The sequence below is a fragment of the Pinus tabuliformis genome, chromosome 6 (genome assembly GCF_031772625.1).
Source record: "Pinus tabuliformis cultivar Carrire ecotype Pingquan chromosome 6, CPIR1, whole genome shotgun sequence".
In the NCBI taxonomy this organism is placed as follows: domain Eukaryota; kingdom Viridiplantae; phylum Streptophyta; class Pinopsida; order Pinales; family Pinaceae; genus Pinus; species Pinus tabuliformis.
Window position 1 is genome coordinate 1,684,495,547 of NC_142292.1, and position 72,089 is coordinate 1,684,567,635.

Sequence of the window (72,089 nt, forward strand, 5' to 3'; positions counted from 1 at the left end):
GCATAATTTCTACTTAGTACCTACGTCTTAATATTATTAATTCAATTTTTTTTCAATATTAATATTATTAATAATGTAAAAAAAAAGTAATATTTTTACCTTTACAATATTAATAAAATATTAGTATTTTAAAAAGTTTATTTTAACGATATTAATAATAGCTATATTTTTGTGGTTTTCTTTATAATTAACAACGTGATATTACGGATTAATGTTTTCATGCTTATTAGGGATTCATGTTTATTGATAGTGATATCATTCCACTAATTTGATCGTTTATTTTCAATCATAAATCCTGAAATAATGAATTACATTATGAAATGCTAAATTGTGAAGTGTGAGAAACACATAGTTTTTTGAATTGTAAAATGGTAAGGTACGATATATATATATATATATATATATATATATATATATATATATATGGGTGTGGGAAACACATCGTTTTTTGAATTATAAAATGGTCTCGTATGACAAGTACATAATTTTTTAAAATATTTTGAAATGGATGTGACAAAATCATAGTTTTTTTAGTTATTAAATGGTCATGTGTGAGAAATACTTTTTTTTTTTATATTTTGAGGTGGACCCACTTACGCGTGTCATGATGTCATATCCTCAATTGTCATATGAAGTGATTTATGGTAGGCATGATATTATAACAAGCCCTATTTATAAACTAAAGATCTTCATGGTAAAATTGTGATAAATTTCCATGGTTTCATAATTTTTTGAAATGTATACATGTTTCATATGTTTTTAAATGTTCGAAACATATACTAGTTTTTTATAGTTAATAATAAAATATTACTAATTTAAAATAAAGTTTTAACTTAGTTAGTTTATGTTTTAAATAGGAGGTCCAATCTGGGCCAGGTAGGAGATCATGGTAGTACATATATTTGGGATGAGGGATGGCATGATGCTAATCATCTAAATATGCATTTCAATTTTTCAATTCAGTGGCTAAATTACAATTATGCCCTCAGTATATTGGATGTTTACCTCAGGGAGAGGGAAGAGACATTATGTTGGGTGCACTCCTCTGTTGGGGAATATTCGCCATAAATGTGTTGTTTTTATATCATTTTTGACATGGGGATTTAGCTTGGTGATGGAAATAATTATGGAATCTAAGTTGTTTGGCAAAAGAAACGCTCCTCCAATAGTGGTTATAGGAAGATAAGATCCCATAGATGAAAACTTATTGAAGGGAAGCATGTAGTAACAAAAGGAGATTACAAACCACATAGAAAAACTCTAGTTTAAAAAAAAAAGATGATTTACTCTTGTTTCCAAGCTAAAAGGAATTTTACCATCTACAATTGAACCATCAATATGATGAAATTACAAATATAACTATTTTATTTATTCTAGATGTAAAATATTATTTAAATAAAAATGTTACATCAAACAAATCTTTTGAATTGCTATTGAAAGCTATATGAAATAACTTCAACCTTAAAAAAAAACTAATAGAAGTTGAGTATTTAACTCTCACTCCAGCCATATGATGTATCAAATCAATGATATATATAAGATTGCAAAGCAAGTAAATTTTCAATTTTCCTAAGTAAATCGAAGGAATTTCTTACATCCAACCAACGATCCAAAGAAAATCGGGAATGCTCCATTATATTACTATTTGCAAAAGAAGATCTTTTAATTAAAACTTCACATTAAATTTTAAATGATCATCTTGCAACTTAACGCAGATAATTCAGTAGCATTAGCGGTTTCAATGTAATTGACACTAATCACAAGAAATCATGACATGGAAACAATGTGCTACATCATTTTCCCTTTTCCTATGTGTTCTCAGGAGCTCGCTGGATAATTTCTATAAATCACATGTGAAATGCAACTTGTGAGTCACTCTAGAAATCTAGAAATTAAGTCAAATAAATTTCCTTTCGTGATCATTGAGTATTTATCACTTCAATAACTTCAATTCTACACATACGTATTATTACATATTAAAATTAGTTGCATCAATAGAAGATATATGAGTTTCAAGACACTTAAAGAGAATAAAATGTTTGTTCTTCATTCCATCTAACACATTCCTCAAATACAATTCTATACACTCTGCCTTAATTTGCTCTCCATAGGTTTCTTATTTCTTAATATGTAACCACAAAATGGTTACAAACATATTTTGTTTATATCCAAATTAGTAGGATTTAGTTGAAAATATAGGTAGAAAAATCCTAATGAACTAATACAATTCCAACAGACAATTGGAAACTTTCTACTTCTAGATAATCGCAAGCTACATTTTCCCAATAAGCGATTTATTGATACACACCTCACCATCCATTCAAAAAACTTATATTTTCCATAAATTTCATGGAAAATCAAGGTCTTTCCTGATGCTTCTACATCATACACTTAGACTTCAAATTGGTCATTGACTCTTGTCCATGAGGTCCAGTCGACTACCTTTCTTCAATAATGTAGCAGATACCCAAGGTTTCTTCCTTAAGTGGTTCCCCCATTTAAGTAATCCTTTCATCCCTAGCTTCCATCATAGTTTCATTGGATGTAGTTGAGGTTTGAACCTTTTACCTTGAGATGGCACATGATTTTCTTGAATTTATTTCTCCTAGATTAGGAAAATCGTTCTTTTACTATTTAGGCAATAAAAAACCACAAAATTGCAAGGATTAATTGGAACCATCAGTGTTGGATTCATTTTCTTGTGTTCAACTTTTTCTAAAGATACCCTCCTACATTACCATTTGCAACATTGTTCCCAAAATCATTATGCCCACTCTCCTTTATAATTATCAACTACGACTCATTCATTTGAATCTCTTGTTTCATAACCATGTTTGCTGCTCAAAATCACTATTTGTTTTCTCCATCCATTAAGAATTTCATTTACAAAATTAAATAAATTATGGTTAGTTCAACGCAGATTAGGTACCTTCAAATGTTTTGTTTCAATATTTCTCTTATATTTTTGCTCATATTCCCTAATTTTTTCATCCCTAGTCAGCAATTTTTTCTCACTCATCAAAAGTATGCTTGGATCCACTATCTCTTTGTTCCCTTCATTTTTTATTGGTAGTAACACATGATTTTTTCCATATTTTAAAAAAGTGTAGTTGTTCCTTCTTCCATATTAACTCACTCTCTTGTCATACTACGAGGATTTTCGAGGCAAGACATGGCAAGTATCCATCTACAAAATATCACAAAGAACATGTTCTTATTATTTTCGAATTTGGAACTCCACTTGGCATTGCTCACTTACTAACAATTGCTTTCCCTTCTGCAACCATGAAACTTTATACAATGTAGGATGTGGCATCCTATACACCTATAATTTCTCTTCCATTTTTGTGGAAACCATATTGTGATAACTACCATTATCAACAATCAACCTGCAATATTTACCTTTTTCTTTAGAAGTTGTCCTGAATAAGATTCTTCTATGCACTAGTTGACATACACCCTTGTCTCTTTCTGGTATCACTCGCTTCATTATTAAAGATTCTCCTTCTTATAGAACATTGATACATTATTCTTCCCCCTTTGGAGTTTCAACCTTAGGTTGTATTACTTTTTCATGTCTTCTCCTTGTAGCATTTTCTTCACAGTCCCATGAATAATCACTCAATTGACTACAAGTATAACATCCCACTTGTTGATCTCTCCATCTTCCTCATCGTATTAAAGAATACCTTATCCCTCTAGCATCATTAATTCTTTTTGGTTTTAAACATTGGCCTGAGCTACCAGCTTCTCTCCTCTTCTGTTATTATTTTCCTCGGTAACACCTTACTTTGCTTCTTTCACTCTGCTTCCTCATCAACTTTTATTCATCTTTAAATGCAACTTGATAAGATTATTCAATAGATCTCAATTACATTATACCTAATTCATCCTAAATATTAAATCTCAAACCACTGATATATCTGGAAACTCTCTCACGTTTCCCCTCTATGTATCGTCATCTAATGTTCACTTTATAAAAATTTTATGTATGATCCCTAAGAATCATTACCTTCTTCTTAAGATTATTCATCTTCATAAACAAAATTAATTGATAATATTCAAGAAGAAATTTACGTTCCAATTGAGCAATCATCCTACTCCATCTTTTGATCTTTGATTTGTTCTTCAAAGTCGTTTCTTCCTACACCCTGTCCCAACATAATGCGGAATGTCCTCTCATCTTTGTGATAATAAACTTAACTTGGTTCCCTTCAGGTATATCTACATATTCAAAATGTTTTTTCAAAGCATTTATCCTATCCACGAATTCTTGTGGATCCAAACTTCCAATCTATGTAGGTACTTCTTCCTTTGACATGAAGCCTTGACCAAAAATATACTTTAAAATTTGACCTTTCAGGTTCTATAACTATCTCATCTTCCTCCTCTGCAAATTCTTCATCACTTGTATCACATGTCTGATCATAATGCCCGACATCCTCTACGGGTTCTAGCCTTCACTGACGAGTTCTCATATCTTCCCTCAACTCTTTATTTGCAACTATTCAACTTCTTCCTTGACCTCTAGCTCTTCCAACTCTAAATGCCATCCTTTGACAAATATATCAGTCATTGGGACAACTTACATTACTTAGTTTCTTCTTTTAGAGATCTTACTGCTCTAATGTCGGATGATGCGGCAACTAAAGGAGATTAAGGTCCATTTGCAAAAAATCTAGCTCCAAAAAAAATATGATTAACTCGTGTTTTCAAGCCAAAAAGAATCTTACCATCTTCAACTGAATCGCCAATATGGCGCAACTACAAATATGACAATTTGATTTTTTGTGGATGTTAGAAATTATTTAAATAAAAATGTTGCATCAAAATATTCTTTCTAATTAGCTCTTGAAACCTATATGAACTAACCTCAACCTTAAGAAAAAGACAAACAAGAGTTGGCTATTCACCTCTTACTCCAACCATACGAAGTATTCAATCGATGATCGATATTAGATTAAAAACCAAGAAAACTTTCACTTTTATTAGGTAAATCATAGGCATTGATTACATCCATCCAACAATCAAAATCAATTCTGGAACGTTCCTCTATAATTGTATTTCCAAAGATAGAGCTTTAAGAAAAAACTTAGCATCAAATTTTGAATGAGCAAATTGCAACATAACACGAGGAATTTAGCGCCATTATTGGTTTCATTGTAATCGAATCAAATCATAATAGATCATGAATTGGAAACAATGTTTTATGTCACTTACCTTTTGCTTATTCATTCTCATAAGCTCATTGGAGAATTCATGTAAAGCACACTCATAATGCAACTGGTGGCTCCCTTTTACAATACAGGAATTACGTCAAATAAATTTCCATACATAAATGTTGAGCAATTATCACTACAACATCGTCAATTCCACAAATTTAAGTATTATTACGCAGTAAAAATGGTTTTCTGGACAAAAATATATGAATTTCAAGAAACTTACAAAGAGTAAAACCTTTGTTCTTCATTCCATCCAACACATTCTTCGAACACAATTCTACACATTTCCCCTCATTCGCTTTGCATAGGTGTCTTCTTTTTTAATATGTGACCAAAAAATGGTTACAACCAGATTTTGTTTAGATCCACAAAAGTGGGATCTAGTCAACATAATAGGGAGAAAAATCCTAATGAACTAATATAATTCCACCACACATCAAGTAGTTCCCAACTTTGAGATAATTGCAAGCTACATTTTTCCAATAAAGTATTTATTAAAACACACATCACCATCTATTGTAAAAACATAGTTTTTCTATAAATTACATGAAGAAAAAAAATGTTGCATGATGCTCAGGATCATTTTTATTTCTACAAGAAAAGCACTATTGCAAACTTCAAAGTGGTCTAGGAAAGGGTAATAATAACTATGTAGAGTTACTTCACCTCAAGCTTTTGATCTTATTTTCAAATGAAGAGGGATGAAGGTAGTTATAAATATTCTAGGACTATTTGATTCTTATAAATTGGTTCAATGAGATCATCAAATGTCACAATGTAACAACCCTCCGTTGTATGTAACACTTTGTTGACCAAAGCTAAGAAAAGCTATGTCTGAGGTATAACAATGAAAAAAATGGTTTATTATTAAATAAAAAATAAATATAATTTAATCACTTGCAAAACGAGACACCAAGAGATGAGATTATTTCCAAATGAAATCCTTTTGCTAAATGGGAATGGATAACTCTTTAATGATAATACTTCTAGACCAAATTCTAGATAATTTTAATGGATTGAGAGATAAAAATCCATTAAGTTACTTAGTTGTTGAAGGATGCTACGTTTAAGAAAAACATAAAAACCTTGTGGGAGAGGAAGACAAACTTTTATCAGGGAAATCCTTGCGGGAGAGGAAGGTGAGATTTTCTAGGAAAATCGTAAGAAAATGGATAAAAAGATTAATAAAAGTGGGACATCACTAAAGGAAACCATATCATCAAAAAGGGAATTAAATATCCATTGATGAGATCAACAAGAGGTAGTTAATCTATGGCAAGAACTCTCGTCTCGGGGGTGAACTGGAGGAAGTCAGGTCTAGGTTTGGTGGTGGTGCTCGATTTTCCAAGTGACATTCTTTTTGCTACACTGGTCTGATTCAATTTCATGAGATGTTCTGTATGTTGGCTCCTTACTCTTTATATTATTGAATATTTAAGCTTATGGGTATAATTGCATGCGTTATGTTTGTTTATGATATAATTGAATAATTATGCATGCGTAAATGTTGGGTCCCTATAATACTAGTGATTACGCCATTACTATTGTAGTTGTATCCCTTATTAATATTGTTGTGCCCCTATTGTCCCCATACTTTTATTACTGTGCCCCATAGAATCCCTCTATTGTTATTTTTGTGGCTTTATATTATTATTGTTAGGTCGGCTAGGTTATATTGTGACTCCTTAGACTCCTATATATAGAAACGAGGTTTCATCATTTGAATCATCGAAGAATTATTCATTTATGTAATGTAAAGGAGGTTGCCCCATTGAAGAGGCTGAATTATAAGGCATTGATCTATCTTTTCTATCTTTTCTTGAGATGGTTTCATAACATTTGGTATCAGAGCTTTGGATTCTAGGGTTTTGCTGCTCCAAAACAGGTCATCGTGGAATTTTCACTATAAATTTTTTCTGTGACGTTTTAGAAACTAAAAAAAAAACCCATTTGAGAAGAAATCGCGTTGAATCTTGGGTCCAAATGTCAGAGCTTTTCATGCTATATTTGCGGAGATATGATCTGAGGAAGTTAGTCTTTTTGTAGACTCCTGAATTACATTCCATACAGGTGACCTGGGGAAAATCATCATAACTTTCTCTCTCATCATCGGATTGAAATTTTATAAGAAGGTACAGAAAGAGGACGGAAAATAGTTTCCGTTTTATATTTTTTAGAGCCAAAGGTCGAAACAGTGACTCATGGCATGTCGTACAAGTTCGCTCTACTGAACTAGTCTATAATCAGGTCATCTTGGGAGATTGTGCATAACTCCTCCTTGGAGAATGCAATTTGGATCAAACTGGTGGCATTGGAAAGAGGACACAGAGGGCTACTACAGGTCATAATTTCAGAACTGGATGATCAGAAATTCTAGAGATACATCAAATTCAATATCAAGCTTCTACAAAGTGAAAAAAGGTGTGTAGATTTTTTTAAAATTTTTGCATAAGCTTGGTTTGAAAAATTAGTTTGAATCGGTAATTGATGCCCCAACAAAAAAAAAGAAGCAAACACCTAGTAAGCAACCTGAAAGCTCTAGCATGACTCATGAAGAAGAGGAAGAAATGCAACATGATATATCAAAATTATGAGACCAAGTGTAACAAGTGTCACTTGCACAAAAGACAACAGAATCTAAGATGGATGGTTTAAGGAAAGATGTAGAAGCTAAGATGGATGGTTTAAAGAAAGGTGTAGAAGCTAAGATTGATTTTTTAAAGAGAGGCGTAGAAGCTAAGATGTATGGCATGGAAGCTAAGATGAATGGCATGGACACTAAAATTGATGGCATGAATGATAAGATGGAAGAATTGAAGATAAATATGAACAAGTTGCTACAAGAAATGGTCACTTATGGTGAAAGGGTAGTAAAGGAAACTCATGATGAGAACAAAATAAATGTTAATCATGATTCCATAGACTCTAATGTGGGATCAAAGACCCACCATATTCCAAAAATCGATATTAGGAAGTTTGGTGGCAAGGATCACGCAACATGGATATTACAAATGAAGCAATTTTTTGATCTCAATAATGTGCAAAACACACAAAAGGTACATATTGCAACTTTGTATTTGGAACCAAATAAGTTTGTATGGTATCAGTGGCTTTTCTCTCATAAACAAATTATCACTTGGGCAATTTTTACGGAAGAATTTATAGCATATTATGAGGATACAAAATGCAACACTTTTTTTAGCCAATTGATAAGTCTCAAACAAAAGGGTTCAATAATGAAGCACATTGAGGAGTTCCAAAAATTGAACATAAGGGTAAAAAATATTCTAGAGGATCATAGGATTGATGTGTTCATAGGGACTTTAAAGGATAATATCCAACATGATGTTCGCCTTTGGGAACCTGATTCATTAGAGAAGGCATTTAGGTTAGCAAGAAAAATGGAAAGCAAAAGTATGGCAACTAGGAAGCATACCATTCACAACTATAAAGATGGAAGTGTTGTTGCCCCTAGTCTTCCACAACCTATAAGGTTGACACCACAACAATTGGAATAAAAAAGAGCAAAAGGGCTTTATTACAGTTGTGATAGAAAATACCCTAAAGGTCATAAGTGTGATGAGAAGAAATTATTCTACATAGATTGTGAAGAGGAAGAAGAAAAGGAGCAAGAAAGGTCAAAAGAAGAGGATATACTCCAGGAAAAAAGCCTAGATAAAGAAGAAATGAATCCGACCATATCTTGTAATGCATTGGCGGGAATTACCACTCCTCAAACCATCAAGATAGAAGGACAAATCAAGAAGAAAAGGGTAATAGTGTTGATTGATTCAGGAAGTACCCACAATTTTATTCATTGTAAGGTAGCAAAAGAATTGAATTGCTTCATATATCCAGCACCAGAGTGTCAAGTGATGGTTGCAAATGGAGGAACAATAAATTGCTCTGGAAAGTGCCATAATATCAAGCTATCCATGGGAGAATATGTATTGACTAGCCCAATGCTTTCCATTCCAATGGGGGGTGCTGATGTTGTACTAGGAGTCCAATGGCTACAATCCTTGGGTACAATAGCTTTTAATTTTCAAGAACTTTTCATGAAATTCTCTGTGGAAGGAAAGGAAGTTGAATTAAGGGGTATTGCAGGGAAACCAGGAAAGATAATCAGCTCTAACGGTATGACAAAGCTTCTAAAAAAGGAACAAAGAGGTGTAATTGCGCAATTATGTTCGCTAGATGTTTCCACATTGGAATCATCTATTTCTCCAGATCTCCAAAAAGTCTTGGACAATCATTCCAAGGTATTTGAGACTCCCAAAGGTCTCCCACCTATTCGTGATCATGATCATGCTATTCATCTGATTCCAGGAAGTGTTCCTCCAAACATCAGGCCGTACAGATATCCCTATGCCGAAAAGAGTGAAATTGAACGTATGGTTGCAGAAATGCTAGAGGTTGGTATAATTCAATAGAGTCAAAGTTCTTTCTCTACTCCAGTAGTATTGGTGCACAAGAAGGATGGATCATGGCGCATGTGTCCATATTATAGGGAGCTCAACAAGCTCACTATTAAAGATAAGTTTCCCATTCCTGTCATTGATGAATTACTGGATGAATTGCATGGATCAATTTACTTCACCAAGTTGGATCTTCGTTCAGGATATCATCAAATCAGAATGAAGATTGAAGACATTCTAAAAACATCATTTAGAACTCATGAGGGTCATTATGAATTTTTGGTCATGCCTTTTGGCCTTACCAATGCACCTTCAACATTTCAAGGTTTGATGAATTCCATTTTCAAACCATTCCTTAGAAAATTTGTATTAGTATTTTTTGATGATATACTAATCTACAGCAAGTCTTGGAAGGATCATGTTGAACATGTTGACAGGGTGCTACAACTATTGGAGGAGAAACAATTATATGCAAAAACATCCAAATGTTTCTTTGAATTAAAAGAGGTGGAATATCTGGGTCATATTGTATCTCATGAAGGAGTTAAGGTAGACCCTAGCAAAATTAAAGCCATTAAGGAATGGAAAATCCCCACATCCATAAAGCATCTGCAAGGATTTCTCTGGTTGACAGGGTATTATCACAAGTTTGTTAAGAATTATGGGAGAATAGCAGCACCTCTAACAACATTATTGAAGAAAGATGCATTTTCATGGACTCCAGAAGCAACAAAGGCCTTCGAGCATCTTAAAGAGGCAATGTGCCAAGCACCAGTCTTAGCTACACCAGACTTCACAAAAACCTTTATTGTGGAATGTGATGCTTCAGGAAATGGAATTGGTGTTGTTTTAATGCAAGATGAAAGACCCATTGCTTTTGAAAGTCGTCCAATCAAGGGAAAGTTTTTACACAAAGCTATTTATGAGAAGGAAATGTTGGCAATACTCCATGCACTTAAGAAATGGCGACCCTACCTAATGGGAAGACACTTCAAGGTAAAAACGGATCATGATAGCCTTAAAGAACAAAGATTATCCTCTGAAGAGAAACAAAAGTGGGTCACAAAGATGTTGGGTTATGACTTTGAAATCATCTACAAAAAAGGGAAGAAAAATGTGGTGGCAGATGCACTCTCAAGAAAGGATGAGGATGTGGAAGCATTGTTGTGCGCCATTTCTATTATCCAACCAGATTGGATAAACGAAGCAAGGGAGGAATGGAAGAATGAGAAGAAGTGTGGGCACTTATTCGAAAGTTACAACAAGACTCCAGTACATCTGATACATTTAGCTGGCAAAATGATTCGTTATGGTACAAAGATCGCTTATACCTCTGTAAGAATTCCCAGCTAAAACAAAAGATTCTTATGGAATTGCACACTTCTCCCTTAGGAGGGCACTCAGGATTTTTAAAAACTTACCACAGGGCCTTAAATCAGATATTCAAAAGTTTGTGGTGGAATGTTTGGTTTTCCAACAAAATAAAGTTGAAATAATTAAGACACCGGGTCTATTACAACCTTTATCCATTCCAAGCCAATGTTGGGAGGAGGTTTCAATGGATTTTATCATAGGGTTACCCAAGTCTGAGGGAAAGAGTGTCATCATGGTGGTAGTTGACAGACTTACCAAGTATGCACACTTTTGTGCATTATCACATCCATTTAAAGCTAGTATAGTTTCTACTGCATTTATGGAAACAATTCAAAAGCTACATGGAAACCCAAAGATTATTGTAAGTGACAGAGATCCCATTTTCACTGGAAATTTTTGGACAGAATTATTTTCTTGTCTTGGTACTCAGTTAGCTCATAGCTCATCTTATCATCCTCAATCTGATGGGCAAACTGAGATAGTAAACAAATGTTTGGAAGGATATCTTCGTTGCTTTGTATTTGATAAACAGACACAATGGGTCAAATGGTTCCCTCTGGCTGAATGGTGGTATAACACGTCCTTCCATACAGAAACAAAAATGACCCCATTTATGTCATTCTATGGATATTAGCCACCATCCATCACATCATATTTAAGAGAAAATTCTAAGGTTCAAGCAGTGGAACATCACATCGAACATCAACAACAAGTCCTCCAACTCTTAAAGGATAACCTCGTGTTGGCACAGAATAGAATGAAACAACAGGCAGATCAACATTGCAGCGAAAGAAGTTTTGATGTAGGTGATTGGGTATTCCTATGGCTACAACCATATAAGCAAATGTCCCTCAAGCAAGCTAAGAAGGATAATAAATTATCACCAAAGTATTATGGTTCGTACAAGGTGTTGCAAAAGATTGGTACTATGGCATACAAATTGGAGCTTCCTGCAGCTTCTCGATTACCACCAGTTTTCCATGTTTCATGTTTAAAGAAGGTTATAGGTGAAAAGCTCCCAGTTCAAACAATATTTCCAGAACTTGATGAGGAAGGAAAAATTATATTGGAACCAGAAGCAGTCACAGAAACAAGAACTCGACAATTACGAAATCAATCAATTTCGGAGTATCTTATCAAGTGGAAGAACTTATCCGCTGAAGATTCCACATGGGAGGATGAGAATTTTATAAAAAAGCATCCAGAACTACTCAAGCATTGAGGACAACACTTTTTTGAAGGAGAGGGGCATGTTGGGTCCCTATAATACTAGTGATTACCCCATTACTATTGTAGTTGTATCCCTTATTAATATTGTTGTGCCCCTATTGTCCCCATATTTTTATTATTGTGCCCCATAGAGTCCCTCTATTGTTATTTTTGTGGCTTTATATTATTATTGTTAGGTCAGCGGGGTTATATTGTGACTCCTTAGACTCCTATATATAGAAAGGAGGTTTTATCATTTTAATCATCGAAGAATTGTTCATTTATGTAATGTAGAGGAGGTTTCCCCCTCGAAGAGGCTGAATTCTAAGGCGTTGATCTATCTTTTCTATCTTTCCTTGAGCTGGTCTCATAACAGTAAATTACTACAGCTAAATTTAATCAAAGTAGGTTGGGTATGTGAAAAATGTTATCAAAACTATAGATTCAAAGATTGTAGCCTATGCACCAATCTACCTCTATAAGATATGACTGATTTGTAGGTTTTAAACTAGGTCTTAAGCTAATAATAAGTTACTAAAGGGGATGGATATAAAATTGCTATAAGAAAATTATTCCAATGAATTTTAAAGAAGAGCCTAATACCTCAGAACTAATAAAGGTTGCAACAAAATATTTAAATGATTTATGCAAGAAGGACATTGAAATTGAAGCTAATTTTGAACTGAGGTTGATTTAAAATCTATGACTTGATTTATATCTTTAAAGTTTGCAATGGTATAGCCTGTGTCCTTAGGTTAGCTATGCCTGAGGTTATCTTTGTTATGCATTATGCATCGTGATTTGAATTGTATCCACTCAGGCTCGTTTTAGTTATGATACATATTATTCACTATGTTTGGTCATGCATAAAACATATGTCATTATTGCCTTCGACTATGACAGTAGGACTACAATCATGTTGTATGGAAATACTAGCTATTTTTTAGAACGTAAGCATGGGGGTGACAACTTAGCCACTTAATATGAAGTTGTGATTTGTATGAAATCCATTAGTGCTTGTTCTGATCATCAAAGTAATGAAATAAAAATGCCTAATTTTATATTGTTGGATTCTGATGTTGATTCTTTCCTCCAGGATATAATGTATGCATAGTAAATGTGAAGTGTTGATCTGGAACGTGGTAAATAAGTCTATTAATTTAGACCTAAAATTCCACATTGGTGGATGTAGTGTAGACATTATATACATGGAGTTAAAATACATATCTTACTGACCATTGTAGGGATTGATGGAGGGAGTTTTAGAACAAGTAAATGATTACTGTGTGCATGGATCACTAAAGAATAGTGAGGGTCAAAGTGTTATGAGAATTATGTGCGGGGTTAAGATTGAATGTCAATTTATATCTTGTTTTTCAAATACCAGCATAAATAATGTATGTATATGTAATGACTGATACTTGAATGATGGTGCATAGAATAAAATATGGGGAGGACAAATTTAACGCTCCTTTTAGTCAGTAAAAGTTAATTCAAATATTATATTTATCGATTTGTATCAATAAATGTAATGAACATTTAACTTTCCCTGAGTAGATACCTTGCCCATCAAGGTTCAACTTATTTTCCATGAATTGTTGACCTTCTCTAGAACTTGAATATTATATTTTCTTTTGATTCATTGACTATTTTCGCATATATGGCTGAGGGCTCGCAACATATCTCCATGTCTCGCATTTTGAATGTTGCAGTGGCATGTCGTCCACTCCTTCCAGCTCACACTCTCCACAAACAATAGCACGTTCTATTCATTCTCATGGATCACAATACAATTTGTGGTTTGTATTCTCCATTTGGAAACATTGTGCTCGAATAAATTTTGATGTGGCTTGTCACATACACAGACAAACTCAAACAAAAAAATTATGGAATAACTCATGCATGATGCATTAGATGAAATTGAAACCTTTGGAGTGTTCATTGACAATATATGCAACGTACATTAAAAACATGTATAAGTAAAGAATCAAAATAAATATGGCCAAAGAGAGGATTTACAATAACAATGTTATGTAAATTACTTAGGTTAAAATTTTAACTAATATATTAAATATAGATGTATATGAAATGTTAAGAGATGAATCCCTAAAGTATTAACTTGGTTGAAAATTATGTCTCTTGACTGCAGGCACTCACTTCTCTAATATCGAAGCATATGGGCTATGTCTGAAAAAAATAAATAAATAAATAAATAAATAAAATAAAATAAAATAAATAAATAAATAAATTAAATTAAATTAAATTAAAATTAAAATAAATTAAATTAAATTAAATTAAATTAAAATAAAAAATAAAAAAATAAAATAAAATAAAAAATAAAAAATAAAACAAAATAAAAATAAAAAAAAAAAAGTAATCCTAAAGGCTCTAATTTATGCAGACCTTACTATTCAAGTGACTGCTCGCCACATTTTTTTGGGGATTACAACTGAGAACAACCTCATTGATACTGCAAGGAGAGAATGAATACATTATAGCCTTGTATTACGTCCATATTGTTTCTAATGAAATCATTGAGTACTAATATTTCAACTTGCAGCAAGAGTGTGTATGAATTGAGTTGTCCCTCTGTGGTGCTTGAAATGGGACGGTGTCAATCAACCCCAGACGGAAGCATGCAGGTCATGAAAATCTAGAGATAGACATCCAGGACACTGGTTAATTAATAGATACTTCTGCCTTTTGGAGTTAATGCTTCTAATTTCTTTTTTCAAAACCACGCGTCATTAAGCTCAGTGGAAACGTGTGATTTAAATCAAGTGACAACTTTTCAATTTGATGGTCGGATAAAATCTCCTTGTCCACTGTTGTTTCATTTTCAATAACTCTTTTCCACTTATGTTATCCACAGATCCGGAGATGTATGAATTGCATAACTGTAAAAAATATGAGCTTACCCTTTGATGCAAAATATTCTACTCTACAAAAGCATTTGGTGGATAATGGTTATCCTCCTGGTCATGGTTATCCTTACTTTGGATAATGTTTATCCTTCATTACATGTAGACAAATAGCACTAACTTTATCTTCTCCTTGCAACGTACACAGATGTTTAAGGTGAATCAAAGGTCAATACTAACATTAGTACCACATCATGGGCTCCTACAACTTCACCATAATACTCTTCAAAATTAACGAAGGCTCCAACAACAATTCACTGTATACATGTTAAAGAGGACATTATACATTAATAATTTTATGACCTTCATAAGTAGGTCAATGGGACTAGCACCCATAAGTACATATGGTGTAAATACATAATAGTGATGTAAAAGTTGCTCCTAGTGCTTCTTGATTAATACCAGTAAGACAATATTAAATACAAGCTCAAGATCCCATTCCCAAGTTCACTACAATTTCAATGTGTAAATTTTTGCAACTCATGTATGGAACCTAAAACAAAACAACCTTGATTTCCATATTCATCCAGATAAATATGGGGTTTTTTCAATATCTCACAAATAGGAACCTTTCAAATCTGAAGCAAAAAGAAGATGATTCCGGTAGAATGATTGGAGATATTACAAATGTACTTCTTACGGGAAGTGATAAGATAAAAATGAACTATGTGTTTCTACTATATATAAACAAAGTATACATGCTTTACGAAATGAAAAAAAGATTAGATATGTTGGTGCTGGATGCACTTGAAGTAGAAATAGAGCAATTCGAAGCAACCTAATGATTCACAAGAAGAATAAACTAGATTAGGACTATGACTAGGCCGAATTAATTAACAAAATTTTGGCAAACCTAAAGGTTTTGCATTAATACAGTTTAGGGTGATATAAGGATCTTATGTTAGTAGTAAAATAATATATGCATCAGGAAAGGTGTGTACAAAGATAATTGGTTTCAATAAAATGATATCTAGCAATTTATTCAAATAAATTGACAATCGTACAATCTGAAATGCATATTTTTTACCAGTATTTCCTATTAAGAAATATGGGAGAAGCCTACCTATCAAATTGCATTGATAATGTTCTCTTGTTTTGAATATGACAACATAACAATTATTGCATAAAAAAATTATTTTAAGGAATTTAGCAATTGATGCATTATATTCTACCATGTCATGATCTAGTGTTAAAGTGAGGTATTGACATGCTATTGACCTAGGTTCACGCGCTAGTACACATAGTGCCTAAGAACGGATTTACCATAACCATTTTATGTAAATTATGTATGATGGAAATTTAAGGAATATATTAAATATAGATCTATATGAAATGTTAAGAGAGGAATTCCTAATGTATTCACTTGGTTGAAAATTATGTCTCTTGACTACAAGCATTGGTTGCTCTAATACCGAAGCGCATATTGGCAGCATCTCAAAACAAAGAAGTAATCCTAGAGGATCTCACTTATCCAAACGTTACTATTTAGGTGACTTCTCCCCACCTTTTTGTGGGGATTGCATCTGAGAACAACCTCATTGATACCGCAAGAGAATGGATGCATTATAGCCCTATCCCTCTTCGTCTCTTGAAATAGGGTGGTGTCAACACTACAAGAAAAAAGGTCATTAGTGAGGGTCAAAAAATGTCACCATAAGCTCATTGGTGACGGTCAAAAGAGCCTTTGTCGCCAAAAACTGAACATCACCAAAGGTGGTGTCACCAAAAGTATAGGTGTTGTAGTGACATTCAAGGTCTGTCACCAATAATGATTTATAATGATGGATAGTGACCATCACCATTTCATATGAGCAACGGTGACGGATCTTAGCCTCCATCACCAAAAAAATGAATGTCACCAAAGGTGTTATGAAACCAGCTCAAGAAAAGATAGATCAACGCCTTAGAATTCAGCCTCTTTGAGGGGGAAACCTCCTTTACATTACATAAATGAACAATTCTTGGATGATTCAAATGAAAAACCTCATTTCTATATATAGGAGTCTAAGGAGTCACAATATAATCTAGCCGACCTAACAATAATAATATAAAGCCACAAAAATAACAATAGAGGGATTCTATGGGGCACAGTAATAACAATATGGGGGCAATAGGGGCACAACAATATTAATAAGGGTATAACTACAATAGTAATGGGGTAATCACTAGTATTATAGGGACCCATCATGCCCCTCTCCTTCAAAAAAGTGTTTTCCTCAACGCTTGAGTAGTTCTGGATACTTCTGCATAAAATTATCATCCTCCCATGTGGAATCTTCAACGGATAAGTTCTTCCACTTGATAAGATACTCTGAAATTGAACAATTTCGTAGCTGTCGAGTTCTTGTTTCTGTGACTGCTTCCGGTTCCAATATAATTTTTCCTTCCTTGTCAAGTTCTGGCAATATTGTTTGAACTGGGAGCTTGTCGCCTATAACCTTATTTAAACATGAAACATGGAAAACTGGGTGCAATCGAGAAGCTGCAGGAGGCTCCAATTTGCATGCCATAGTACTAATCTTTTGCAACACCTTGTACAGACCATAATACTTTGGTGATAATTTATTATCCTTCTTAGCTTGCTTGAGGTACATTTGCTTATATGGTTGTAGCCGTAGGAATACCCAATAACCTACATCAAAGCTTATTTCACTGCGATGTTGATATGCCTGTTGTTTCATTCTATTCTGTGCCAACACGAGGTTATCCTTTAAGAGTTGGAGGACTTGTTGTTGATGTTCGATGTGATGTTCCACTGCCTAAACCTTAGAATTTTCTCTTAAATATGATGTGATGGATGGTGGTTGATACCCATAAAGTGCCATAAATGGGGTCATTTTTGTTGTTGTATGGAAGGAAGTGTTATACCACCATTCAGCCAGAGGCAACCATTTGACCCACTGTGTATGTTTATCAGATACAAAGCAACGAAGATATCCTTCCAAACGTTTGTTTACTATCTCAGTTTTCCCATCAGATTGAGGATGATAAGATGATCTATGAGCTAACTAAGTAACATGACAAGAAAATATTTTGTCCAAAAATTTCCAGTGAAAATGGGATCTCTGTCACTTACAATAATCTTTGGGTTTCCATATAGCTTTTGAATTGTTTCCATAAATGCAGTAGAAACTGTGCTGGCTTTAAATGGATGTGATAATGCACAAAAGTGTGCATACTTGGTGATTCTGTCAACTACCACCATGATGACACTCTTTCCCTCAGACTTGGGTAAACCTATGATAAAATCCATTGAAACCTCCTCCCAACGTTGGCTTGGAATGGATAAAGGTTGTAATAGACCTGGTGTCTTAATTGTTTCAACTTTATTTTGTTGGAAAACCAAACATTCAGCCACAAACTTTTGAATATCTGATTTAAGGCCATCCCAAAAAAATTCCTTCTTAACCCTGTGGTAAGTTTTTAAAAATCCTAAGTGCGCTCCTAAGGGATAAGTGTGCAATTCCATAAGAATCTTTTGTTTTAGCTGGGAATTCTTACAGAGGTATAAGCGATCTTTGTACCATAACGAATCATTTTTCCAGCTAAATGTACCAGACGTACTGGAATCTTGTTGTAACTTTCGAATAAGTGCCCACACTCCTTCGTCATTCTTCCATTCCCCCCTTGCTTCGTTTATCCAATCTGGTTGGATAATAGAAATGGCACACAACAATGCTTCCACATCCTCATCCTTTCTTGAGAGTGCATCTGCCACCACATTTTTCTTCCCTTTTTTGTAGATGATTTCAAAGTCATAACCCAACATCTTTGTGACCCACTTTTGTTTCTCTTCAGAGGATAATCTTTGTTGTAAAAATTATTTAAGGTTATCATGATCTGTTTTTACCTTGAAGTGTCTACCCATTAGGTGTTGGAAATAATACTGAGGGGGGGGGGGGAATCAGTATTATCTAGCAATTTACCAAATCTTCCTTATTTGATCTTTTGAAATATTCTTGCATATCAGTACCATAAAACAATGAGCATGAATAAAGAAAATAGACAGTCACACCAAAGAACACAAGATGTAAGGTGGAAACCCAATGCGGGAGAAAAACCACCTGCTGCAATAATGTCTCTATCTTCTTTCAAGAAATTCTTTTTACAATGATTTTGTACTGGTGCAGTCCTTTACCAGCACGCAGGCTGCAACCTGCAAAGAGCTACAACTCTTTCTTGTTTTCCAGACTTCTCCTGGAAGGGAGCTACAACCCCCTACTTCTTTTCAAAATGATCAACAAGTATACAACAGATACAGTCTACTACAGATATCAGATCAGTAATTACAGAAACAACCCAGAACACCTTATGAACAGAAATATACAGTTAACAGATCATCTTGAGACAGGGACGCATATTTTCTTTCTGTGGCCTGCGACTGGACGCAGTATACCTTATGCTGTTCTGCGTGCAGACGCACTGTTCCTTTTGCTTGTCTGCGACCGACGCACACATCAACACTATCGCGCCGCGTCTTTCGCTTCAGAGACGCACCCAATACCACAGTCGCGCCGCGTCCTTCGCTTCAGAGACGCACCTGATCCTTTACTGTACTGCGTCCCGGCGCACTTTCCCTTCACTGAATCTGCGTCCCTTTAGATATAGAAGATAAGAGGACTTCAGAACCAACCCAAACACTCAGATCCACAGATCTGATCATGCGCCATATAGATCGTAGTCCATTAGAAGATTTACCCTTAAAGATATGGACTAGATCACACCAAGAGATGATCAACCAAGATGATGCCTAATCCAAATGAACTCCTTTGCTTTATATAGGCAAGCTTCTCCCCAAAGCGTGGAACAATACCACGAGCCGACACCAGAGAAACACGCAACCGTCGGCTAGATACCACACAAGAAGCCCCCACGAGTTTTTCTCTACCTTGAAATGTGTGCACTGGGCGGACGCACCTTCTGAACGGCTGGCCGGCGTCCCTAGACGCGGGTTCTGTATGGAATACCTGCGGGGACGCGCTTGCTAAACAAAATTTCCTGCGTCCTTCTTGATTTACCACCTGAAGGCGTTTGCCATCAAGTACAACACCTGAATCATAATGCCAACAAACTCCCCCTTTGGACTTGATGGCAACCACATAAACTTTCAGCTTCATCATTCTCCCCCTTTGACATCAAGAGCAAAGGGTATGCTCCCCCTATGCTCATGCTTCTCCAGAATTGTAACCAGAAATCCATCATGAAGAAGACAGAGACATATTGCAGCTATTTCCAAGATCTCCTTCTCCATAATGCCAACAATGCATTATGTGCTCCCCCTGAGCCTATACCATCAATAGGAAGATGGTCAACAGTGAGATGATGCATCAACAACCCCCAGCTTTTGCCTGAGGTATTCAAAAGTGTCCCTGGGCAACGGTTTGGTGAAAATATCAGCAACTTGTTCCTTAGAAGGAACATACTCCAACTTGACCTTCTGTTCAAGTACTTGTTCCCGGAGAAAATGGTACTTGATTGGTATATGCTTGGTTTTTGAATGCATAACCGGATTCTTTGAGATGCTGATTGCACTTGTGTTGTCACATAAGATAGGAATAGGAGGTGTACAAGTGATTTGATAATCCTGCAAAGTCTGCATCATCCAAAGAAGTTGGGTGCAACAAGATGCAGCCGCAACATATTCCGCTTCAGTTGTAGACAAGGCAATTAAACTCTGTTTCTTGCTGAACCAAGATACCAGTCTAGAACCCATAAAGAATGCACCACCACTTGTGCTTTTCCTGTCATCCACGCTTCCGGCCCAATCTGCATCTGTATAAGCATGAAGAGTGAGATCTGGATCTCTAGGATACCATAGGCCATAATTTTGAGTCCCTTGAAGATATTTGAAGATTCTCTTTACTGCTTGAAGATGAGTCTCCTTTGGATTTGCCTGAAACCTTCCAACTATTCCAACTGCATGCATGATGTCTGGTCGGGTACCTGTCAAATATAGTAGACTTCCAATCATAGATCTGTAGGTTGGTTGATGAACTGCTGCAGATTCGTCATTTGCACTGAGACTACATCCTGTGACCATGGGTGTACATACTGGTTTTGCATCTTCCATGCCATATTTCTTCAAAATCTGCTTGAGATACTTGGTTTGAGATAAAAGGATTCCTCCTTTCTTTTGTTGGATTTGCAAACCAAGAAAGTATGTCAGTTCTCCTAGCAAGGACATCTCAAATTCTTTCTGCATGACTGAGGCAAAGCTTTGACTCATAGCTTCTTCATTACTGCCAAAAATAATGTCATCTACATACACAACAAGTATTAGTAATTTGTCATTTTCAACTTTTATATAAAGATTGCTATCTGCTGAACCTTTTGAGAAACCTTGTTGATGAAGATATTTGTCCAACCGGTAGTACCAAGCCCTTGGAGCTTGTTTGAGACCATAGAGAGCCTTTTTTAATCGGCATACAAGATTTGGATCGTTTCCAAGAATGAAACCATCTGGCTGTTCAATGTACACTTCTTCATCCAAGTCTCCATTCAGAAAAGCTGATTTCACATCCATTTGAAATACTTTGAAGTTCTGACAACTTGAGAGAGCAAGAAACATTCGGATGGCCTCAAGTCTTGCAACAGGAGCAAAAGTTTCTTCAAAGTCTATTCCTTCTTGCTGTGCATACCCTTTACAAACAAGTCTGGCTTTGTTTCTAATTACTTCTCCATTTTCATTCAATTTATTTTTGAACACCCATTTTGTTCCGATAACATTCTTATCCTTTGGTCTAGGAACCAGCTCCCAAGTATTGTTCTTTTCGATTTGCTCAAGTTCTTCATCCATTGCTTTCACCCAACATTCATCTTTGCATGCTTCTTTCACATTTTGTGGTTCAGTAGAGGAGAGTAATGCCAAATAACTTGAAGCTTCTGCAACTGTTCTTCTAGTTTGTATACCTGCTTCCTTTTGTCCCATGATCTGAGATTCTGGATGGTTCTTTTGAACATATCTGGATGGAGTCTTTTCTTCTATTCTTGTTCTTTCTTCTGCTTCTTCGTGAGGTCCGTCTTGAAATTGTTCTTGCGGTTCTTCTTCTTCATCATTCTGTCTTTGAGGGTAGCTTTCATCTTCTTCAATGTCTTCACGATGTATTTGCCTAGGAATGTATCCTTTCTCATCAACCACTACATCAATGCTTTCAACAATTCTGCCAAGTCTTTTATTGTAGCATTTGTATGCTTTGCTATGTGGAGAGTAGCCAAGAAGAATTCCTTCATCTGCTCTAGGATCAAGTTTGCCAAGCTGCTCCTCAGTATTTTTGATATAGCATTTGCTCCCAAAGATTTTGAAGTGCTTTACTGAAGGAGTTTTACCACTCCAGAGCTCATGAGGAGTTTGAGTGCTGTTCACTCGAACATTTGTCTTGTTGAGAATAATAACTGCCGCATGTGCAGCTTCACCCCAGAAGGTTGCAGGAGTTCCTGATTCATCAAGCATAGCACGAGCCATTTGCTGGACTGTTCTGTTCATTCTTTCCACTACTCCATTTTGCTGAGGAGTTCTAGCTGTAGAAAATTCTCTCCTTATTCCATGTTCATCACAGAAATCGAAAAATTCATTTGAAGTAAATTATCCACCTCTGTCGGATCTGAGGCACTTAATCTTGTGACCTGATTCATTTTCAGCCAAGGCTTTGAAGGATTTGAATTTTTCGAAAGCTTCATCTTTGTGCTTCATAAGTCCCAACCAAACAAACCTGGAGAAATCGTCAATAAATAATATCAAGTATTCCTCTCCTCTAGGTGTTCTTTTTCTGAATGGTCCACATACATCTGTATGTACTAGCTCCAGAGGCATACTGGTTGATCCTTCTTTCTCTGGAAAGTTAGTTCTAGTCTGTTTTCCAAACTGACATGATCTGCACATGGTGTTGTCAGGAATTTTGATATCTGGAAGATCGCGAACTGCCTGATATTTGCAAGCTTTCCTTATTTGTGAGAAACTTAGATGTCCCAATCTTCGATGCCATAACCAGTGCTCTTCATCCTTGCTTAAATAGCATTGTTGTTGTTCTTCATCAAAAATGTATAGATTATTTGAAGTTCTTTTTCCTTTGAGAACTGTTTTACCTGTATCAAGATCACGAACAAGACATCCATTTGATCTGAATATAACCTCGGTTCTTTGATCACACATCTGGCTTACACTTAGAAGATTATGCTTTAGTCCATCAACAAACAAAACATTTCCAGCCTTAACATCTTCTTTTAAAGGAGCAATACCTTTTCCTTTTATAGTTGCAGGAGTATCATTTCCAAAAGAGACTTTCTTTCCCTTTTCTAAATTAGAATAAGATTCAAGTTTTTCTTTATCACCTGTCATGTGCTTTGAACATCCACTGTCAATGTACCATAGATTTTCTTGTCCTTCTGCATAGAATGCTATCCCACATCTTTCTGTTTGAGGTTCCTTTATTTTCCATGTTTTGGTGCCTGAGGTTTGTTCCCTTTTTTGTTCTTGTACCTTTCTTTCCGGAAACCTGCTTCTGCATTCAACATCTTCATGTCCAAAATTATTGCAAATAGAGCATTCAACTTCATTTTCAAGAGCTGAAAAATTGTTATAGGTCCTTTTTGTATTCCCTGTCATGCTTCTTTGTTTTTGAGCTTCCCTAGTCATGATTGTTTTATACGCAACACATTGGGCTGCTTTGTGACCAAAGTTATGGCAAGAAAAGCATTGTCCATTGAAGAAGTTTCTGCGATTATTGAATCTACCAGCCGACTGATTGTAATTTCTATTTTCATCTATTCTTGAACCAAATTGAGAAGGTTTTACCTGTGGCTGGTTGTGGCTTTTGTTCACCCTTAAGCTGGATTGCCCCTGATAGTTTGAAGTTTGTCCCTGCTTTACCTGATGATCTTCCTTGTGTTCTTGCTCATTTCTTCTTGCGGCATCAAGATAACTTTTTGAAGTGGAAGCTTGAGAAGTTTCTCCATTGTAGCCCAGACCTGTCTTATTTAGAGGAGATCGCTGCACACTGATAATCTCATTCAACGTTTCAGATCCTTTGACAAACTTGAGATTAATAGTTTTTGTTTTCTCAATTTCTTTTCTAAGACCAACAATTTCACCTTCTAATTTTTCAAGATGTTTTTCCTTTTCATCAATCTGAAATTGTAGAGTATCAATAATCATGTTCTTTTCTTCTATACATCTCTTGAGTCTAGTAATTTCATCATAAAGGTTATCCACATCTATAGCATCCTCATAATTGTCATCTTCAAATGCCATTAACAATCTATATTTGTTACCTTGTTCATCTTCATCACTGTTTGATAAGCCATCGCTATCTTCATGGGTGTAGTAGCTTTTCTTATTTGTACCCTGTTTCTTGTTCCATCTAACTGGTTCCTTTCCTTTATCCTTATAAGAGCATTTTGCAGCATAATGACCTACTCTTCCACAAGCAAAACATTTGAAAGGTAGCTTACCTCTGAACCTTCCAGAACCCCTTTGAAGATTTCTGACAAAGTTTGATTCTTCTTCCTCTTCTTCTGGAACATGACATGCTTCATAGTGATCTTCTTTGCCTGATGCTTTAAAAGCAGCTTCCCTTCTATCTGATGGACCTCCCTTTCTCATTTCATAAGCAGTTAGAATTCCATGCAGCTGAGACATAGTGAGAACACGGAGATTTTCCTTTTCTTCTACTGCAGATACTTTAGATTCAAACTTGGGAGATAAAGATCTTAGAATCTTTTGAACTACTATAGTCTCTTTTATTTCTTCACCCAAATTTTTCATACAATTAACAATCTCATCTACTCGAAGAAAATAATTAGCCACACTTTCATCATTATACATCTTGAGAGTCTCATATTGAATCCTGAGAGTTTGAAGTTTAGCTTCTTTTACCTGTTCATCTCCTTCATAGCTAGTGATCATTTTGTCCCATATCTCTTTTGCTGATTTGAAGTGCATGACCTTCATGAACTCTGTTTGAGATATACTTCCTAATAGAGTGCTGACTGCTTTTGCATTTGTTTCATACTGCTTTTTCTCAGCTGGATCTGTAGGAGTAACTGAAGGAAAGGCATAGCCTGATTCTATAATGTTCCAAAATTCTGTACCAAGAGATTGAAGATATGCAGTAACTCTTACCTTCCAATAATTGAAGTTTGTTCCATCGAAGACGGGTGGCCTGATTGATGCTTCTCTCTCGTAGTTGCTCATGATGAACGATCTACCTTCAAGCGATCAAGCTGTTCTGAAGAACCTGGCTCTGATACCAATTGTTGGAAATAATACTGAGGGGGGGGGGGGATCAGTATTATCTAGCAATTTACCAAATCTTCCTTATTTGATCTTTTGAAATATTCTTGCATATCAGTACCATAAAACAATGAGCATGAATAAAGAAAATAGACAGTCACACCAAAGAACACAAGATGTAAGGTGGAAACCCAATGCGGGAGAAAAACCACCTGCTGCAATAATGTCTCTATCTTCTTTCAAGAAATTCTTTTTACAATGATTTTGTACTGGTGCAGTCCTTTACCAGCACGCAGGCTGCAACCTGCAAAGAGCTACAACTCTTTCTTGTTTTCCAGACTTCTCCTGGAAGGGAGCTACAACCCCCTACTTCTTTTCAAAATGATCAACAAGTATACAACAGATACAGTCTACTACAGATATCAGATCAGTAATTACAGAAACAACCCAGAACACCTTATGAACAGAAATATACAGTTAACAGATCATCTTGAGACAGGGACGCATATTTTCTTTCTGTGGCCTGCGACTGGACGCAGTATACCTTATGCTGTTCTGCGTGCAGACGCACTGTTCCTTTTGCTTGTCTGCGACCGACGCACACATCAACACTATCGCGCCGCGTCTTTTGCTTCAGAGACGCACCCAATACCACAGTCGCGCCGTGTCCTTCGCTTCAGAGACGCACCTGATCCTTTACTGTACTGCGTCCCGGCGCACTTTCCCTTCACTGAATCTGCGTCCCTTTAGATATAGAAGATAAGAGGACTTCAGAACCAACCCAAACACTCAGATCCACAGATCTGATCATGCGCCATATAGATCGTAGTCCATTAGAAGATTTACCCTTAAAGATATGGACTAGATCACACCAAGAGATGATCAACCAAGATGATGCCTAATCCAAATGAACTCCTTTGCTTTATATAGGCAAGCTTCTCCCCAAAGCGTGGAACAATACCACGAGCCGACACCAGAGAAACACGCAACCGTCGGCTAGATACCACACAAGAAGCCCCCACGAGTTTTTCTCTACCTTGAAATGTGTGCACTGGGCGGACGCACCTTCTGAACGGCTGGCCGGCGTCCCTAGACGCGGGTTCTGTATGGAATACCTGCGGGGACGCGCTTGCTAAACAAAATTTCCTGCGTCCTTCTTGATTTACCACCTGAAGGCGTTTGCCATCAAGTACAACACCTGAATCATAATGCCAACATTAGGTAGGGTCGCCATTTCTTAAGTGCATGGAGTATTGCCAACATTTCCTTCTCATAAATAGCTTTGTTTAAAAACTTTCCCTTGATTGGACAACTTTCAAAAGCAATGGGTCTTTCATCTTGCATTAGAACAACACCAATTCCATTTCTTGAAGCATCACATTCCACAATAAAGGTTTTTGTGAAGTCTGGTGTAGCTAAGACCGGTGCTTGGCACATTGCCTCTTTAAGATGTTCAAAGGCCTTTGTTGCTTCCGGAGTCCATGAAAATGCATCTTTCTTCAAAAATGTTGTTAGAGGTGATGCTATTCTCCCATAATTCTTAACAAACTTGCGATAATACCCTGTCAACCCGAGAAATCCTCGCAGATGCTTTATGGATGTGGGGATTTTCCATTACTTAATGGCTTTAATTTTGCTAGGGTCTACCTTAACTCCTTCATGAGATACAATTTGACCCAAATATTCCACCTCCTAGACTCCAAAGAAACATTTGGATCTTTTTGCATATAATTGTTTCTCCTTCAATAGTTGTAGCACCTTGTCAACATGTTCAACATGATCCTTCCAAGACTTGCTGTAGATTAGTATATCATCAAAAAATACTAACACAAATTTTCTAAGGAATGGTTTGAAAATTGAATTCATCAAACCTTGAAATGTTGAAGGTGCATTGGTAAGGCCAAAAGGCATGACCAAAAATTCGTAATGACCCTCATGAGTTCTAAATGTTGTTTTTGGAATGTCTTCAGTCTTCATTCTAATTTGATGATATCCTGAATGAAGATCTAACTTGGTGAAGTAAATTGATCCATGCAATTCATCCAGTAATTCATCAATGACAGGAATGGGGAACTTATCTTTAATAGCGAGCTTGTTGAGCTCCCTATAATCTGGACACATGCGCCATGATCCATCCTTCTTGTGCACCAATACTACTGGAGCAGAGAAAGAACTTTGACTCGGTTGAATTATACCAGCCTCTAGCATTTCTGCAACCATACGTTCAATTTCACTCTTTTGGACATAGGGATATCTGTACGACCTGATGTTTGGAGGAACACTTCTTGGAATCAGATGAATAGCATGATCATGATCACGCATAGGTGGGAGACCTTTGGGAGTCTCAAACCTTGGAATGATTGTCCAGGACTTTTTGGAGATATGGAGAAATAGATGATTCCGATGTGGAAACATCTAGCGAGCATAATTGTGCAATTACACCTCTTTGCTCCTTTTTTAGAAGATTTGTCATACTATTAGAGCTGATTATTTTTCCTGGTTTCCCTGCAATACCCCTTAATTCATCTTCCTTTCCTTCCGTATAAAATTTGATGAAAAGTTCTTGAAAATTAAAAGCTATTGTACCCAGGGATTGTAGCCATTGGACTCCTAGTACAACATCAGCACCTCCCATTGGAATGGAAAGCATTGGGCTAGTCAATACATATTCTCCCATGGATAGCTTGATATTGTGGCACTTTCCAGAGCAATTTATTGTTCCTCCATTTGCAATCATCACTTGACACTCTGGTGCTGGATATAGGAATCAATTCAATTCTTTTGCTACCTTACAATGAATAAAATTGTGGGTGCTTCCTGAATCAATCAACACTATTACCTTTTTCTTCTTGATTTGTCCTTCTATCTTGATGGTTTGAGGAGTGGTAATTCCCGCCAATGCATTATAAGATATGGTCAGATTTATTTGTTCTTCATCTAGCCTTTGTTCCTGGAGTATATCCTCTTCTTTTGACCTTTCTTGCTCCTTTTCTTCTTCCTCTTCACAATCTATGTAGAATAATTTCTTCTTAGCACACTTATGACCTTTAGTGTATTTGCTATCACAACTGTAACAAAGCCCTTTTGCTCTTTTTTTTTTCCAATTGTTGTGATTTCAACCTTATAGGTTGTGGAAGACTAGGGGCAACAACCCTTCCATCTTTATAGAGTTGAGTGGTATGCTTCCTGGTTGCCATAATTTTGCTTTCATTTTTCTTGCTAACCTGAATGCCTTCTCTAATGAATCAAGTTCCCAAAGGCGAACATCATGTTGGATATTATCCTTTAAAGACCCTATGAACACATCAATCCTATGCTCCTCTGGAATATCTTTTACCCTTATGTTCAATTTTAGGAACTCCTCAATGTGCTCCATTATTGAACCCTTTTGTTTGAGACTTATCAATTGGCTAAAAAAAGTGTTGCTTTTTGTATCCTCATAATGTGCTATCAATTCTTTTGTAAAAATTTCCCAAGTGATAAATGGTTTACGAGAGCAAAGCCATTGATACCATACAAACTGATTTGGTTCCAAATATAAAGTTTCCATACGTACCTTTTGTGTGTTTTGCACATTATTGAGATCGAAGAATTGCTCCATCTGTAATATCCATGTGGCAGGATCCTTGCCATCAAACTTCCTCATATCGATTTTTGGAATATGGTGAGTCTTTGATCCAACATTAGCATCTATGGAATCATGATTAACATTTCTTTTATTCTCATCATGAGTTTCCTTTAGTACCCTTTCACCCTTAGGGACCATTTCTTGTAGCAAATTATTCATATTTATCTTCAATTCGTCCATGTATGTCTTCAAATCTATCTTCAAATCATCCATCTTAGCTTCCACATCAATCATATTAGCTTCTACACCTTTCTTTAAATAGTCCATCTTAGCTCCTACACCTTTCTTTAAGCCATCCATCTTAGCTTCTACATCTTTCTTTAAACCATCCATCTTAGATTCTATTCCTTTTTGTGCAAGGGACAGTTGTTGCACTCGGTCTTGTAATTTTGATATATCATGTTGCATTTCTTCCTCTTCTTCATGAGTCATGCTAGAGCATTCAGGTTCCTTACTAGGTGTTTGCATTTTCTTTCCTCGAGGCATCAGTTACCAATAATAATGCTCTACTATGCCCTTTGAATTCCTTCAAAATAAATTTTCAAACCAAGCTTAAGCAAAAATTTAAGAAAATATACACACATTTTTTCACTTTGTAGGAGCTCGATATTGCCTCTGATGTATCTCTGTACTTTCCAATCATCTAGTTCTGAATTTGTGAGTTATAGTAGCCCTCTGTGTCCTATTTCCAATGCCACAAGTCTGACCCAAATTGGATTCTCCAAGGAAGAGTGAGGTGAAATATCCCACAGTGACTTGCTTATAGACTAGTTCAGTAGAGCGAACTTGTACGACGTGTTGCGAGTCACTGTTTTGACATTTTGATCTGAAACATGCATACAAGAAACTACAGTCCATCCTCTTTCTATACCTTATTAGGAAATTTCAATCGGATCCCTAGAGAGAAAGTTATGACGATTTCCCCAGGTCACCTGTTTTGAATGTAATTCAAGAGTCTGCAAAAAGACCAACTTCCTCAAACCATACCTCCGTAAATATCTCGCGAAAAGATCTGAAATTTAGACCCAAGGTTCAGCGCGATTTCTTCTCAAATGGGTTTTTTTTGCGACTTCTAAAACATCACAGAAGAAAAGTTTTAGCGAAAATTCCACGATGACCTGTTTGGAGCAGCTAAACCATAGAATCCAAAGCTCTGATACCAAATGTTATGAAACCAGCTCAAGAAAAGATAGAAAAGACAGATCAACGCCTTAGAATTCAGCCTCTTCGAGGGGGCAACCTCCTTTACATTACATAAATGAACAATTCTTGGATGATTCAAATGACAAAACCTCCTTTCTATATATAGGAGTCTAAGGAGTGACAATATAATCCAGCCGACCTAACAATAATAATATAAAGCCACAAAAATAACAATAGAGGGATTCTATGGGGCATAGTAATAACAATATGGGGGCAATAGGGGCACAACAATATTAATAAGGGGTATAACTAAAATAGTAATGGGGTAATCACTAGTATTATAGGGACCCAATAAAAGGTGGCGTCACTAAATGTGTAGGTATTGTGGTGACATTCAAGGTCCATCATGAATAATGATTATAATGATGGATAGTGACTGTCACCATTTCATATGAACAACACCGATTTATTGTGATGGACGTTTCATGGCCATCACTATTAATTCATATATATGGTGACGTTCATTGACCATCACCATTTCATATGAACAACAAAAAATTATGGTGATGAACCTTTCATGGCCGTTACTATTGATACATATATATATGGCGGCGTTCTTTGACCGTCACCATTTCATATTTTGGTGAGAATAAAACAATGTCACCATAAGCTTATCGGTGATGGTCAAAAGATACTTCATCACCAAAAACTAATCGTTGCTATTTCATATCAATATCATGGCACGATGGAATCGAACCATCAACCTTCTACTTGCAAAGCAGGTGCTCTTCCATTGAGCTAGCACCCATTAAAAAATTAGACCTTGAAACTTTATAGATTGTAAATTCTACAACTTTCAACAAATTATAAAACTTTGTAAAGACCTAGAAAATCTCTTACTAAACAAATAAAATAGCATTGAAGATGTAGGTCCCTACCTATTAGTTATGGAATTTATGAAAAGTGGGTGGAAGGAAAAATAAGTACATATAAGATACTAAATATGTTTAGTTGAATACTCAATTAGAAGTGAAACTTTGAAGATATTTATAACCTGTAAATGACCTATAATTATCAAACCTAAAATATGAAGTTACATCAAATATTGATTTCTCACCTTGTGAATCATGTAAATATGTTGTAACTGATTTGCATGCCAAAAAGTAACAGAAATGAATATTCATGATCGAATTATGACTAATGACCTACATGCTTGAATCCTACTGGCTATGGAGTCTAGAAAACTAATTGGGAGTGATTCTCATTATTAATTAATTCAATATGTCAAAATACAACAATCAACAACAATGATCCTAAAATGTAACCAATAAGCGTATCTTAAAATTGTAGGTACAAAAGTTTAGCTAATATCTGTAGTGCACACTAGGATACACAACAAAAAGTAACACCTACACTCCATAATAAATAAATTAATTAATACTACAATTTCTTTAGCACTTAACTTGAAATAGAGAAGCATAAATCACATTAGTATAAAGTAAAAAAAAAAAACAAAACAAAACAAATTCATTGCAAGGACATCAAAGCACTTATTTTCACTTTGTAGCAAAACTATTCCATTCCATACATTACCATATCTATCTCATCATTACTAGTTTTCATTTTCACTTCCATCTCATTCTATTTTATTTCCACTCCATATTCATCCTTGTTCATTTTTAATAACTTTTCATTAAACCCTATCCACTCGAGAAAAAATTCCATCTAATTGTTCACCAACAAGATAATTTTGCAAATTCTATTTAGTTCTATAGGGATCCTATAGGATCGAGGAAAAGCTACAAGTAATTGAAATTTTCATATTCAAGAATTCCAATTTTAAACAAAATATCATAGAGGCATGATTTATACTGAACAAAAAATGAAAATTTGGAGTATCTCAACTTCCGCATGGTACCCTGTACCTCCATAGGAATCCCTATAGGTAGCCATGTAGCAGCGTCAACATATAAAATGCAACATTGTACATAGTATAAATCACACCATTATTCACTATGGGGCTCATGTCTTACGCGTAAGAAGTGACATGAAGAGATTATATAAATGTTCTTGGAATTGGCAGAGATACCATAGTCATGTGAGACAATCAATGATATTCATCAAAAAGATGACACAGTGTCACGTCACCAATGAAGGATAGACGAGAAAAAATAGAGTTTAACCAAAGAGTTTATTAAGTAATTTGAAAGTATATCTAAAGACAATACATTACTAAAGGTTATGATTATATTCTCGGTGTTGATCCATTTCATTTTCACCACCCTTTTTTCTCAAGCATGCCTACATGCCATTTTACTTCTTGTCAATTTTCTACAAGAAGAATAATTATTTCTACGTAATTAGTTACATGAACGACTATAAGATTGAAATGATCTATAAGAAAATCCAGATAGGAAGTACAATAATTTCATTAGAATAAAAGCACAACAATGGAAAGTCATTTCATTTTGTTTTCCCTCTTCCTTGACTTCTTTTGGGATTCTTCTACTACAATTGTTGCTAGAATGCATATGTTGATTGTTCAAAATTTAAAACCCTTCCTATAAGAATTTCCATAAACAAAACTACAAGATACTAAAATCAAGTTTATAAGGAAAGGAAAAACAAAGATAAAATAGTAGGATAACCCCCTTCCTTTCCAAAAACAACCTTCTATGTGTTCTTCTATGGAATGGGAGTAGGGTTTAATGGAAGAAAGCCCACAAAAGCTACTAGATTCTATCAGAATATTAGGGCTGTAAACATTTTTTCAGAGAAGTTGATGGTTGGGGTATTTTAAGAAGATATTATGATGATGATGATGCGGCCCTTGAATTTTCCTCAACTTTGAAAACTACAGGGGGGGAAATTATGTGACTGCAGTGAGAAGCAATACATAAGGACTATCACTAAATATTGGAAAGATTTTAAAGTTGATATTGAGAGGCATGAAATCATCTAACAACAATTATTCTTTACCTTTTTGGGCTTAGATATCATTTTCATATTTTCTACTTGAACTGGACGAATGAAAGCCATGATTGAACAAAAAAATGGAAACAAAGGCAATGTTGAGAAGCCAAACTCAAACTCTGCAACAAACACAATATTATATTAGTCCCCAAAAGCATACAATTTAGTACACATATCAAGCTAAAATTTATATAAAGTCCATGAAATAACAAAACCTAAAATAACAACAATACAACTCATGAAAGGAGATTTTCTTTACCAAATATGAATATTTTCCTTTTCTTGAGTCACACTTACTACTTGTTTGCCCTAGTGTCACATTTTCTTGAGCCAAAGCATGTATTCATCTCAGGGCCCAAACCACTTAGAAAATAATAAATAAAACAATCAAGCATCCAAAAAATGTATTGGATTTTGGATATGCAGAGACAAACTGAAATATGTTGAAGCACAACAAATGCATCCCAACATATATCCTCTTTTTGTTAAACAATCGTGTTCTTTTAGGACACTTTCCACTCATAATAATTCAAAATCATGCCAGCAAAAAAACGAACTCCAAGCCTATCACACGAAGAATAAATCTCCTTGGAGTTACCAAATCTTATATAACACAATGGTTTTGATTTCAAGTCAATGTTATAAGATACAGCCAAACTAATAAAACATACATGAAAATACATCAAAATTTGAAGTAAAACAGTGAATTTAAAAACTCTAACATACACCACAAAAACTCTATGATAAAAGAAAAAGAAAAGATGGCAATCAACATTGGCTCAAATAGAATCCACCGTGAGATGAGCTCTAACCGGCAACAAAGAATAGAAAGAGATATGCAAAACATCTTGATCTCGTTATGAATGCATAAGTAAGAACAATATTGAAATGAAAATAACAAAGCCATAAGATAAAATCACAACCTAACACTAAAGATGGACTACCAATTCATTCTGAGTTTTCTCCACTTCTTGTGAACACCTTTTTACCTAACTGCTCTCATACAATTCAATATTTTCTCGAGTGCTTATTTGCACATAGCTTAACAACTCGTAATTTAATAGTAAAATAAGTTAAGATAACATATTTTGAATATGAAACAAATGCTAAAATGTACTCTGTAAACCATGTGCCCTTTATGCCCATGACATCTTGCCCACAATTTCCCTCACATATAGTAATCGTACACCATAATTATAACATAAATTTTCTCTATGATTTGGCCAACCTAAGTTTAACTACATACTTAATACCCTTGTATCCTCAATTACCACAATGACTTATTTTTATTCTCATCACATCCCATAAAGCAAGAAGCCAAGATATTTGATTATTCAAAAGGGTACCTTTTGAAAAGTAGTTACAAGAAACTAAAAACAAGACACAAAATGCTAGAAACAAGTTATTTTGCAAGCCTTGCTCCAAACTTATTCTCGTCAATTTCCAGAGAAAGATGTTAGAAGAAAAATAATAAAAGAGATCCAAAGAAAAAATTTAGCAGATTCATAAGTGGTGTTTGACATATACTGGAAAACAAAAGATTAAAAAAACATTTAAAATATATATAAATACAATTGAAAATGAACTAAAACAAATTGGAGAAGGAGAATAAGAATGAGCACAAACCTAGGATGTGTAGTAAGACTGCATGCCAGTTAGAACTCTTAATGATGGAGATGTCCCTTGGAGTTTACTTTGATGAAATGTAAGGGGGAATGACTTGCTCCATCATATCGATTAGTTTGGGAAACGAATGAACTTGAATAAATCCCATAGTGAGATGTTGCACCTCCAAAACTACTATATGAGTGACTTCCATATCCTGAGAATCCATATGGACCAAGACCATAATTCCCTGCACCTATTGATGCCTGACCAGAAGTTGTTCCTTGGAGAAGAAGTTGGTGACCCAAGTCTAATAGTGTTGAAAAGTTAATGAATAAGGGAGGTTTATTGCAACAAGGTCTATAGACAAACTTGGTAGTGCTACATCACTTAATCCACATATGGATTTAGACTGGTAACTAGTACTGATGTTGGGTTCACAATATTCTGATTACCGGTAAGTGGCAGGTTGAATGGCCCATGACCCAGTCCACCATATTGTGAAACATGATTTACATCACCTTTATCCTTCAAACCATGAACAACTTGGCCCTGGTTTGCTGCAACTTTCTGCTTTTGTCCTTCAAATGCTAATTTACAAAAAAAGTTGATGCCCATCTATTGATTTAACAACTTCTTCTAGGGTTGAATTTGTTGCTTCAATTATTTTGTAAAGAATAAGGGGGTATCCTTTAGACTTACCAGTTTGTCTATCAACCACCAGGGCTTTCTTCAATGTCTCCATAAGGAGAGAAAAAATTAGTCATTCTATAATGTTACATGTGTTCAGGAACAATACCCACATAGACCCGTCTTAAGTTAGGATCCATTGTAGTTGGTTGAAATGGATTAGTTGGTTGTATGGGTTGTACAGGTACCATGGGTGGAAGAAGGTGTTGTTTGAGTTGAAAGGGAATAACTGGTTGTATGGGTTGTTGAAGGAGTTGGTTCAACTACGATTGTTGCTGCCCAACAGAAGCTAGATTATGAACAACCACTCTATCATCAATCATATTGATGCATTCTTCCAACACACTCATGAAAAATCAACATGTTTATATGTGATAAATCCAACATGTTAGAGCCTAGATTTGCCTCAAGCTAAAAATGCAAGCTTCTAGGTTCAACATCAAACCACGCTCAGCCTCGTAGCTAGCCCTACGAGGATAGGAGAGTGCTCTCTCCGGGTCAACTCAGTAAAAATACTCAATAGGGTCTGAGATGACTTAAAATGAGAATTGATTTTAGGCTAGTAAATAGATATGAAAGAGAGGTAATTGATTGAATGACTGAATTTTCTGGGCTGTATGTGACCAAAGAACAACAGTAGCTAAGAAATTAACTCAAAGATACATATTTTTTTCGTGAGGCAAGATAGGCATGAGGTTTCACAATCAAACTGAAATGATATGGAGCGCAAAGACTGTTGAGAAGCTAAAAAGGGCATATATAATGAATCCTTTTCAGACAGAAGAAGGCACACAGAGGATGAATGTTTTTCCCAGGCAGAGCAATAAACTGAATTATACCTTTCTTACTTAAAAACATTCAGCTGGAAACGATTATAAATGAACTGAAAACATAACAATTTACTCATGAAACAGTAAGAAGAACATATGCTAAACTCACACCACATGGATCTCAGGAATCAGAGCTGCATCATTTCATTAAAATCTCTGCCAAAACTGTACAATGAAAGCGCTAGGTTTGTCCTCCACACTGCTCCCAGAAATTCCAACCCTTTACAAATGCTTTACAATACAATAAATAAGCTCCACTATGAGAAAACAAATCGATCCAAATGGGGAGCTATTACAACCGAATTTATAAAATTAGAGAAAGATTCATCCATCCGTTCTAAAGACAGAACAACGTTAAATTTTTTTTTAGCTGAAAATATCTGATGGCCAATAAAAAGGTGTAGCGTGGATCCCATTAAATCGTGGCTAAAGATAAAAAAGGCAATTTGTTTCCTATCTTTCTGCATCTGCAGATATCTCTGTTTTATATTTAGTTTTTTTTTTTTATCTTTGACTTTCCACTTTACATTTACCTTTTGAATCTGGGTCGATCTTTCAATACTAACCTATTCTTATTCTTGCTCGTATCCCTTGACTCTATTTTCTTTGGCATTTCATCCCCTGAAATTTCAGGTGCACCGGTGACATCTGCTTGGGTTGCAGTCTTTTTGCTTCATGGGCTTCCAACAATTTGAATTCTCTTTCCATCATATGGATGCATTCCACTTCAGTCATCTTAGCAATTTGATGCTGATATTTGAAAGGTGGTTCAAGAAGCAAGTAATTTTTTTTGAACAAATACAACAAGAACACCTGGAACCTGCCAAAACTTTTAACGGAGACCACCATCCTGAGTTGCAAAGAAGAAGTTCTCTGGATTATCTGCACCAACCATAGCCTCAAGGCACTCTGCAATACTTTTAAGTGACTCAAGATTGCGCCTTGCTGTGGTGAATCTACGAATTGCCAACACGGTTCCAGAAAATGACTCTTCCAGCATTTTCAGCTCCTCAATGACACATCTTGTGACAAAAACCTTGACATGTCCACCCAAAAGGCCAAAGAGAGCCTCATTGACTATATCGAGACGAGATTCCAGCATATGGTGAATGAATGTGCCATTGCATAATGCTTTGTAGGGCTCCCTGAATGCAAAGCAGGCTTTTTAAAACCTCACAGTTCTCAGGTTTTGCTTCTGACTCTTTACCCTCATCTTTCATCAACGGCTACCATGCAAACTAGATTTCAAACTCATTATGATAAAGCTATATGTCCTCTTCAAAAAATCGAGACTGAATGGAAGAAAAAAAAATGCCTTCTCTGAAAAATCGCCCCTGAATCACGCCTATGTTTGCAAAAGGGATATACATGGGCACCTCGAGATTATAGTAACTTAGCAATCAGAATCAACCTTGTGCCATAAAATTACAGATCCGACATCACCATATTATGTGTAGCGTTTGAAAATGGCCAAGATAAATGCCTCTGCTCCAGACGATCATGATCAAACTGCCCAGCATCAGAAAACGTTCCAAAATTAGAGCCTTGAACGGAATATTCTAATTGCGACTACGAACCACAACATCATCTGAGTTTGGTTCATCGATATTGTAATTTGCACTCCATGGAGGAACGGTTGCACATTCTAACATCCATGATGGATCTTTTGATGGTGTAACTGGAGAGGATGAAACGCACGTAACCTGTGAAGTGCAACAATTGATTCCCTTATGGCAGATAAGGTTTCAAAATAGTGTGTACATGACACCAAGGCAACTGGAATGCGCAGCATTTTCCCCAGATTAATGGTGGATCCTTAAAATTCTAACACATCCTTATCAATACGAAGAAATTGATCAAATTTGGAAATTAGAAAGAAATGGAAAAAATTAGTGTTTTTGAGCCTGTGCGTCGCGCCCCAACCCAACGTGTCGCGCAAGCTGGATGCGCCGTGCCCCAGCCCAACGTGCCGCGCAAGATAGATGCACCGCGCCAGTGCAATTTTGCACTGTGCAAAAATGCTCCATGCACTACGCACTTTCAATGCATCACGGTCTATCCCAATGCGCCGCGTCACACACAAACATTCAGTCTTAGTTCAAAATTGCAGTTTAGCCCTCTCACCTGCTCAAGTCGATTTCAACTAATCTTCTTGGATGCAAATGGATGTAAAAATAATGGAATTGCCTTATAAAATTGAGAACTTGATTTTTTGCTTCATACAAACCCATTTATGTAATGTTTTGGTCTCGGCTCCTTTCACATTTTAAAATAAACTTTGTTTCTTCTGACTTTGAATGAGGACTTCTTGGTTGATTTTGCAGGGGTGACTGATGTTAGATTTTGGAAAAAGATCAGGAGAAGCTGCATGTGAACATCTTCAACTGAAAAATCTATGGCAATTATTTCAAAAGACGAAAAGACGACTTTCGACTTTTTCTTCAAAACAGGGTTTTGAAGAAAAGTCATAGTCTAGCAATATGACGTTGAGATTTTTGGAATAAACATTGATTTAAAACTTCCCTCTGACCTGCTGGCAAAAAAAACCCTAGGCCTAAAAGACCTAAAATTCTTAAATAACTTTTTGCTGACCAAGATATTAGAACAGGACTGCAAATGACTTAAAATTGATTTAATAAATTTCGATGAACAGACCTGAACCAACAGGTACGAATCATGAGGGGTAATGACTCACAAGAGCTTTCCATCAGATTATGGCATGCCCCTAGTGGAATGAAACTGAGTGAAATGAGCGAGACACATAAAAATGAAATGAAAAAAGAGTTTTTGATCTCTGACGGAGGACTGACAAGATCGACTCTAACATTGGCTCCAATGGGGATGGTATCTCCCTGGAGGTGCCAAGAACAACAGATCTTTGGGAGAGCAGACAGTGCCTTCGTCCATTGGGCTATGGAGTCCATTATTTTGACAAACCAACATGACTCAATTTATTGACTGGAACTTTGACTCAAACTAACTCGCTGCAAACTGAAATGACTGAAAAAATTTGACTCTAAAAGACTAACTCAAAATACTGAGACCTGAACTTAAAACTTAAAGCTTGGTGGTAGTACATGGCCACCTATGTTTCTTACAAGACAATATACGATCAAACTATATAAAAATGTCGATGTAACCAATCAAGCAGATGCCTTCTTGACTGATTCTCCTGACCAGATCTTCTGGTCAACAGTAGATACTTGTAACTGGGCATCCAAAAACATAATCGACCATGATCTTCTTCATCACTGAATACTGCAATCATCACCTTCACTGCTGGCTGTAACAGATTTTCCAGAGGATCTTGAAAAACATGAAGATTTACCTCCTGCTGAACGAGCAAGGTGTCTTTCTCCTTTGATTCTGATCTTCCTTCATAATGTACTTCAGTAAAAGCATGTTCGTGGTCCTCAAAAAATTTTGAACAAGTAGATGAGCAGATTTCGTCTTTAAACAGCATTTCAAAACATGAAACATAGGGAGAAGAATCTGAAATGGAATCCTGAATGGTCTGATCTTCGGTAGTCTGACTATATTGTGGATCATCTTCATATGATATGACAGCGAGATTGTCTTTACATTCATCAATCATAAGAAAAGAAACTTCGAATGATTCTTGAAACCCAACACTAACATCTCTATCATCTACCAATGATTTATCCAAAGAAACTTTTTCACTTTCTTGAACAAAAATGTCACCTTGTTTTTCATAGAGGGAATGAACTACCTCCTCATGAAGATCTAGTTCCAAGGGGATGAGAGAATTTAGGTCTGCAACCATGTTTTCTTCATTTGGGGCAGCCTCAACGATGCAGCTTTCTTTCATGGGACTTAGTACAAGGTTTTCTTGGTCATCACAATCTGAATCTAGATCTGAAATGGCTGACTTAATGTTATCACATTCTGAAACTTGACTTCCCTGCATGTTGTCTTCTTCTATGGACAGATCTGAAATGACATTTTCTCTTTCATAACTTTCAGCTATATGGACATCTTCAACCTGCTGATCTATAAAGTTGCTTACAGGACTTTCATCCTTTTCAGAAAAGGAAGAAGTTCCACCATCACCTTCTTGACCATGTGCACACTGCAGATCTGCTTTAGCTTGGGCTGTAACATCACCGTTCAAGAGTTGATCTATCTAATATTCAGACAAAGGAGATAATACTTTTTTTTTTCTTTTGCTCAAACAATGATTGTCTTCATTGATTTCAAGTGAAGGAGTATACAGATTTTCCTCATACTGCTAATCCATTTCATGTAATTCATGTTGACTGTCAAGATGCAAAATTCCTTCATCTTCCATCGTACTAAGATCTTAATCCTACTGCAAATTTTCCTAATCATCTTGATGCTGCTGAAATGGATTTTCATACAGGGCTTCCAAGATCTCATCATCCATGAAATTATCATCTTCATAATATTTCTCAAGGTTTTCAATAAAAGTAGAAGCATGTTTGCAACAGTCATGAACTAGATTTAATGATTGATAAGAGTCTTTATACTTCTCAAAGAACATGGCATGAAAATCCTTTAAACATTAAATACAAGCAGGCGGCAAACTTTCATACCAAGATTGGGCTTCACCTTCCAGAGTGACCAGGAATATCTTCATCAAGCAATCTTCAGGAAAATCAACCTTCAACTTGCAAATATGCATGTGAAATCTAACCAGATGTAAAGAAACGTGCTTCCTACCATCATCTTTAAACGTAGGCAAATTCTTTTACCAATCTACCTTAGGAATTTATTTGGAAAGCCTAAAATGTGATCTCGGCTCACAGGACCGTATCTTCTTGCAACCTGTTCCATCTTGAAATCTTAAAACGATTGATATTCCTGCAGTGGAGTCACCATGAAGCATTGATTGCTAGATTCTTCAGTGAATGGAGTCGTCAGGTGAATGATTTCAACCTTCTTATGTCTGATCGTTGTCCACCATCGATCAGAACAATTAGCTCTGAACTTGATACATGTAGATCGTTGTCCATCAACAATTAGCTCTGAACTTGATACATTTACTGGGCAAATAAACAAGTTAGATGTCACGATTACAAGCTAGACCGGAGATTGACTGAAGCAGCGTTTATCTACTTCTGCTAATGCAAAGCAAAAGCGTTTTGAAGGCTACCTGGCATAACTTCAGGCTTCGTCTGTAGCTTAGAAAACCAATGACATCAACAAGCAAACCATGTTTTCCCCAGCTGAGTCGCCACTATGTTAGAGCCGAGATTTGCCTTAGGATGAAAAGGCAAGCTTCTAGGTTCAACATCAAACCACGCTCAGCCTCGTAGCTAGCCCTACGAGGATAGGAGAGGGCTCTCTCCGGGTCAACTCAGTAAAAATACTCAATAGGGTCTGAGATGACTTAAAATGAGAACTCATTTTAGGCTAGTAAATAGATATGAAAGAGAGGTAATTGATTGAATGACTAAATTTTCTAGGCTATATGTCACCAAAGGACAACAATAGCTAAGAAATTAACTCAAAAATACAGATTTTTTCGTGAGGCAAGACAGGCATGAGGTTTCACAATCAAACTGAAATGATATGGAGTGCACAGACTGTTGAGAAGCTGAAAAGGGCATATATAATGAATCCTTTTTAGATAGAAGAAGACACACAGAGGATGAATGTTTTTCCCAGGCAGAGCAATAAACTGAATTCTACCTTTATTAATTAAAAACATTCAACTGGAAATGATTATAATTGAACTAAAAACATAACAATTTACTCATGAAACAGTAAGAAGAACATATGCTAAACTCACACCACATGGATCTCAGGAATCAGAGCTGCATCATTTCATTAAAATCTCTACCAAAACTGTACAATGAAAGCGCTAGGTTTGTCCTCCACACTGCTCCTAGAAATTCCAACCCTTTACAAATTCTTTACAATACAATAAATAAGCTCCACTATGAGAAAACAAATCGATCCAAATGGGGAGCTGTTACAACTGAAATTATAAAAATAGAGAAAGATTCATCCATCCATTCTAAAGATAGAACAGCGTTACATTTTTTAGCTGAAAATATATGATGGCCAATAAAAAGGTGTAGTGTGGATCCCATTAAATCGTGGCTAAAGACAAAAAAGGCAATCTGTTTCCTATCTTTCTGCATCCGCAGATATCTCCGTTTTATATTTAGTTTTTTTATATATATTTGACTTTCCACTTTACATTTACCTTTTGAATCTGGGTCAATCTTTCACTGCTAACTTATTCTTATTCTTGCTCCTATCCCTTGACTCTATTTTCTTTGGCATTTCATCCCCTGAAATTTCAGGTGCACCGGTGACATCTACTTGGGTTGTAATCTTTTTGCTTCACAGGCTTCCAACAATTTGAATTCTCTTTCCATCATATGGATGCATTCCACTTCAGTCATCTTTGCAATTTGATGCTGATATTCGAAAGGTGGTTCAAGAAGGAAGTAATTGTTTTTTGAACAAATACAACAGGAACACCTGGAACCTGCCAGAACTTTTAGCGGAGACCACCATCGTGAGTTGCAACGAAGAAGTGCTATGGATTATCTGCACCAGCCATAGCCTCAATGCACTTTGTAGCACTTTTAAGCGACTCATGATTGCGCCTTGCTGTCGTGAATCTACGAATTTCCAACATGGTTCCAAAAAATGACTCTCCCAGCATTTTCAGCTCCTCAATGGCACATCTTGTGACAAAAACCTTGACATGTCCACCCAAAAGGCCAGAGAGAGCCTCATTGACTGTACCGAGATGAGATTCTAGCATATGGTGAATGAATGTGCCATCACATAATGCTTTGTAGGGCTCCCTGAATGCAAAGCAAGCTTTGTAAAACCTCACAGTTCTCCAGTTTTTCTTTTGCTTCTTTACCATGATCTTTCATCAACAGCTGCCATGCGAACTAGCTTTCAAACTCGTTATGATAAAGCTATATGTCATCTTCAAAAAATAGAGACTGAATGGAAGCAAAAAATAAAATTAAAAAAATAATGCCTTCTCTGAAAAATCGCCCCTGAATCACGCCTATGTTTGCAAAAGGGATATACATGGGCGCCTCGAGATTATAGTGACTTAGCAATCAGAATCAACCTTGTGCCATAAAAGTACAGATCCAACTTCACCATATTATGTGTAGCATTTGAATATGGCTAAGATAAATGCCTCTGCTCCAGACCATCATGATCAAACTGCCCAGCATCAGAAAACGTTCCAAAATCAGAGCCTTGAATGGAAGATTCTAATTGCGATTACGAACCACAACATCATCTGAGTTTGGTTCATCGATATTGTAATTTGCACTCCATGGAGGAATGGTTGCACATTCTAACATCCATGATGGATCTTTTGATGGTGTAACCAGAGAGGATGAAACACACGTAACCTGTGAAGTGCAGCAATTGATTCCCTTACTGCGGATAAGGTTTCAAAATAGTGTGCACAGGACGTCAAGGCAACTGGAATGTGCAGCATTTTCCCCAGATAGACGATGGATCCTTAAAATTCTGACACATCCTTATCAATATGAAGAAATTGATCAAATTTGGAAATTAGAAAGAAATGGAAAAAATTAGTGTTTTCGAGCCTGTGCACCGTGCTCCAGCCCAACGCGTCACGTAAGCTGGATGCGCTATGTTAGTGCAATTTTTCACTGTGCAAAAACGCTCTACATGCCGCGCACTTTCAGTGCGCCGCGATATATCCCAATGCACCGTGCCACACACAAACATTCAGTCTTAGTTCCAAAATTTAGTTTAGCCCTCTCACCTGTTCAAGTCGATTTCAACTAATCTTCTTGGATGCAAATGGATGTAAAAATAATGGAATTGCCTTACAAACCCATTTATGTAATGTTTTGGTCTCGGCTCCTTTCACATTTTAAAATAAACTTTGTTTCTTCTGAATTTGAATGAGGACTTCTTGGTTGATTTTGCAGGGGTGACTGATGTTGGATTTCGGCAAAAGATCAGGAGAAGCTGCATGTGAACATCTTCAACTGAAAAATCTATGGCAATTATTTCAAAAGACGAAAAAACGACTTTTTCTTCAAAACAGGGTTCTGAAGAAAAGTCATAGTCTAGCAATATGACGTTGATATTTCTGGAATAAACACTGATTTAAAACTTCCCTCTGACCTGCTGGGAAAAAAAAACCCTAGGCCTAAAAGACCTAAAAATCTTAAATAACTTTTTGCTGACCAAGATATTAGAACAAGACTACAAATGACTTAAAATTGATTTAATAAATTTCAATGAACAGACCTGAACCAACAGGTACGAATCATGAGGGGTAATGACTCACAAGACCTTTCCGTCAGATTATGGCATGCCCCTAGTGGAATGCAACTGAGTGAAATGAATGAGACACATAAAAATGAAATGCAAAAAGATTTTTTGATCTCTAACGGAGGACTAACAAGACCGACTCTTACACAACACACTCAAGGCACAATCAGCATGTTGGAAAGATTTTAAAGTTGATATTGTGAGGCCTGAAATCATCAAACAACAATTATTATTTACCTTTTTGGGATTAGATATCATTGTCATATCTTATGCTTGAAGTGAATGAATGAAAGCCATGATTGAATAAAAAACTGGAAACAAAGGCAATGTTGTGAAGCAAAACTCAAACTGCGCAACAAACATAGTATTATATTAGTCTCCAAAAGTGCCATACAATTTAGTACACGTATCGAGCTGAAATTTATATAAGATCCATGAAATAAAAAAACCTAAAATAACAACAATACAATGCATGAAAGGAGTTTCTATGTAACAAGTATAAATCCTTGCCTCTTCTTAAGTCACACTTACTACATTTATGCCCCAAGGTCACATTTTCTAGAGCCAAAGCATGCACCCATCATAGGGCCCAAACCACTTAGAAAACCAAAATTAATACAATCAAGCAGCCAAAAAATGTATTGGATTTTGGATATGCAGAGACAAACTAAAATCTATTGAAACACAACAAATGCATCCCAACATATATCATATTCTTGCTAAACAATCATGTGCAGACACTTTCCACTCATAATGATTCAAAATCATGCCAGCAAACAAGACAAACTCCAAGCATATCACACCAAGAATAAACCTCCTTGGAGTTACCAAAGCTTGTCCAACACTATGGTTTTGTTTTCAAGTCCACGTTATAAGATACAGCCAAAGTAATAAAACATACATGAAAATACATCGAAAGTTGAAGCAAAACAGTCAATTTAAAAACTCTAGCATACAGCACAAAAACTCTATTATAAAAGAAAAAGAAGAGATGGCAATCAACATTGGCTCAAATAGAATCCACAGTCATATGAGCTCCAGCTCGCAACAAAGAACAAAAATAGATATCAAAAACATCCTAATCTCATTATGAATGCATAAGTAAGAACAATATTGACATGAAAATAACAAAGCCACAAGATAAAATCACAGCCTAACACTAAATATGGACTATGAATTCATTCATAGTTTTCTCCACTTCTTGCAAACACCCTTTTACCTAACCACTCTCATACTTGAGTGCTTATTTTTACATAGCTTGAGATAACATTACCCTGTATAACAAAAGAATCATGAAAAAGATTACTGTAAAAAAATTGAACATTTTGAGAATATAAGAAAAGTTGACTGTCAACTTTACTTTATATCTCTTAGATACAAAAAAATCTACAATCTACATAAAAAAAGAAAATTATGTATCTATAAAATTTAACATCTATATACAAAACAACAATCATATAATACATGAGATTTTCTGAGTGAATCTGAAATAATATATATTATGATATCTATAGAGTATATATTATTATGAAAGTTCATGTCCACAAACAAACATAAATTTATCAAGAGAATCCCACCAACGATAAAAAGCCATAGATTTTACAAATGAATCCAAATCCAACATATACACATTATAAAATCCCCCAAACAAAAAATATCATGTCATAATTTATCTAATGAATCCAACAATGCTATATCATGAATTTACTAAACGAATCCAGCATATACAGACGTGGCTTAAAGAATCAAACTTCTTAAAAGAGAAATCATGAGCCAACTTTTAGTAATAATAGATAAAAACTCTGAAATATAACTGGGCCTTGACCATATACTGTCTCCACAAATAGAAGATTTTATCTTGGCCCCTACATCCCAAACAGTGAAGCTCATATTCTTAAATATTACAATCTCTATATAGAATACTATAGTGGACATTGTTCTCACGAACTCCCCTAATTTGAATTTTCAGAGAATTGTTGTATTTCCTGTTTACAATTCCCAGTATTACAAAGCCATTCAACACCATAATTATATAACATATAATACAGAGTGTCCAAGCATGATTGAATTTCCCATATAATTTTGACAAGCAGTTACATCTTCTCAATATTTCAATATGATCAACAAAAGCAAGGACATAATGTAGGAGTTGTATACAAAGTTTATGCATTCAATGCCAAAACCTTTGATGAGAATAAAGCAGACCATGTGTTATCTCAAAATCAGGCCCTGGAAGGCTGCTGACCAGGAAGACTTCAAGTAACTATTTCAGACCTACTTTAGGTTGAGGCTTAGCCTCCTCAACCTGAGAGGGCTCTCTCTAAATGGGTTAATGATTTTTACTTAAGATAAGATGGCTAACTCTTTGTGATATATCTGCGATAAATATGGATGCTGGAAAAAACATTAAACAAGTTTCCATTGGGCCTATGGAGTCAACAACACCTCAGTAAACAATGATACTGCCTTTACATAGAAGTCAGGGCATTTAGCATTTGAGTATTCAGAACATAACACATATGGAACCACAGCTCATAAATGCATACAGGAAATCAGAGCACAATCAGTGAATTCTGAGTGATTATACATCTATGCAACTGTAAAAGACATTAAGGAAAGGATAAAATCACACATTCTGAACATAGAAATCCTTCATGAATCCTGAGAAGTAAAGCAGCCAAATTATATTACTGAAACTTTGTCTTTACATAAGCCAAAACAATGCTCTGTTATAAAATTTCCCAACACTTTGTACATCAGATGTTCTGCTATATATAGAGCTCTTTACATGCTTGGATTCCTTCCTCCATCATGAGGGGAATTCGAATTTTCCATCCTTGACACCTATTCTAACCATAAAACCAAACTTTAAATGCATTTGACAACTAACTAGTAGTCCTAGAGACCTAATACAACTAGGAGTGTAACTCCTTATTATGACAAAAACAACCTTATCTAAACATTTAAAGCATTCTTTGACACCTAACACTCCATGAAGTCGAATCTGATGGTGCTCATATCCTTCCATCTGGCCCTTGATGACTCATCTTTTTGCTGTTCCTAGAAACTAGGAGGTTGTCCCTTGCTCTGTTCTGGCTGAAAAATAGGTCTTGGGACAGAGCTCATAACTTCTCGTACAAAATGTATTTGGAAAAACTGAAGGAGGTTTTTGTGAACCAATCCATGCTGAACAAAAATTCCCTTTGGTTTTTTGAAACACTACTCCAGCTGCTCAGAGTGTGTCTTTTAAAAACAGCTGTAAAACAGGAATTGAAAAACTGCACCTACAGCAGTTTCGCAGCGCAAATTTAGTCACCCATTTCTCCCAGCTCATAATCAATTTGAAGAAAATGAAAGAGTTTTTTCTATTTCAGTATGTTAGGAATACAAACCTCTTTCAATTTCCAAAAATATGCTTTCCGTTGCTCTATAGACCTCCTGGAAGTTAACTACCTAAAACAGTTTTTCTCCTGAAAAAGGCTGCTTCAGTGATTTCGTAACATAAAACTTTGGAGTTCATAAATGTCTTTCCTTTCCTTGTTTTGCCTTTGCTAGACACTCATATTTCGTGAATTCTCCCTTTCAGACCCTCCTATTCAAAGAATATTTCCCTTTGTCTCAAAAAAAAATGGTCCATCAAGTCATAATATGCAGCTACAGCAGTTTCGTAGCGCGCTACGAAACTGCTGTGTGAGTAAAAAAAAACACAGTTTTTTCAAAAAAATATTCTTCTTGTGATTTCTTCACAGCTTCATCTTATGCCAATATGCCACATATCTTTGACATAATTCATCCATAACAGCTTCGAAAAGGTAATGTTCTAACCAAAATTGTGTTAAGGCTCCAATCACTTACAGCCCGGTTCTTTTATGCTGAGATTGTCCTCCTAGTTTGCTCCAATGAATTTGCAGGTCCTCAATCTGTCTCTTTTACCTCTGGCTCTGCCTCTTGTAATCTTCTTAAATGCCTAGTCACAGGCCTTCTTGGCTTTGAAAACAAACTTTGAGAATTGGTCATTAAATTGAAGCTTTTTGGAAGATTTAACTCCTTTGGTTTTGTTCTTGTTGGCTTCAAGTAGCTCTGCTTGGACCAGAGGAGTCTCTTCTATGTAGATGGTGTGGAGGAGATCATTCAAACTTCCCTTTGAAGCTAGGCTTTCATCAACAATCATTTTCTTCCCCTTTTCTTTGGCTAATTGACTTCTAGTTACTCTTCTTTTGACTGTTTTATCAATAGACTGCTCTTGTACCACTTCCTTGATCTGAACCTTCTTCTTCTGTGACTGTTTGAATGCTTCTTCAACCTCTCTATTCCTCGTGAGAACATCTAAGCCTTCAGGGTCAGGTCTAAGACATTGGCCTGATCTGTGATTTTTCCTTTCTTCAGACATGTCTATGAAAACCCTGCAGGGAAACTTGAAGATAAACCTGCACTGTATTGGTTTGAACACTGCCTTACTTGAATTTGAAACTGAGAGCTGCCTCGCTTGATCTTCAAAGAATTCAAATTGAACATCTGTCAATATGCTCCTCATGCATGAACCCAAACCTAAATCATAACTATGAATACTTGGCTCTTTTTGAAACTTGCAACCTAAGCATACCAAGATTCCTAACGACTCTAATAATGAGAATGAATGGCTGCATGTGATAGGCATGGTTCAAGGACTGACACATGGTGATGAAAAATTAACGAATTCTGATGGAAAAGACAGTTAGACCAAATCTGGAACAAATCCCTGATTTCGTAGCGCACACAGTGTATTTTTGTGAGTTTGCTCTACGAAAACTCCTAGTTGATTTCGTAGTGCATGTAATTTTTGAAACAGCCTTAACACATGACACTTTGAATAAATGTGGGACCAATGGTGGGTAAAACAAGACCATATTTAACAAAGGGAACAAGACTCTATCTTATGTTTTAGACTCCTTAAATAAAACAATAGAAATGACTTGACCAAGACTGACTTACAACTTTGAAACCATACCAGTTGTCCAAATTGTTTTTGAAATTTTTTCAGTGATAACACCATGCAAGAATAAAAAAATTCAAATGAATTCCACAAACAAACAACTATTAGGCATTGAAACAACTACCGATTGTCGATGGCATTATGTAAGCTTGTGTCATAGCGTTCTTGAGCTTATTCTTCATCATCATAGTATTCATCATCCTCTACACTAATGTCCTGATATTTCATGTATTCAGACACCAAATCATTCATGTTGCTCTCAGCTTTAGTGAATTCCATCTCATCCATGCCTTCACCAGTGTACCAATGTAAGAATGCCTCCTCCCTCCTAAATATGGTAGTGAATTGCTCGCTCACTCTCCTGAACATCTCGTGAAGTGATGTTGAGTTCCCAATGACCGTGGATGACATGGACAGACCTTTTGGTGGGATATCACATGCACTGGATTTCACATTGTCGGGGATCCACTCCACAAAGTAGAAGGAATTATTTTTCTGAATATTCATCATCTGTTCATCCACCTCTTTGGTGCTCATCTTGCCTCTGAACATCACAGATGCAGTAAGGTACTTGTTATGACGTGGATCTACAACATACATCATGTTCTTGAAATCACACATATGTTGTCTCAGTTCCTGAATAGTGAGGGCTCTTTTATACTCATCCTTCCAACCAAGAAACCTTACTTGCATTGTAAGATCCAGACTTTGAATAAAGAGGCTCGGGAAAGCATAGATTCATTGATTAAGTCTACATAATTGAAAGAGGGCAGAGGAAAATAATTGTGCTCGGCAGAATAAAATTAAGTTTTAAAGTTGAAACAATCATTCAAAATTCATGCGGCCTCCACCCACAGAGAGGAAATTGGGCAAAAGCTAGGCCCGACATTATAAGTTGAAAAAAAAGGTAAAAAGAGGAAAAGAAAAAACGCTCCTCCTACTATACATTTCTTTTTCTTTTATGTGGCAACTATACAACTCCTTTGATAGTGAGAAATTATTATAGATAGCATTCAGGTGGATTGACAATATGGTAGGAAGGGTAGGTTTCGCACTCTCTCCACCAAATTTCAAATCCCCAATGAGACTTTGGCCCATTGTGATAAAGCTAGAAGGGTAGATGCCCCTCAAATAGAGGTGCACTCCACTGTGCCTTGAGACACCTCAACCCTTGCTAAGTCACAGGTTATTGGCATACATGGCTTTTGGGTTGTTGAATATACTCTTAGGTTATAGTGCATCCAGTTGGTTTAATATCAAGCCTAGCCTAGGTCATTATAATGAGTTACTAATTCCCATGGTTCAAAAAAATGAATTAATATATGCAAATTATATATAACAATAAAAAGGAAATGAGAAGGAGAATCCCCATATAGTACTCCCATCCAAATGATAAACACCCCATTATAAAGCCTTCACAACATATTCTTTGCAAGAGATTCCTACAACTATCCAACAACATTAAATGCATGAAAAAATTAAGCCTCTCATATGATAGAATGATACCTCCAATCTTATGTTGAGATTGAAAAATTCAAATAAAATGTAGCCCAAGGGGAGACCTCCTTCATCCACAAATTCTCCACCTTTATAATGGTGAGGGAGATCACCTTATAAAGTGAATATCTTCTCTTATACAACAAAATGTTATATTTTAACTAACTCCATGACAAGTCAAAAAAATATTATAGTGATGGAGTAATTAGATCCCTCCTAAATTTGTGGTGGACCACATTACAACATGTGGAAACTAGCCCTTCCTCACAATTAGCTCCCATCCAAAAATAGTAGTAATATGCCCCAAATAATGCTCTTTAAGGGGATGCACCACCACATATAGGCATCAAACCAAGTCAAATACATGTTTCCACATTGAATGCACCCTCTAAAGCTATGCATGCATCCAACCACTATGCATCTCTGAATTCCAAGGTAATCAACACCATAGATTTTTTTTATCACGAAAGTTGATAAACTTATGATGCAGGAGCATCCAACACCCCTAGACAAAGGGAGGAATCCAAAGCAAGAAAACGTGGACCAGGGGAGAAAAACAGAGAAAAATATGTTTTGAAGCAAATAAAACAGATTTAAAGGATGAATTGGATAAGTCTCTCAAAGACTTGCTACTATTGTTATCTGCCATGTGTTGTATGCATGCATGTAATGAGAGCTTTAAGGGCTTTTTTTTAGAGGGTTGATCGGATCCTTCATCATGATCAGATCCAACACTTCTATTATATATATGTGATGAACCTGTATGTTCAAGGGGGACAGAGAGCATAGAATAGGAAACTGTGTAAGCTAAGAGTGTTTACAATGCAGCTAGAGGAGAACCCATTCTAAGGCTTTGATGCCTTAGTTTTGTAATATTATGCTTATAATAAATAGATGTGTTATGTGAATTATGCACGTCTGTATAGTTACCTTTGTTCGTGTTGTGATGCGTGTTATGTGTCGAATGATTTAAAGCTATTTGACTGCAAGTTGATCAACCATCAACCACTATAGGGTCAATGGCAATCCAGAAATATCAATGGATTTTATGCATGCTTGACAGATCTGGTAGAAACCTACGTTTAACACAAAAACCCTTCAAATGACGGAAGACTAGTTAAAAGAGGAAGCGACAAGAATACTCAGGAACCATTGACTCTCTTAAGATCAATATTCCTGATCCATATCGCATCTATAAAACCCATTATAACTATATCGGAAGGCCTTTGTAATAGAGCGATGGTGAAAAGTGAATTAAATCACAATCGTTAGATCTGGAGTCCATATAAATGGCTTAGATTTGATCGGAGGTCGCATATCAGAAGAGTAGAGGGATCAGAACAATGTATACGCCGACGGCTGATGGTGATATCGCTGATGAGGCATATCGGCTTTCAAAGTTGGTAGTAGTCGGCGATCGGGACGTCGGAAGGATGTCAGCATCGGAGTATTGTCGTAGAGAGATAACCATGTGGACTTGCCGATTATATAAACACGGCTATATATATTTTTATATCTAGTTATGGATCCGGAGTGGATTTTAAGGATTTCTTGTGTATTATGTAATATTTGTTGTGAGGGTCCCGATAGTGAAAATGCTGGACTATTGAATAGATTAAGGGCTTAAGGCCTGAACCTGGTACGTATTCCTCTTATGGTGGAAAGACCTGATAGTGGGTAAAAGGCTTCAATAGTGTTTTAATTCCATGGTTTAAAGGCTAAGGCCTAAAGCAAATAAAGAAATGCTTCCAATAAAGCTTAATGGGCCATAACCCACAGCCATCAAGGTCTATTTTAAGGGAATTGGGATTTTGGTTAACCCCCAAAATCTCAACCCCATCATTTGGTATCAAATAAAAAGAAGATTCTACATTCAAAAGAAGAGAAAGGATTCTAGAGAGAAATAAGAAGGAGCAGGAGGTACAGATGGTTAAAGCTAGAGAGGTACAGAGAATGACAGCTGAAGGTGAGAAGATTGCAGCAAACCTAGAGCATGGAGTGCTCATATGGTTCCAGAGAAGAGAACCTGAAGGATGCCAAAATACTAACCTCAGGAGACCGCTTGGTGAGGTATCGTGTAGCAGAGGAAGACTATTACTACAGAGGTTTGATTGCAGCTCACAAAAGACCATAAAGGCAGTTCCACTGAAGAATGCAGTGGGTAGAATTGCTAAGAGCAAGGAGAAGCATATGACAAGGAGGTCATAAATTTTTGTGCCTCGGGAGTCTGATGCAGGAGCATCTAGTACCCCTAGACAAAGGGAGGAATCCAAAGGAAGGAAACGTGGACCAGGGGAGAAAAACAGAGAAAAAATTATTTTAAAGCAGACAAAACAGATTTAAAAGATGAATTGGATAAGTCTCTCGAAGACTTGTTACTATTGTTATCTGCCATGTGTTGTATGCATGCGTTTAATGAGAGATTTAAGGGCTTTTTGTTAGAGGGTTGATCGGATCCTTCATAGTGATCTGATCCAACACTTCTATTATATATGTGATTGAACCTATGTGTTCAAGGGGGATAGAGAGCATAGAATAGGAAACTATGTAAGCTGAGAGTGTTTACAATGTAGCCAAAGGAGAACCCATTCTAAGGTTGTGATGCCTTAGTTTTGTAATTTTATGCTTATAATAAATATATGTGTTCTGTGAATTCTGCAAATCTGTATAGTTACCTTTTTTCGTGTTGTGGTGCATGTTATGTGTTGAATGATTTAAAGCCATTTGACTACATGTTGATCAACCATCGACCACTGTAGGGTTGATGGCGATCCAGAAATATCAATGAATTTTATGCATGCTTGACAGATTTGGCAGAAACCTGCGTTTAATACAAAACCCTTCAAATGACGGAAGAATAGTTACAAGAGGTAGTCGTGAGAATACTCAGGGACCACTGGATCTCTTAAGATAAACAGTCCTGATCCATATCGCATTGGTGGAACCCATCATAACTATATTGAAAGGCCTTTGTAATAGGGCGATGGAAAAAAGTGAATTAAATCACAACCTTCAAATCTGAAGTCCATATCGATGGCTTACATTTGGTCGGCGATCGCATATCAAAAGAGTAGAGGGATCGGAACTATGTATACGCCGATGGACGATGGTGATATTGCCGATGAGGCATATTGGCAATCAGAGTTGGCAGCAGTTGGCCATCGGGTCGTAAGAAGGATGTCAGCATTGGAGTATTGTCATAGAGCAATAACCATGTGGACCCCCTGATTATATAAACGCGCCTATATATATTTTGATATCCGGTTATGGATCTAAAGCGGAGTTTTATGGATTTCCCATGTATTATGTAATATTTGTTATGACGGTCCCGATAGTGAAAAGGCCCGACTATTGAGTGGTTTAAGGGCTTAAGGCCTAAACCCCATATGTATGCCTCCGACGGTGGAAAGACTCTGTTGTGGAAGTAAATCCTCTCTGCGGACAGAGACGATCCCTACTAGCCCAGACCGGGTCTAGCAACAATCACACAATGCTATCATGCAAGTTCCTAATTGCAAATAAAAAGTGGATGGTGAGAACCTACTTGGATTCCAACACTAGTGTTCATAGAAGAGATGTTGCCCTCGTTCCTTTGCCTTGGCCTGTCACGATCCCCACGATCTCCGTGATTGGACACCTGCACATGCAAAGAACAACACGAATACAAGCATAAAATCTAGTAGATGAAATTATATATCAGTCAGAAAAGATATAACTCAACATCAAACCTAAGACAATGAGAGTGGAACAATAATGATAGTCATCTATTATTGATAAATAACAAAGAAGAATGCAACCATTGTTCTGACGTCAAATCCTCCTTTGGCTCGGTAGTTAGCTACACAAGTCTTGCAAAGCTTGTTGGGATGAGGAACAAGCCTCTCTCTCTTTGGGTGACAAGAATCTCCTTACTTAGATTTGGCCTTATGGGTGCAAAGAAGGCTCTTGTAGCTTCAAACTCTCTATCACTATGCTGGAACTAGGACTACTGTAACTATTACTACCACTAGAACAAGCTTGCTCAAGGCATAGAGGCAAGCTTTTATAGATAGAGAGGAAAGAGATAGGATCAACCACATTATTCATGGGATTGGCTTTATCACTTGGAAACTTCCATGAAAGGTGGCAAACCACTTCCCTTCTATGGAGATTCGAAGCCAAACCATCCTAGCTCAACATAGATTCAGTTGGTGGATGGGTTAAGGAGAACCTTCGGGAGCTTGTTCGTTGAAAACTTTACTCAATTTGGTTGGCGCGAGTGCGACTCTGAGACAGAGCACCAATGGCGCGCCCTTTTTAGAGGATTTCCCTCATTGGCGCGAGTAGTGAACTGTGGACCCCGCTAATGAAAAAAGAGCTGTTTTCATGGATATTTTGTAAGAGATGTCTTCAGGGAAAATGAAGCTCATACTTAGAGGAATATGATGCAAGTAGTTTCAGGTAATGTCACTTCTCACAGGTCCCGGAATAATCCCTCCAATGTGCAGGTGAGGGGTAATAGGGACAGTGACAAACGGTGACAAATTGTTGTGTAACAGATGCCCCCTAAAGCATGAGGCCCGAGAGAGAGAGGGGTGAAATGCTTTACAAGAACATGCATGACTGAAAACACGGCCGCCGGAGAACCTGCGTAAATAAGTACAACTGATATCTCAAGTACATGATATATGTGGTATGGGCGCAGCCATCCATGGCAAAGTACATAATAATCTAGATCCAAGGTATGGGCGCAGCCATCCAGTGAGGATCGATATAGAGACTTAGGCATGGTCCCTGCCATCCGGTGAATGAGTAATGTAATGAACATAATAATCCACAAATCGCAACCTGGATTCCAAAAGACAAAATCCAGGGTCTTGCGCTCCATCTCGACCTGAACAGAGTACAAGTCCAAGCATGTGAATACATGAGTTGAAGTCCAACATGCATGAACATCGTCTGATTACCAGTCAATGATGAAAACTGTTAACAGACACGAGAGGTACCACCAATAATGACAATGGCCCTCAAGGTACTATAGGTACAATCTACGGCGTGCGAATAAGTGAGTTGGCTTCGAACACCCGCAGAATCATTCGATCAGAGGCCAATGATGAAAACCACTCGTCAAACACGAAGAACCTGCCATTGAGGCATGCAGGCTCCAAGGCACCGGAAGGGAGTCTCTAGATTAGCTTCCTGGATAATGAGCTGAAGTCGACAGGAAGTGACCTTGATCAAAGGTGGGCCATAGTGTTTTCCACATCAGTGACACGAGACAGAGAAAGGCTGTTGTGGTGAATCAAAATTATGTGAGGTATGAGAGGGAGGTTGTAATTCTGCAGAGGTCAACTTCTCCTTAACATATCGGCAGCACGATAGTGGACTTGGCAGTATTTGACATTAAATGATCAAGGGTCATGGTGACAAGGCAATGCGCAGATGAGAGGTCAAATAGGATAACCCAAACCCACGGAGGCTAGTGAAAAGCGAGATGAGATGTCCCCACCTAGACACGAAAGCAGACAAGTGCCATGTTCAAGAGTGACATACTGCCGACACAATAATAATTATGGTTCCACTTTCCCCACCATTTCTGGCGAGTACCCCAGTTATTTTTAACAAGCTTGACGGGGATAGCATATGCTTGTGAGCGTCATTTCAACAGAATCCGATGTCATTAAGTTTTAATGAGTCTGAAAAAGGAAGAACTCGACGTCTTTTCTTGTTTAGAGAGTCTGAAAAGACAACAGAAAATAAAACTCTAGGGGGGTCCTTTTTTGTAAAGTTGTGTCTCCCGAGCCCAAAAAAGTATAAAACAATGCTCGAAAGAACCGCCCGACTATTACGATCAAGGAGTACTTTTCATATATAGTGACATCGACCTGAAAAAGTAAAAAAGCGATTGATATCATGTCGTTTCGTAACCTTTAACGAGCCTGAAATGACAAAGACCCGACAATCTTTTTGTTTTTTACATGGATGGAAAAGAGTTTAAATACGACCGCCTCTTATTTACGTTTAACGAGTCAAGAGGAATAACTCGGCAATCTTTTCGTCTTTAAACGGTCGGAAAAGAGCTGAAAGCAAACCTCCATTTTTATTTTCTTTAACGAGTCGAAAAGGGAAAAATACTTGGCAATCTTTTCATATTTTACGAGTCAAAAAAGAGCTTAAAGGAGACTCGTCCTAGAGGAACAAGTGGTATAAAGGGTAGCAACTGGTTCCGGTAATGGTGGAACTGCTCAAAACATGTAATGGTCAAGAGGCTGGCTAACAAAACCACTCAACGTTGCGGTTCCTCAGGAAAGGAAAAACAACCAAGTGAAATCATATGATTAGCCAAAGAGATGGTGGCGATGGAATGAAAACAACCAAGGCTCATCTAGCAGAATTTAGCAGATAAAGACAACAATCACGAGATGTAAAATGGGTATGGGTTCATTTTTACACAAGCTTGAACTATGGAGAACTTTGCTTGGATTCGGTTTCATGTTTACACAAGCTTGAAATGAAAAACTATGCTTGTTATGAGTTCGCATGCCCCCAGCATAATAACACAAAGTGAGGCACATGCCCCCCAAGCTTCATTGCATTCAACAAAGTGGATGGAATGAAGGTTCACTCTCGAGATCTTGGAAAGACTCGACTTGGATTTTACGAGATCTTAATCAAATACTTGATTTGAAAAGGGAGTTGTTTCATTTTTTAATGAGGTTGACATAGTAAAAGAACTATCCTCATAACCCTTGTTTCATTTTTTTTAATGAGCTTGACACAAGGTCAGGAACTATGCTCGACTCCTTGTTTCGTTTTTTAACGAGGTCGACACAAGATCAGAACTATCCTCGACCAGATCCAGTTTCATTTTTTAAGGAGCTTGACACAGGAAAGGAACTATGCTCCGACCAGACCCAATTTCATTTTTTAAGGAGCTTGACATAGGAAAGCGAACTATGCTCCGCCCGAACTTCATCATAATGAATAGAAAGTCGGGGCTTCCAAGATTGCCACTCCCGGTGGAAGGGAAACATCTTGGAAGTCAGGGCCCAATGCCTCCAGGACACTATGCACGATGGCAACATCACTGGATCTAGGCATGGGATAGGTGGCCACGTAGTTGATCTGTAGTGGGGTAGATGCAACTAGTGGATGAAAACTAAGAGGGGATGATAACGGCATAGGAGGCATCGGGGGACTAACGAAGACACTTGATCGATAGTCACAATTCTTCCATCGTGCAGAAAGCAAACCACACGGAAAAGCGAAGAAACGAGGGCCCCCATGGCGTAAACATAGTCGCGACCAAGGAGAAGACTAAAGTCTAAAACACCTTGGGTAACCAAGACATCTATATAGACGGTTTTGCCTCCCAAAGTAATAGGGAACTTTGGGAGAACTCCTAAAGATGGACAGGCTCCTCCGTAAGTGACTGGCCCAAGCTGCGGGGAACCTAAAGCTTGCCACGTAGTGTACGGCATAAGACTGACAGACGCCCCTTCATCCAAAATAGTGCCAGGTACTGCCTTAGCACAGACATGTACTGTGATCTGGAAAGGCATATTGGATGGAAGGCGACTGGCGATCAGGCGATTCCAATCAAAGGAAGCGACCAGACTACTTGGTGGGGGAATCGTATGATTTCCCCATGTGCTAAAGGAACCGAAGGAGAACCTTCGGGAGCGGCTGGGTAAGGAGAGTCATTTCGGGACTCAAGAGAATCTGAAGAGACGAGAAGAACATGGGCATGATACTCGTCCGAAACAGAGTGATCGACGGGTGGTGAACCCGAGTCGACACTCTTTCCGACCAATGGTTGGTCTGGAACAGGCGGGGCACAGCTAGGTTCGGGAAGAGGAAGAGAAGAATATGAAAACAATGTAAACTTTTAAACGGGAACTATAAACTCAAAACGGGAACTCTGGCCCAAAAACCCCAAAAAAACCACAAAAACAGTGCTCAAAACGAAAAGTGTGTATACTGGAACGATGTTTTTTTTTTTAGGTGTCAATTTTGCGGCTGTTTTAAAAATGGCAGTGACTACGAAATTTTCGTGCAAAATATAGCTTCAGAACGAAAGTGTTGATACTAGAATAATGATTTATTTTTTTAGGTGTCAATTTTGCGGTTGTTTTAAAAATGGCAGTGACTACGAAATTTTCCTGCAAAATATAGCTTCAGAACGAAAGTGTTGATACTGGAATAATGATTTTTTTTTTAGGGTCAATTTTCAAACTTTTTAAAAAATGCTAATAAAACCAATTTTTTATGTCTCAACCCCCACCCCCCCTTACCCCCCCCCCCCCCCCCCCCCCCCCTTACCGCCCCGCCCTACCCCTACCCCTACCGCGGGTCATTTTATTAATACATTTGTATTTACTTTCTTATAATTTATCCAATGATTTGTTATTTCCTTTTTTATTCTTCATTAAGTCTCTTACTATTTTTAATTTATTTTATTCTTTGTTGACACATTTGATAATTCATTTTAATAACTTATTAGTTTTATTATACTCTCATTTAATTACTAACTCATTAATTATATTATAATCTCATTTATATGTATTACTTTTATTTGTATTATTTGATTTCAAATCTTCTTTCTCCACATTACATGTATTACTATTATACGTATATATATGTTTGGTATGTCTTCTCGGTACCTTCAAGTTTTTTTTAATTTTGCAAACAATGTAATATATGATATTCAATATTATAAATGCATGTAGTTTATTCGTTGACAACTCAAACTCACATGATTGACTTAGTTTTATTGGGTAATGGTTATGACATGACTTCAAAAACACAAGTTCATTGGTTGATTGAAATAAATATAATATTCTCAAATATGACTTAAGTTCCCTCTCATTTTTGATTCCTGTGACTTTACATGATAAATGAGGTGAACCAGACCCGCTTGACATTCGAATACTTCAGAAAAATGAGATGTTTAAGGTTATATGTGGATCTTGTGTGATTCTCCTGAATAAATTTATTGATGGGTCACATGGCTAACATGGCGATATTCTCGCCTAAAGCGTTTCCCGCCGCAGGGAGTGACACAGAGACGACCATGCTTACATCTCAAACAACGCAATAATAAAAGTTTGTTGCAGCTAAAGAGACTCTATAAATACCACCTTGTTCTTAAATCCACCGAACAGTTTCTTATTATCAGTACAAAATTAGTGGATTTAATCAATTGTCGACATCTTTTTGCTGGTTTCATTGCTGGATTCACAGAAAAATGGTAATCATAATTTTAGATGATATTATATAATTAAGGGAATGGTTCATTCTAATATCATATAGAATTAAGAAAATCAATTTAAAGCTAAGGTTAATCGTAATATCAATAATAAAACTAGATTACCATCCTGCAAACATTTGTTTAGTAGTTTGAACCAAGGAGCCCGAATAGTTATGCATAATGTGAATTTCCATAGTCCTTTAAAGGTAACATTTTAACATGTTAGATAACTCTTAGAAAAAAGACAGAAGAGTCTGATCTCATATAACCAGGTAGAGCTGTAGTGATTAAAAAACTCGAAATTTCAACTAAACTGAAAATAATAATACTAGCAGCTATTAAACCTCCATCAAAAACGGTAGCTACTCTAACATAGTGCACCTTATTCCATATGCTAACTATGGATTACACTGCCTACTACTAGCAATCATATTCAAAATGTTTGTAGCGCATTAGTCATTCCGTGTCCATTATTTGTCCATGCTACTTGGAACATCCTCCATGCGGCAACGCCAAATGACAACTTGCGCGGACGGCAGCACCGAAAACGTCGTTCAAAGGCGTTGTGGAATCGAGAGAAGCCCAAAGCAACTCCAGTACCTAAAAAACAAAAAGTTTTGACCCCCTTGTCATTAACAACATTATGAATTCCTACTATTTAACAACATCACGAACACAAACTAAGTATAGAAAAGTATAGTATCTCATCACCTCATTGGGGGCGACACTCGCGTTTCGCTCCATCAAATCCGATAAACCCTTAACATTGAGCTTATTGAGCAAGTTAAGGCTGGTGATGGCCGAAGAGGGAGAGATCTGTAAGTTATCGGTGATAGTGAAGGTAACCATCTCCTTCACATAACCACCCCCGCTGCTTCCACCTCCAGTGGTCCCTGCGCTATTAGTGTTATTTCCCACGGACCGATCCTCCAATTCCACCTCCCAACACATGCGTTCGCCGCAGGCACACATGTCACTAATCTGAGAACTCGTGTCGTGGAGATCCCAATAACGTTTACAGTCAGCACTGCAAACGTAGTAGAGAGTGGGAGCTGACTCGATTCTAAAGATGCTATTCGGATGGGAAAACATAACAGTTGGGTTCAGTAAATGGGATTTCTCGGTATTTAATAACACACTCTGGAGCTTCTCTACGCTAGTGTAAAGGTTTTTGAGGCAGCCGATATTCTTCCTGCGATTCAACGCTGAAAGAAATTTGATAACAGAAGCGGTCGCAACGTGAGAAAGCCGAAGAGAAGATCTACAAAATCCTTTCCTGCCTCTGCATACAATATCTTTCCACTTTTCTTGTTGACCATAAAATATCCTTTCCTACCTCTGCATACAATATCCTTGCAGGAAGGTCACTCCGCCCACCACCGCGCCACCACGGGCGGCCGGGGGGTGGATGGTCGATTCCCGGAATCGACCATCCGCCCCCCGGCCGCCCGTGGTGGCGCGGCGGTGGGCGGAGGGCCTGCAGGAAGGCCACTAGGTAATAATTCTTCACGCCAAGGTTTAAAATGCATGTACCGAAACATTCCAAGAGGCATTAATGCATACCACCAATTTCCAAGACGACATTTACACCTTAATTTTAACTCAATACATTACTTAATGGTATTTTTTGTAATGAAATAGTTATTGTGTTAACTACCCAACTTTTAAACATGCATAAGTGTTGGAAAGTTATGAACAATTATAGAAATGGCCTTGGTCTCTTTTAAGATCATAACATGGAAAATAGATGCATCTTTTTATAGTGATAGTAATTTTAATTTATAGGTATCCACATCGATTTTCCTCAAGGTATGAATGTACTACAACATCTTAGAGTCAACTTATAATGTCTAACCTTTAATGAAGAAATATTTTTAACGAAATTAACCATGTACTATTTTCAAATAATTTAACATAGTTAAATTATCTTTTTACGCACAAGAATCGTGCAATCTTTTAAAAAAAATAATATAGTTAATTTATCTCTTTATGCACAAGAATCATACAAGCTTTTTCAAGAAAATAACATTGTTAAGAGATCTTTTTACACACAAGAACCATGCAAATTTTTCAGGAGAATAACATGGTTAGATTTTTTATATGCACAAGAACCATGCAACTTCTATTCAAGAAGTTAACACCCAATAACTATACAATCCTTTTCAAAAGTATTAACACAATAAATTTATCTTCCTACCCATAAAACCCTGCAATGCTCTCAAAAAAAAAGAGACATAGTTAGCCTATGTCGTTGCACACAAGAATTCATGGAAAATTTTCCAAATAAGTAACTAATCTTTGCGCACAGAATCATCAAATCTTTTCAACATAATAAAACTAGATTACCTTTGTCTTTGCACACAAAATTTCATGAAAGCTTTCTTTCTCTTCTCGGTGAACATCATACTCTATTTTTCTTTTCATTCAACTTGGAGTTCGAGCTTTCTTTTGGAGTAACAATTTTATGCATGGTATGGAATGATTCTCCACAACGTGATGGAGTATTGTTTAACCCAACAATTTGTAGTATTTCTCGTTCTTGTGGAGAGGCATTTGTTATTACATATGTAATTATTTTGCTTATATAAATGATAAATAAATTCTAATGACTTGTATCTCTAGCTCTCATGTCTTTCCATGGTTCATCCCATTTCCATAAATATGTATTTTTCTATATAATAATTGGGTAAGAAAGGTGGAAGAATTCTAGCGAAGTTAAGAAACACATAAAGTGACCATCCTTAGCATGATGGAGCACAATTTTTACTTGCTCATATAATTTACTACCATAGAAATAAAAAATAAAAATAAATTCTCCTTCCAGTATAAGGTAGAGTCAAGCTCACATGCTAAAATGCATAAACTTGTAGGCACAAAATAATCAATTCCCTAAGAATAAATGTCCTTGCACATATATTTTGGGTTAATTCCCCATAATCAATCCCCCCTTTAGAAATATTGGTGTCCATAAACTAATGGTATTTGCCAAAACCATTCAAAAAAAGAAACAGTTTTTACAAAGTTCGTAATTGTTTCTTGACATCAACCAATTGGGAGCACGTCCACGTATTTAATCAATAAAATATTTTTTCATATTTAACAAAGTCAAGATGCCAACATTTCTTAACTCTTTTAGCGGTCCTAGGGATATTACATTCTTGCCCCCTTAACTATAACACCATCCTCGGTGCTCATCCCTTCATATTTTCGTCATTTTTACATGTTTGGCCATTCTTTATCTCCCACTAGAACTTTGTCTTTTCAATTAGATTACTTTTATCTCCTGCAATTTGCTTCATAGATCATATTCTAATCATGACATCTATCTCCAGTTATCATAGTTTTGTAACAAAAACAACCAAAATGAGATCCTTCCCTTTCAAAATAAAGGATTTTATGTTCAAGAAATACCAATAAGTAAAACCAATAATGTTTTATTAATAATCATAAATATTTACAACTATGAAAATATTCAATTTTTAATTTCAATCTTTCAGCCATTGTTCAATTTCATAAAATAAAAAAACAAAGTCTTTATAAAAACTTATTGTTACATGCCAACACTCTTGGAAATCATGGTCATTTCATACAATATTTTAGTTACATGTGGTTTATTAGTCGTGGAAAGCAGTCTAATAGTGGTTTATCAGCCCAAAAACAAGCACCTTGATAACTTATCATCCCCCAGCTGATACACGGTGATGTATTGACCAAGGAATCCAGTTAGTAGCTCATGAAAAAATTTGATTTTAATTGTACGAGCAAGTAGATCATCTGATAAGCCAGGGAAGGCTCATTAGGATTGAGTGACATCATAATCGTGGGGTACAAAACTTTGTGCTAAATAGCCACGACAATATATGTGCAGTCACACGATGCGAATTCATTAGATAAATTATTTTTTATGGTTAGTTTTGGCAAAACAATAATGTTGGTCTTACACATGGTTGATGAATATTAAAGTTTTTTGTATCACATTGTTTAGGTTACTAAATGAGGTTAGATTTAAGTTAATCATTAATTGTTTTTCAAAAAAGTAGTTATTATTATCTTTTTGACATGAAATTCATAAAAAAAACTATTATTTGACCATTTTTAGTTAATATTTTTGTATAAAAATTGTGATTTTGACATGTTAATTCTAGCAAAAAATTATCAAAACGTTTAGTTTTTTGCTTATATTTATGTTAAAAATGGTTATTTTTTATGTCCATTGTTAAAAAATGTTGTTTTTTAGAAACAATTATTTCATGTGGATTGAAAAATTAATTAAGGATGTCTAAATATGTAGATTATCTAAAATTCAAACTATCGACTTTCTAATTTAAAAATGCAAAACAATAAAAACCCCACTAAAAAAAAAAAAATTAAGATAGAGAACAAGAAAATATGAATACAATGACGACTTCAAAAACTATCAAATTTAGAAAATAATTTTTTACATTTCACACACTAGAAAATTTAAAGTCAAAAAATAGGTCTTTTAAAAAAAGGGTGTGATGCAGAATACTCACTTTTTAAAATCAGGATGAAAATCACTACCATTCACTACCATTCTAAAACTTAATGCACATGAAAAAAATTAAAGTTCCAAAAACCATGTTCTGAAAAAAACATGTGTATCTGCATCACCACTTTTGAAAATCGGGTCATTTTTTTGCCACCTCTACAAAATGGGTAACGGTATCAGTTCCCGTTTCAAAGTTTACATTGTTTGAATCAATCTCTTTGTCAGCAGGGCAACGAGTTGTGGCTACAGAGAGACGTTGATAACCAACGGGAAGTTGGGGTGAAGGAGATGTAAGACTTTCCAAGAAAACGGAGGCTTTATCCACGAGTGGACAAAGGTGAAGGGAATGATTGCCTTCACAAAGTCTACAGGGGATTCAAATCTTCCCTTTTCCCTTACCATTCCCAAATGATAAGGTAGCATCATCGTGAGCCTCAGAGGATGATGAGGGGCGGGCCAGATCGCAAGACCATACTTCTAGTACCCTGGGAATGCCAGGACAATCACGAAGAAGATGGTCCTCCTTGCATAATCGACAAGGAAACTTGACCTTCCGCGGAAGAGCGAAAGGGGGCCCAACTTCAGGTGTACACGAGGGGGTAGCTACACTTGTAACCTCTCCCTTAGGAGCCTTCTTCTTCTTCGTCTTCTTCTTCTTCTTCTTCTTCTTCTTCTTAGCCACCTGGTTACTTGAATCTAGACTTTCACTAGGTGAAGTAGAATATGAGGACGTAGAAGTGGGCGTAGAAGGGGAGAGATCCACCTTAGAATCAACATGATGTTATTCAGGTGGAGGGACGGATTGACTAGACGATGAGACGGCAGGGACCAAAGAGGTTGAGAACAACCAAATCGGAAACCCAGCAGTTAACCCTGGGAGGGACAACATTGCCATATAAGGAGCACCAACATTTCCAAAAGGAGCGAAATGACCAGGGTTCCCGTTAGAGGGGATCCCTGCGTTGGTGAACCCCGGAAAAGTTGCCATCGAGAACGAAAAGAAGCCTACTCAAGCTAATGCAAACAAGATCTAACCGGGTAATGTTAATCGCGGCCAAATAAATTTTAAGATGCAAGGACACAACTTGACCTTTTCATGTTTTAAGGGTCGAGAAAAGGACAAAAAGATGACTCTCCTGGAGTTTTCTTTTCTGTTGTCTTTTCAGACTCTCTAAACAAGAAAATACGCCAAGTTCTTCCTTTGTCAAACTCGTTAAAACTTAATGACATCGGATTCCATCGAAATGACGCTCACAAGCATATGCTATCCCCGTCAAGCTTGTTAAAAATAACTGGGGTACTCGCCTGAAATGGTGGGGAAGGTGGAACCATAATTATTACTGTGTCGGCAGTATGTCTCTCTTGAACATGGCACTTGTCTGCTTTCGTGTCTAGGTGGGGACACCTCATCTCGCTTTTCACTAGCCTATGTGGGTTTGGGTTATCCTATTTGACCTCTCATCTGCTCATTGCCTTGTCACCATGACCCTTGATCATTTAATTTCAAATACTGCCAAGTCCACTGTCGTGCCACCGATATGTTCAGGAGAATTTGACCTCTGCAAAATTACAACCTCCCTCTGATACCTCACATAATTTTGATTCACCACAACAGCCTTTCTCTGTCTCGTGTCACTGATGTGGGAAACACTATGGCCCACCTTTGATCAAGGTCACTTCCTGTCGAATTCAGCTCATTATCCAGGAAGCTGATCTAGAGACTCCCTTCCAGTGCCTTGGAGCCTGCATGCCTCAATGGCAGGTTCTTCGTGTTCGACGAGAGGTTTTGATAATTGGCCTCCGATCGAATGATTCTGTGGGTGTTCAACGCCAACTCACTTATTCGAACGCCGTAGATTGTACCTATAGTACCTTGAGGGCCATTGTCATTATTGGTGGTACCTCTCGCGTCTGTTAACAGTTTTCATCATTGACTGGTAATTAGATGATGTTCATGCATGTTCGACTTCAACTCATGTATTTACATGCTTGGACTTGTACTTTGTTCGAGTCGATATGGAGCGCAAGACCCTGGATTTTGTCTGTTGGAATCCAAGTTGCGATTTGTGGATTATTATGTTCATTACATGACTCATTCACTGGATGGCTGCGACCATGCCTGAGTCTCTATAGCGATCCTCACTGGATGGCTGCGCCCATACCTTGGATCTAGATTATTATGTACTCTACTATGGATGGTTGCGCCCATACCACATATATCATGTACTTGATATATCAGTTGTAATTCTTTACGCAGGTTCTCCGGCGACCATGTTTTCAGTCACACATGTTCTTGTAAAGAATTTCACCCCTCTCTCTCTCGGGCCTCATGCTTTAGGGGGCATCTGTTACACAGCAATTTCTCACCGTTTGTCAACGTCCCTATTACCCCTCACCCGCACATTGGAGGGCTTATTCCGGGACCTGTGAGAAGTGACATGACCTGAAACCACTTGCATAATATTCCTCTAAGTATGAGCTTCATTTGCCCTGAAGACATCTCCTGCAAAATATCCATGAAAATAGCTCTTTTTGCATTAGCACGGGTCCACAGTTCACTGCCCGCGCCAATGAGGGAAATCCTCTAAAAAGGGCGCGCCATTAGTGCTCCGTCTCAGAGTCGCACTCGCGCCAACTGAATTGAGTAAAGTTTTCAACAACAAGCTCCCGAAGGTTCTCCTTAACCCATCCACCAACTGAATCTATGTTGAGCTAGGATGGTTTGGCTTTGAATCTCCATAGAAGGGAAGTGCTTTGCCACCTTTCATGGAAGTTTCCAAGTGATAAAGCCAATCCCATGAATAATGTGGTTGATCCTATCTCTTTCCTCTCTATCTATAAAAGCTTGCCTCTATGCCTTGAGCAAGCTAGTTCTAGAGGTAGTAGTAGTTACAGTAGTCCTAGTTCCAGCATAGTGATAGAGAGTTTGAAGCTGCAAGAGTCTTCTTTGCACCCATAAGGCCAAATCTAAGTAAGGAGATTCTTGTCACCCAAAGAGAGAGAGGCTTGTTCCTCATCCCAACAAGCTTTGCAAGACTTGTGTAGCTGACTACCTAACCAAAGGAGGATTTGACGTCAGAACAATGGTTGCATTCTTCTTTGTTATTTATCAATAATAGATGACTATCATTATGGTTCCACTCTCATTGTCTTATGTTTGATGTTGAGTTATATATTTTCTAACTGATATATAATTGCATCTACTAGATTTTATGCTTGTATTCGTGTTGTTCTTTGCATGTGCAGGTGTCCAATCAAGGAGATCGTGGGGATCGTGACCGGCCGAGGCAAAGGAACGAGGACGACATATCTTCTATGAACACTAGCATTGGAATCCAAGTAGGTTCTCACCATCCAATTTTTATTTGCAATTAGGAACTTGCGTGATAGCATTGTGTGATTGTTGCTAGACCCGGTTTGGGCTAGTAGGGATTGTCTCTGTCCGCAGAGAGCATTTACCTCCACAACAATTTGGCGACTCCACTGGGGATCCAAGGTATGGGCGCAACCATCCAGTGAGGATCAATATAGAGAATGAGTCATGTAATGAACATAATAATACACAAATCACAACCTGGATTCCAACAGACAAAATCTAGGGTCTTGCGCTCCATCTCAACCCGAACAGAGTACAAGTCCAAGCATGTGAATACATGAGTTGAAGTCGAACATGCATGAACATCGTCTGATTACCAGTCAATGATGAAAATTGTTAACAGATGTGAGAGGTACCACCAATAATGACAATGGCCCTCAAGGTACTATAGGTACAATTTATGGCATGCGAATAAGTGAGCTGGCGTCGAACACCCGCAAAATCATTCGATCGGAGGCCAGTGATGAAAACCTCTCGTCGAACACGAAGAACCTGCCATTGAGGCATGCAAGCTCCAAGGCACCGTAAGGGAGTCTCTAGATCAGCTTCCTGGATAATGAGCTGAAGTCGACAGGAAGTGACCTTGATCAAAGGTGGGCCATAGTGTTTCCCACAACAGTGACACGAGACAGAGAAAGGTTGTTGTGTTGAATCAAAATTATGTGAGGTATCAGAGGGAGGTTGTAATTCTGCAGAGGTCAACTTCTCCTGAACATATCGGCGGCACGACAATGGAATTTGCAGTATTTGACATTAAATGATCAAGGGTCATGGTGACAAGGCAATGAGCAGATGGGAGGTCAAATAGGATAACCCAAACCCATGGAGGCTAGTGAAAAGCGAGATGAGATGTCCCCATCTAGACACGAAAGCAGACAAGTGCCATGTTCAAGAGCGACATACTGCCGACACAATAATAATTATTGTTCCACTTTCCCCACCATTTCTGGCGAGTACCCCAGTTATTTTTCACAAGCTTGACGGGGATAGCATATGCTTGTGAGCGTAATTTCGACGGAATTTGATGTCATTAAGTTTTAACGAGTCTGAAAAAGGAAGAACTCGACGTCTTTTCTTGTTTAGAGAGTCTGAAAAGACAACAGAAAAGAAAACTCCAGGGGGGCCTTTTTCGTAAAGTTGTGTCTCCCGAGCCCGAAAAAGTATAAAACAATGCTCGAAAGAACCGCCCGACCATTACGATCGAGGAGTACTTTTCATATATAGTGACATCGACCTGAAAAAGTAAAAAAGTGATTGATATCACGTCGTTTCGTAACCATTAACGAGCCTAAAACGACAAAGACCCGACAATCTTTTTATTTTTTACATAGTCGAAAAAGTGTTTAAAGACGACCACCTCTTATTTACGTTTAACGAGTCAAGAGGAATAACTCGGCAATGTTTTCATCTTTAAACGGTCGGAAAAGTGCTGAAAGCATACCTCCATTTTTATTTTCTTTAACGAGTCAAAAAGGGAAAAATACTCGGCAATCTTTTCATATTTTACGAGTCAAAAATAAGCCTAAAGGAGACTCGTCCTAGAGGAACAAGTGGTATAAAGGGTAGCAACTGGTTCCGGTAATGGTGGAACTGCTCAAAACATGTAATGGTCAAGAGGCTGGCTAACAAAACCACTCATCGCTGCGGTTCCTCAGGAAAGGAAAAACAACCAAGTGAAAGCATATGATCAGCCAAAGAGATGGTGGCGATGGAATGAAAACAACCAAGGCTCATCTAGTAGAATTTAGCAGATAAAGACAACAATCACGAGATGTAAAATGGGTATGGGTTCATTTTTACACAAGCTTGAACCATGGAGAACTTTGCTTGGATTCGGTTTTAGGTTTACACAAGCTTGAAACGAAAACTATGCTTGTTATGAGTTCGCATGCCCCCAGCATAATAACACAAAATGAGGCACATGCCCCCCAAGCTTCATTGCATTCAACAAAGTGGATGGAATGAAGGTTCACTCTCGAGATCTTGGAAAGACTCGACTTGGATTTTACTAGATCTTAATCAAAGACTCGATTTGAAAAGGGAGTTGTTTCATTTTTTAATGAGGTTGACATAGTAAAAGAACTATCCTCATAACCCTTGTTTCATTTTTTTTAATGAGCTTGAAATAAGGTTAGGAACTATGCTTGACTCCTTGTTTCGTTTTTTAACGAGGTCGACACAAGATCAGAAATATCCTCGGCCAGATCCAGTTTCATTTTTTAAGGAGCTTGACACAGGAAAGGAACTATGCTCCGACCAGACCCACTTTCATTTTTTAAGGAGCTTGACATAGGAAAGCGAACTATGCTCTGCCCGAACTTCATTATAATGAATAGAAAGTCGGGGCTTCCAAGATTGCCACTCCCGGTGTAAGGGAAACATCTTGGAAGTCAGGGCCCAATGCCTCTAGGACACTATGCACGATGGCAGCATCACTGGATCCAGGCATGGGATAGGTGGCCACGTAGTTGATCTGTGGTGGGGTAGACGCAACTGGTGGATGAAAACTAGGAGGGGATGACAACGACGCACGAGGCATCGGGGGACTAACGAATTACACTTGATCGATAGTCACAATTCTTCCATCGTGCGGAAAGCAAACCACACGGAAAAGCGAAGAAACGAGGGCCCCCATGGCGTAAACATAGTCGCGACCAAGGAGAAGACTAAAGTTTAAAAAACCTCGGGTAACCAAGACGTCTATATAGATGGTTTTTCCTCCCAAAGTAATAGGGAACTTTGGGAGAACTCCTAAAGATGGACAGGCTCCTTCGTCGAAGGCCAACAGATTCTGAGTGACTGGCCCAAGCTGTGGGGAACCTAAATATTGCCACGTAGTGTATGGCATAAGACTGACAGACGCCCCTTCATCCAAAATAGTGTCGGGTACTGCCTTAGCACAGGCATGTACTGTGATCTGGAAAGGCATATTGGATGGAAGGCGACCGACATTCAGGCGATTCCAATCAGAGGAAGCGACTAGACTACTTGGTGGGGGAATCGTATGATTGCCCCCATGTGCTAAAGGAACCGAAGGAGAACCTTCGGGAGTGGCTGGGTTAGGAGAGTCATTTCGGGACTCAAGAGAATCTGAAGAGACGAGAAGAACATAGGCGTGATACTCATCCGAAACAGAGTGATCGACGGCTGGTGAACTCGAGTCGACACTCTTTCCAACCAATGGTTGGTCTGGAACAGGCGGGGCACAGCCAGGTTCGGGAAGAGGAAGAGAAGAATATGAATCAATCTCTTTGTCAGCAGGGGAACGATCTGTGGCTACAGAGAGACGTTGATAACCAACAGGAATTTTGGGTGAAGGAGCTGTAAGACTTTCCAAGAAAACGGAGGCTTTATCCACGAGTGGACAAAGGTGAAGGGAATGATTGCCTTCACAAAGTCTACTGGGGATTCGAATCTTCCCTTTTCCCTTACCATTCCCAACTGATAAGGTAGCATCGTCGTGAGCTTCAGAGGACGATGAGGGGCGGGTCGGATCGCGAGACCATACTTCTAGTACCCTGGGAATGCCAGGACAATCGCGAAGAAGATGGTCCTCCTTGCATAATCGACAAGGAAACTTGGCCTTCTGTGGAGGAGCGGAAGGGGTCCCGACTTCAGGTGTACACAAGGGGTTAGCTGCACTTGTAACCTCTCCCTTAGGAGCCTTCTTCTTCTTCGTCTTCTTCTTCTTCTTCTTCTTCTTCTTCTTCTTCTTCTTCTTAGCCACCTGGTTACTCGAATCTAGACTTTCACCAGGTGAAGTAGAATATGAGGACGTAGAAGTGGGCGTAGAAGGGGAGAGATACACCTTAGAATCAACATGATGTTTTTCAGGTGGAGGGACAGATTGACTAGACGATGAGATGGCAGGGACCAAAGAGGTTGAGAACAACCAAACCAGCAACCCAACAGTTAACTCTGGGAGGGACAACGTTGCCATATAAGGAGCACTAACATTTCCAAAAGGAGCGAAATGACCAAGGT

At 37.2% G+C, this 72,089-nt stretch overlaps 3 pseudogenes; all 3 read right to left on the reverse strand.

Annotated features, from left to right (window-relative positions):
• Positions 1-36,770: 36,770 nt before the first annotated feature.
• LOC149265436 (uncharacterized) lies at positions 36,771-37,454 on the reverse strand (annotated as a pseudogene).
• Positions 37,455-42,430: 4,976 nt separating this feature from the next.
• On the reverse strand, positions 42,431-43,112 carry LOC149265437 (uncharacterized; annotated as a pseudogene).
• A 6,552-nt stretch (positions 43,113-49,664) lies between these two features.
• LOC149265438 (tubulin beta-1 chain pseudogene) lies at positions 49,665-50,186 on the reverse strand (annotated as a pseudogene).
• Between the last annotated feature and the right edge of the window lie 21,903 nt (positions 50,187-72,089).